We start from the raw sequence: 72,089 nt of genomic DNA on the forward strand, positions 1-72,089 counted from the left end.
ATTTTTTCCTCTATCCTTTTTTTTTTTTTTTTGGGTCGGCGACTTAGAAGCTAGATGTGCTGTGCACCCGCTCCCTTCACCCCCAATGCGCCTCCTCCCCACTTTTCTCGGTCCAGGATCCACCTGACGACTACCCCCTTAGCCGCATGTGCACCTCACATGCTGCCACGGCGCGCGTGGCTTGCATATGTCGCCCCTTTGTTTTGGCTTCCACAATAGATTGCTAGCTCTCCTATTCTCTCGCGCATGGATCTTCATATAGTTAGTACCCATTTTTCGTTTTATATATAGAGACCTCCAGATCCAGATGTGCTGTACCTACGTCTCGGTGGTGTTTGGCCAACTCTAGCAGCTTTGATCCAGTCATCACCAGTGTTCTCTCCACTAATGTGGTTCCCAAACTTCCTTGCTGATTGTAGTAGTAGGTGTTGCTACAGGCAGATCCACTTTTGGATTGTCCCTTTAAATTAAACCGCCGTTTATAAATACCGTTTTCTTTTGCGAAATATTCTCTTCACCGGAGAATATCCGGTTCCTAATAATTTAGGAGTATTTTTATCTTTTCACATTTTTTTTTAAACTAAAATACCCCAACAATAAAAGGAACTAGATACCCTTCGGTTCATTTGAACATGAGAGGATCCTACTCTTTTTTGCACTGTATTAGTTATATTGGAGTCTTTGTTGCGCTACCCCACCAATTTTCTTTATTTTTCTTTTGGATGTTTTTTCCGTGCTTCCATTGTCTTTGTTTTTTGTTTTTTGTTTTTTTTTTTTTAAAAAAAAAAAGAAAAAAGAAAAAGACACACGTGTGAACCACTGTCATAGACTCAAGTCTGTCGTCTCACCGATTTTCAGAATCCTTGGCTGTTGATTGTATTTGTGGGTGTTCGAGAGTAGTGTTGTTGTGGCCTTATTTATAATATTATATTCTAGATCCATACAAAAACCAGTACATATATACGATAAGTGTAATAGTATGGCTTCTTCCATATTTTCAAGAAGTAATCATCAACAGTACTCATGATCAGCTCTTTTATTTATTTATTTTTATTTTTGCTTTTACTGGCAGCATCATGGACTTCACGAACAAGCCATTGGTAGTTGGTATCAAGTTAATTAAACCAAGAGGGCTTGTTGGTGAGAAATCCATTATTATAGCCATTTGTCTCTCTCTCTCTCTCTCTCTCTCTCTCTCTCTCTCTCTCTCTATATATATATATATACAGACATTTCACTGAATCTTCAAGTACTCCGATCCTTTTTATATAATAAAAGAAGAGAAAGCAAAATAAAAAATAAACAATAAAAAAGGGGGGGGGGGGGGGGGGAGACAAAATCAAGATTCCATGGTCTTGTCTCTGTTTGACGTCAGTGCTTCACATTTGTCTCTTCCTTAATCCAAATATTGTCTTGAGGCTATCGACGCAGTGATTCCCGTACCCAGTTTATTCATATTTGCCAAATTTGACTACTTGTTTACTTAGTTGTCTGCCCACTACACAAATTTCAGTAATTTCAGGATCATGTGGGACTTTAATAATCTTCATTAATAATTAGCTTCTCAGAGAGGAAAAAAAAAAGAAAAAAAAAAAGGAGAACTTTGAAATTTTGGATGATAGTGAAAAAAAAAAAGATAAGCAAGAAGAGCCTGGTGACATAATTCCTCAACAATAGATTGTAACTGCGGTTGAAGCTGAGAGGAAAAATTGGAGCAGATTTAGTCAGATAGTAGATGAAATGAATCAAAGAAGGAATTGATCAATTGAGATCTTGGGGGATTGAACAGTAATGTTAATTCAGCCGCTCATGTTTTAAAAGTGTCATAGATAAAGTTTAGGCTGAAAAAACTCTAAATTGTATTTATGGTATTATAACACGATTGCAATTTCCCTTTGCTTGATTGTTTTTTAATAAATGAAGAATGCAATTTGTAAAAAAAATAAAAATAAATAAAATTGTCCTTTTCATAAGGGACTCGGAGGAAAAGAAACTAAAGTAAATGATGACCTCTAATATTCTTTTCTTTATTTTTTATTTTTTATTTTTTAACTCTTGAAAATTACACTGAAGTCATGAGTTACAAATTAAATGCTTTAAGGCTTTATGGGGCGTTTGGATGTGCTAATCTTTTAGGATTTCTAAAAATACTAAAAGATTATTTCGTCTGGTTGCATTTAACTGGAAGAAATCTAGATACCCAAGGGAAAAGGATTCCCTCCGAACTGATTTTTGCTGTCAATGTAGATTCCTTTCTAAAGAGATGAGAATTCAAATTCCCTTGGGCATGCATATGAATGTTTAATTTTCGGGTTAATTACAGCTAACCTCTTTCAACTATCACTCATTTACATATAACCCCCTTCTACTTATTGTTTAAATAAATTTTTTAAGAAAATATGATTATTTTAGGAAGAACGACAGAAAAATGATATTTTTGATACAAAATAATAGTTTCACACTTGTCACTTTGTGAGACTTTATTGAAAATCAATTGCTGGTAATTATTTTTTTGGATGAATTAAAACTTTTATAAACCAAACTCAAAAGTTACAAATCTCCAGTAAAGCTGGAACCAACATCCTAATTAGGGACAAACCCTCCAAAAAGGATCAACAATCAAATTCTGCTATATACAAACAGCAACTAAACACCCAAACTCCCAATCAGACAGAACTTCACATACTGGGAGACAACAAACATGAAATACATCAATAAAGAAAACTCGCAACCTCCTAAAAACCTCAGAGAAGATAATTTGCAAAAGCTGCAAAAAACTCTCAACACAAAGCCACGCTTATAAACAAAAACCAGCTCTAATTTCTTGTACGTTCAGATCAACCAGAAAATCAATAGCACCAAGCTCAGCTAGCGCTACGGCACAAACATCAATTCTGAGGAAATTTAGCAAGGATCCTCGACTTAACTTCCCATCTGATGGTGGAGAGAATTGCTTCCTCAGTCTTGAGTGTTCTACCATGAATCAGATAATTCCTTTCCATCCACAGATTATAAATTGTAGCAGCAAAGCAAAGCTTTTGGGTAGTAGCATACAAGCTTTTACCTTTCATACTAGCAAAGCTCCATTTCACAACCAACTCCCAATTAATTGGAGGATCCACCATCTGACAATCTGCCATGATGGATCTCCAAATCCTCCTACTAAAGCTACACTCAAAGAAGATGTGAGCTAAACTTTCCTGTTTGAACCTACAAAAAAGGCAAAGACTGTCTCCAGTGTAACCCCATCTGTACATATTTTCTTTAGAAGTAATAGCATCCTGAAAAGCAAGCCAAAAGAAAAAAGCATGCTTAGGTATAGCAGCAAAGAACTAGCTACACCATGCCAATCCACTTCTGGTTGTTTTTCCCTTAATTCTTCCAAAATTTCTGCATTAGAAAGTACCTCACTCTTAGTGCCCCAAACCGGCTGATCCACGTCTCCAATAATAACCTCAGGTAATTGGCTTCGAATCTCCACAAGGCCTCATATCTTGCATTCAGCCAAAACCAGGAACCTCTTCTAATAATTATTGAGAGGGCTTTTTTATATTTTTCTCATTATTCTTATAATTCTAAAAATGATAATATATGATACTGGCTCCAAAGTACTCTTTCGTGAGCATTGATTGACTTTCTAGTATATATATATATAGAGAACTTTTTTTTTTTTTTTTTTTCTCAAAAAACAAACCCTGTTTTGTGTTTGGGAGAATTTGGTGATAATGTATGACTGCATTGGTGAATCAATTGATCAGTTGCTTTTTCTAACTTGGAATTTAGAAGCTTAATTGGCAACCATATTTTTGAATTAATTAGTTACTTAACTTTCAAGATCACAATTCAATCATTGGTAATGTCTTGCAAATTAATTAGAAAAAAAAAAAAAAAGATAGTCTCATTTATGGCACCTAAAAAACGTGTTTAGTTCTCTTGGTAAACGAGTTAATGTTTTAGAAATATAAGAAACTTCACATGAGTCATGCGACCAAATTGATGTGAGATAAAGTTAAAAATAATTTGAAGTGGTTTATGTTTTGAATTGTTAATTTTTTATTTTAAAAACAGAAAATGAAGAGAAAACAGAAATTTTAACAAACACGTGTTTTTCGGACATCATACCTATTAGAGATAAACTAAAAAAAAAAAAAATATATAAGACGAAAAATCCTGGAAGCTAGTATGCAAAAAGGAATCATGAAGTACAAAGCTGAAATAATGGACGACATAATAATAATAATAAAAAAAAAAAAAAAAAAAAAAAAAAAAAAGAGACCAAACTTGGTTCCCCGCAAATACAATTATATGGTTAATCATTATCTGACACCCACGTTACATATACGTACATCAGTACATGCACTGTACTAAATTCGTCTTTCTTTTTTTTTTTTTTTTTTTGTAGTAAGATTCCAATCCTAAATCTCACCGTTGCGAAATTTCACAGTTACTGGTAGGATCCCTGGGCCTAGCTTCTGCTGGTGGCTGTGACAGGAGGTTGACAACAAGATCCGCAAAAGCTCCGAGAATGAACTTGTGGGTGTTCTTAGGGTTGAGTGCGAGATAGCATAGAAGAAGCTCATGCAAGAAATCCCAGTTGGATTTCACGTCAAGTAGCTCACGCGCCTCCACCATCTCTTGCATGGAGCGCCTGAAGTCGGCGTAGGGGTCCGGCGAGTACGTGGGGACCGCTACGCTGTTGCTGAAGAGCTTCTCTGGTTCTGGTGGTCTGGCAATATCATTAATGGGTGCTAAGGTTGATTCTTGAATGGTGGACTCGATAATGGAGTTGGAGCGGCCAGGGGTGGAGAAGAAGAAGCGTTGGGAGGCGAAGACGGAGGCGAAGTCTACCGGTGTGGCGGCGGCAGCGGCAGGGTCAGGTTCATAGGAGGAGGAGGTGGTGGAGAGGGTGGAGGAGGTCTGGCTGAGGGATTTGGAGGTGGAGTCAAAGGTTTGGTGGTCATAGAGGGAGTTGAAGTTTCTGATGAGGGATGATGAAGTACTGGTGGAGGGTAATGAACGGTTGTGATCATGATCTGGGTTTTGTGGGGTGGGACTCCTGGGAGGGGATTGGGGTGATTGGGGCCATTTGATCTTTGTGAAGCAGAGGTTGAGATTTCTTCCTGGTATGCTTATTGGCATTCTTCTTCTTCTTCTTGATCTTTATCTGATGCACACATTGGAAGAGGAAGAGGCAGGGAGAGAGAAGATCAAGAAAAGATTCAAGGTGAAGCTCTATTTATGCGTGTTAATTGTGTTTGTCTGACTGACTCTAGAGAGAGAGAGAGAGAGAGAGAGAGGATCCGATCCGTCTTATGGTAGGCTGTCAATTGGTGTTGATTATGGCTTCCACTTTTGGTTCAACGAAAACTGGACAGCTGTAAATTAAGGAAGGATTATTTAAAATGACTAATGCTACTTAATTACTTATATTACAGTACTGGAAATCAATTTTGAAATAAACACTTGTAAAAAACTAAAAAATAAAATGAAAGACTAATTTTTATTATTGTCACGTTATTCTCATTAATTGGCACATATTTAGTTTAATTTTTTTTTTTTTTTTTATTAAGGTTATTTTTATCATCAAGAAGACATTAACACTTTTTGAATGGTTGAGAGATATTGTTCCGATTGAAAGTTTAGAGAAACAATATCAATTTAATTATAGTTTGAGAGAATGTATGTAGACTTTTTTCCTTATTTTATTTACCAATTCTATAAACGATTTTAATTAAGTTGTTAGGAATAAGTCCATCGGTCGATATTAAACTTGAAAAATCCTGCAACATTTTTTCTATTTTTAGCTAATGGGGTGTTTGTAATTCTTTGCTGGTTAATAAAATACGTACTCATTCATATAAATAAATAAATAAAAATTACAAAGAAAGTATTGAAATAACAAAAATAATTTATATTTTAATTTATTTTGCATGTAAGCTTAAAAAAAACCACGTAGGGGTCCACTAATCTCAAGATTGGGGTCAATTTGTCAGTCTCTTCCCTGCAAAAAAGTCGGTCCAGCCGCTGAAAATAACTTTTAGAGCACCTGTAAGTACAAATTTGCAATAAATAAACCAGTTTTTTTTTTTTAAGTAAAATATCAATTATTTTAAAAGTTTGTACTTATAAGTGATAAATTTAATCACTTAATAAATACTTTAACTTTTTCTTTACGTGTGAGTTTAGATTTTTTTTTTAATAAGTAAGGTCGAATACGTGAAATATTTAATTAAAATAAAAAGTAAATGATGAAGTTAAATTCGATCTCAAGATATTTAATTCTTATACTATATTAAATTACCGTAAATTTAATCATTTAATTAATACTTTAACATTTTCAACACCAGCCATCTAAATAGCCAGCTAGGGATTGTACGTGTATATATATAGCTTAGCTTCGATAATCATAAGTCATAGGTGGAAAGTGCACATAAATACAGAAGCTAGAATCGTTCAAAAAAGGGTTATGAAATTGTTACCATATGTATACATGTACTTGAGCAAATGTTACCACGACGTCGACGCTACTTGTGTACGTACCATGTTCAACATTTATCAAATGGAAGTCGGGGGACCCAGTAGAGGTCAAGTCCTACTTGGGAGATCTTGTAAAAGCGATAACATAATCCATATATTTCTGTTGTATCACTTTCCTATTTACGTGTAATAATATTGGACAGTGTGCCAACTATAACGACCAATCCATCAAGCTACCTAGTCTTTTTTGGAAAAGCTTCAAATAATGCATATAGAACTAAAAAAGTTGCTTTTCATTAGATGTTGGTCCACAATCTCGATCCGTGCAGATGGTGAGTTCTTAACTCACACGTATGTGGTGCTCATCTCATTTGAAAATTTCATTTGAGAATGTTAAAGCTTTTAATTTATCGAATTCAAAATCATATCTCGCAATATATTTTTTAAGAGTCTATCCGTATCAGCAGAGCGGTTAATAATCCTAGAGGTTCAAATTATAAATTTATGCTAATAATCATTGAAGCTCCCACAATTTGAACCTATTATAACTTTAACTTTGATATCCTTTTATGTAACGGCCAGGGCCTTTGATTATCTCATCTGAAAATTTATTAATATCCAATAAAAAAAAGTTAGTTCTTTTTATAACATTTGAAATCACACCTCACAAGATATGCTTTAAAAATCATCTACGTACGTGAGCAAAGCAGCATTAGTGCACCCCGGCCGGCCAACAAATTAAAATTATCTCTATAAAAAACCCCCCTTAGATGCCTTTGGACATTTCCTGGTGCAGCTTAATATCTTTTCTGGACTGCATATGGATATGTTTGCACGAGTACTGGTTGAACAATATATATCCTTCACCCACTCTTGTGTGCCAAGCTATGGTGATTCACAAACTAAGTGTCCCTTTTTTGCAAATTTGTACTTACAGGTGCCCTAAAAGCCATTTTCAGCGGCTGGACCGACTTTTTCGCAGGGAAGAGACTGACAAATTGACCCCAATCTTGATATTATTGGGCCCCTACGTGGTTATTTGTAAGCTTATATATACTTGCAGCATCTTTCAAAAATGTTCTCAAATGTGAGGTTCAAAACAAGAGAGCGATCATCCGATTGAAATATTGGCCGAGATATGCATCGATCTTTTTGTCCAGTTCCTAAGAAAAAATTTATATATATTTTCCTACATTTTCTGGCCAAAAAAGAATTAAAAAACTCCAGAGGCTTCCTGTACGTACGTAGCTTCATTTGAAATTTTCACTTGGCTTTCTTGATAATGTTTCTATATATATATATATATATATATATATATATATATATATATATATATATAGAAAAGACTAGTTAGAGCATTTTTAGTAGCCTCACCAAATTAGTTTTTTAGCTATTTTGGTGAGCCAATTTGATGAAAACTCTTAAAAACCACTCCCAGCAGCCTCACCATTTTAACCAAAAAAATTTGATGACTGAAATTACTAGTCAAATTAGACCAGGCATTTTCACTCAACAACCCACTCACCAAATTTTGTTTCACATTTCTCTCTCACATGATTAGCACACTTTTTTCCTTTTTTCTCTCATTTTCTTCTCTCATCTCCCATCTCTCACACGATAATGTCCTTATTTCATGGATATAAATGATTTTTTATAAAAATATTATATAGAGAAAAAATAAAGAAATATGAAAAAATTATTATTTAAATGGAATAGTGAATATTGACTAGTTAAAATGGTGAGGCTGCTGAGAGAATTTTAATAAAGTGGCTCATCATAATAGAAAAAAGTAATTTTTAGTTATTTTGGTGAGTAAAATTTGATGAGGCTACTAGGAATGCTCTTAAGAGGTTTAAAGAAAGAAGAGATGGTACGTAGCTAGGGCTATAATTAAGGATAGTCCAACCAACCTTGGAAAGAGCCACACCTAGCACATGTGCGGTAATGGCTGCCCATATCCAACTACCATTTTGCTTCATTTTATGTCAAAAATCCTAATCCACCCATTCTGGTAAGTGGTAACTGTAAACATCTGCCCGCCCCTGCCGGTTGATTTATATTGAGGAAATTTGCTCCAATCCACTTGCCATATTTCTAGCTATTTCTTTGATATGTTGGTCCAATTCAATTTTAGAGGATTGACTAGCCATTTCCTATTATCGATCAGATACGGATTGAGTAGGTGGGCACGGCTAAGGAAAAACGTTAATCTAATATGCGCTAGCTATATATGCCTTTAAAAAGATTAGTCAATACAGAGTAGGTGTACGTACACAATCTCAAGAAATTAATGTGCGACGACTTAATTAGTACTCATTATCATTAATGTCTTTATAATAATCTATTCACTTTATTTTAGCTACTTAACTTTTCAATGTAGAACCGGAATGTTACAATCTCTCACCTTAAATCCTTCACGTCATCGCCAGGCCCACGTCATGCAGTACTCAAGTACCACATAATGTTATTAGTTAGGTTGTTTTGATACCATTTGTAACGATTCAAGAAAAACGCTAGCCGTATACATTTGTACTATGACTTCAAAATGATTAGTCAATCTGCAACTTTCCTTGAATTATTTATAAAGTTCACTCTCACTTAGTAATGAAGGAACCAATTTCTCCACTTAATTACCTCCCATGAGTGTTTTTATAAATTACTAACTCTATGTGGGCTACTGATCATCTTTTAAATGTGAGATCAGAGTGTTACAGTAAATAAGCACGTAAAATTTCAACAGAAATTAAGGACAATTTTCAAAATCCATGGCCATGGCACTCCGGCTCTCCTAGTTCCGTCCTTCTAATCATTTGTGGAAATAAATAAATTAACTAACTCTTCTTAGTCAAAATTAAATAAAAACTAAGCTTATTGGATTAATTAATAACCAATGTATAAAGTCTGCTGCATACATTAGTAGAATATCCAGAGAATATAGAAGCGAAATAGATAATAATAATAATAATAATAATAATAATAATAAAAATTAAAAAAAGAAAAAACAAATCATAGTTGTATTTTACTTGTTTCTTAACGGCTAATTATTATTATTATTTTTTTTTTTTATGAATAAGCAGAACTTTCATTCAACAAATGAGAAAACAAAGAATCAGTAAATTAAAACAGCTGAAAACAAAACAAGGAACAAACAAAAACTCCTACACACAAGCCCCAGGCATAGATCGAGCCAAACACAACAAACCAAACCCCAACTAACAACTAGAAGAGGGCTAAAACTACAAGGCTATTTAAATCAATAAATCTACAGAAATGTCCAAGCTTGACAGGGGACAACATTGGCATGAGACTTTGGAAACTTCCCCTTTCCCAAAATTATGGATCTTACCTTCCAAAAAATCACCTTCAAGAATTGTTCTTCTGTTTTGGGATAACCATTATGCTTGATCTCATTCCTAGAACTCCATAGATTATACACCGAGGAGCTCAACACCAGCTTACACAGGGTAGCATGCATGGAATTGCCCTTCCAATTTCTACTACCCAAACTCATTACTTCTTCCCAACGAGAAGGAGGATTATCCACAATGCAAAGGTGTATTCCAGCTTTCCAAATGCGATGACTGAAACTGTACTCAAAGAATAGATGTTCACAGCTCTTCATGCCATTCCTGTAGAATAAACATTGCACATTCCCATTGAAACCCCAACTAGCCAAACAGTCCCCAATAGATAGACTATTTCGCATAGCTAACCATAAGACAAAAGCATGATTGGGGATATATAGCGTATGAAAACCAGGCAAGTTGCCACCAATCTACCACCTCATTTTTCTTCCGAAGATATTCCCAAGTATCAGAGTATACATAAGAACCCTTATTGGAGATAGACCAAATAGGAATGTCACAAGCACCTATCTTGATTTCAGGGAGCCTACTTTGGATATCTACAAGAGCATTAGAACGAGCAGCTTTCCAACAACAAACTTTATTTTTTATTACAAAAGAAAGTTTAGCTTTCAGTCTACTCTTAGCATCATAGACAACTCGAAAACCATAAGTATCGAACAATATTCCACAAGGGTGCCAATGGTTCAGCCATAAGTGAATGTTTTCCCCATCCCCCAGATCAAATTTGAGGAAGTGTTTGGCTAAGACAGGCAATTTCAGCAGCTTTCTCCAACACCAAGAGCTGTTTTGAGAGATACCAATATTCCAAAAACTCTTATTTTTCAATATGTTCTCTTTAATCCAAGCAACCCATATGGAACCTGATCTAGCAAACTGATTCCAAACATGCCGCAACATGGAGGCATGATTCCAAGCTTCCAAATCCTTCAATAACCCCAAGTCCCCTTTCAAAAGCCTTTATAATCTTTTTGGGGAGGGGATGAAAATACCTGATTAATACACTTGAATACTATAGAGAATCACTACAAAAAATAAAGCAATTCGCCACGTGACTACAATAGCTATTACTGTAGCCATATGACCAGCTTTCCACGTGGTCTAGATGGCCACGTCGCTGAAGAAAAAACTCTTAGAAGGATTAGCTTTTAACCCCTATAAGCATTCAAAGTACTCCTTCAAAACCTGTCGAATAACATTCACTTTAACGGCTAATTCTATTGTAGATAAAAACTCACAAAAATATCAAATATAATCTATATATATATATATATATATATAGGGTGGGCACGCGGTGGCTACAGCACTGAAAATGAAGGCAAATTATGAGTTTTGGAAAAAATTAAATTACTTGCAAAACGTTCTGAACAGGGACGGAGCCAGAAGTTCTTATGGGCAGGGGCCAATGGCCAAAAAAACTTTTTTTGGTAGGGGCCAAATAAGCTAAATTTTTATTTTTACCTTTATTTTTTTTATATTTTAGAAAAAAAAAAATTTCCACCTAATAAATTTTTTTTTTTAGGAAATTGGAGGGGGCCATGCCCCTGCTACCCCCCCCCCCCCCCCCCCCCCCCCCCCCCCCCCCCTTTGTCCCTGGTTCTGAACGTTTGTCGAAAATTTCACGTGAGGCTTGCCTCTACACATGTCATCTTTATATCGATGGCTTGCCAATAACTTCATAGACAAAATGTGAACTTCTCTTCCTTAATTTTGAATTATGTTAGAAATTACGAATATATTATATATATTTACTACATCATCCTTAAAACTGTATATAAGGAGCTTATATACAGATAGAGGTTAATATACATAGCAATACAATGATTAATCCTGAAAATATTTAGGGGTTGGCTCAAGCCTCAAATACTGTAAAAGCCTTAAACTTGGTACTATTCCTATCCACTGAATTTGTGTAAGGTTCAAATTTTCTTGAGTGCATGAAAACAGGGGCGGACTTACATGGATTTTTCGGAGTTTCTAGCAACTTCAAAAATTTTAAAAAATCTTACAAAAATACTAATTTTATACCGTGGTCCCGTCATATTTAATTTTTTACCCTCAAATTACTGGTCTACCCCTCTGTCAAATCTTTTTAATTTTAAATATGGATTTTTATTTTTATTTTTTCATTTTTATAGCAAATTAGGAAACTTCTGTATTTGAAAGAAAGTTTTATTTAAGATAATTTTATAGATACATAACTTTTGTTTACAATTGTGACTTATGACTTAGTATGAAATTGAAAATTTTAGGAAAAACTTCACTTATTCCTGATCTTCATCACTTTTCCAATCGTACTTTCTAACTTTAAAAAGTTGCAATGTCAGGTCGTCATTTTTAAAAACTTTGCAATATTACCCCTATTGTTATGGTTTAAGGTTAAATCAGAAGGTATGTGGGGTGAAATATCTTTTATACCCTTGTCAAAATTTTAAAAATACAAAACCACCCTAATTAAATAATTAAAATTTTAAAAAGAAGAAAGAAAAATAGTCAAACCCAAGTCAGTAATTTTTTATAACAAGGGTATTTTAGTATTCCAACTTCCTTCGTTAGGATTAAACAAAAAACCCTAATGGAGTGACATTATAAAGTTTTCAAAGATGCTGATTAGACATTGTAACTTTTTAAAGATTGAGAATATTATTACAAAAGTGATGAAATATCATGGAGGTAAGTGAAATTTTCTTATAAATTTAGGACTCGTCTGTTTTTATTTTACATCAACGCGTGCGCACACAGAGACTACATGTATCTATGTGCTTAGAGACTATATGTATCTATGTGCTTATTTATTTAGTATAGGTTTGGACCCCATCACAAACAATTATTGTCCCACCCCTGGGTATGTACGGTGCAAATGATTCTTTGGACCACGCCCTCGACAATGTTGAGTCTTACTTGATCTGTGTGAAAAGCGTTTTTCACGGGTATGAAATTTGCCTTTCAGAAGTAAGAAATATAAAAGGAGGAAACGGCTGAAAGAAATGTTGCCTTAATCGTTTAGAGAAGGACATTGCACTATGTGACCACAGCCAGAGAACAATTAAAGCTGGTTCTGCACAATGTGACCACTAGCTAGCCAGAGAACAAAGCTGGTAATTCATCAAAGTTGAAAGATCAGTGTCACCTGAGTAACTCAGTAGATAATCCAGGAGATTTCTGCATAATTCGTCCTTCCAAATGGGCCTCCTCCTCAGCTCATTTCATGCTTTTCCCTCGAGTAATAATGCACCCATGCGCCCTAGCCTCCATTGTACGTCAGAGCATTCCCTAACAGATGAACCTAATTAATTTCCAAACTTCAATTTTAAATTACATATATACCTATCTCACTTTTTATACCACATATATATATACGTAAATATTTCAAGAGTGGCAAAGCACATTTATATAGAAATAGGATACATGAAAGCTACAAATGGATAATTAAATCACTAGATAATTACTAAATAAATCATGAAATAGGGCTGGGGGCAATGGATCGAATATAAATATTTTCAAACACTATCTCATCATAATGATGTACGATATTTTACAATAAATTTTGTAGTGATCTATTTATGGAAAATAATTAACTGTTTATCTAAATACACCAAAAAAATTAAAAGATAATTATTTTAAACCTATTAACGATATTAATAAATTAAAGTTAATTAGTTATAACAGTACCAAAAACCATGCCATTATCTTTCTTCCATTTTTTTTTTAATTTTATTTTATCAAAATTAGTTTAAATCTAGCTACTATAAAAAAAATATGGTTTTCTTGTTACGATTGAGATCTAGTGCAATACATCTTATTTGAGTTGTTTATTTCAAATGAATGACTTAAATTGTGACAGCAAATTAATAAAAAGAATAAATGGTTGTTGAGCTGGCCAGTGGTTCGAGCACCCCATAATGAAGGTTTGGGGTGGCCGGACTATCCATTTTAAAAATAGAATTAAGGTTGTTCAACTATCCCAACAAGCATACTCTTTTTTGCGGTTTAATTTGCAGTCCAATTTATGTTGTATTGCACCCCGGTGCGCCGTATTAAGATTTTTTGATATATTTTGTCGCTGTTCATTTGCTCCTTTATTTTTTCTCACAAATTCTGATCTTGCTTGCTAATGATCTAGATTCATACTAGATTCATATGAGGATCCCAATTTAATCTCAATCCCTCTTTTATATCACTTTCATAAATCTCATTAAAAACGAAAAAGAACAATTTCAACAATGTTCTAATTAAACATGTATAACGTTCATTAATCATGCACTTTCGTCACTTAAATAATAATAATAATAAAAAAAACCATCAAATTAACCTCACGTATAGATTTATGTTCCCTTATTCTGCATCTTCTTTCGCCTTTCGAAGGTTACATGTATAAATTAAATTTAATTTAATTTCATTGTACTTTTAGAACGACAAACCATTAATATTGCTGCTGATCTTATAAAAGTTAATCACATTACTCTTATCTTTGGGACCTTTCCCCCACTTCTTTTTATTTATTTATTTTTTATATACTTTAGAAACTTGGAAAAATGTTTCAAACTTGTGTTCCTGATCAGTTTCATGAACTCCATTGATTATAGAATGCTGTGCTTGATCGAGCTTTCTAGATTTATTTAACTGCATGCATTGTATATATATATGAGATGACTGATCGATCATAAGAAATTTCACCTGTACATTGTTGTGAAGTATTAGGGGTTATTGGCCCTTATTATATTGAGGGTGACGACAAACTAGCTTCTTCTTTTATTACATAAATTACAGAGTATTAAACTTCTTTGATGATAAGAAAAGATCCATGAACCACATGTGATCACGTACAGTATATATGGTGCACAACTTGTTCTGACTTACCGACAGTAGTTCATTGCCTCTTATATTACTTTAATTGGTGCTGATAAGAAAAGACCCATGAAGCACATGTGATCACAGGGTCGTCATCACCATCGATCATCACTACTTCTTTCTATTGTCATTTTTATCACAAGGTATGCAGGGTATTACTAATTATATATCCATTTGCTAATTTTTATTTTTAGGTGTGTACATGCCGATGTGAATGCTGTTATTTGCAATATCCGCATTCACAATCACTTTTTGTGAATATCAATTTTAGATATCTGAATCATATTTTTACTATCTGCATATTAAGTAATGGGCATATTTAGTATTTTGGGACTTTTTTGAGTCTCTATTATGACATATTTTAAACGATATGAAAATAATTTAGCCCGATTCTTAATGTTTTGGGCTTGTTTAAAGTTTTTTTTTTTAATTTTTTTTAAGTCATAATCTTTTGAAAATATATCGATTTTACATTACTTTTGCATTTTTGCCCAAATGTTACACAAGAAAGCAACATATCCAACCAAACCAATATAAACATAACCTATAACTAATCCAAAACGACATTATTTTGGTATTAAATATCAAAATGATGTCATTTCAATGAATTTATTAGATATAATATATATAAAATATATATATGATACATAAAGGGTATGCGGATACTGTTAATAACCGCATCCGCGTACCTTTAAACCGCTATCTGCATCCACATATGTGGATAGTTGCGGATAGTAGATGCGGACGGTTAATATTTGTTAGCATGTACACACTATTATTTTTATTAATTTCCTAATTGACTTAATTCCTAGAAGTGACCAGTCTATAATACGATCGAGATATGCTACGTGGTATTCTTTTGTTCTTTACCTATCATTCTTCTTGGACGTGGCATTGTCAATCTACTTTTGCAATCAGCCTTAATTAAAAAAAAAAATTAAAAAATCAAATGGTAAATTAACAATGCTACATAAAAGGAGAAGGATAAGACAATGACAAAAAAAAATATAATATATACAACTAGTTCACCAGCAAATAATAGGGGAAATCTTCTGCACACAACCTCGAGTGCATGTGCCTTCTCATCGGATCTTAGAAATGAGCTGTGTATAGCAGTTGTCTTTGCTGGGAACTTAGCCTTTCTTGCTACTATAGTTTTCATTTTTTCTAAAAAATTAATTCCCAAAATAATTGAAGATAATATTATCACCATGATTACTAAATTAATTTCCCAGAACTTGGTGTTTGTTGAGAGTTCGCTGTTGTTTTGTTAAGAATAAGGCTGATTCATCCGGTGTAGGAGGGATATACATGGTACGGATAAGGGAGGCAGGTTTATCATGTATACAACAAAATGCCGCAAAGAGGCAGCGGACATAGGAAGGAGCGATGTTGGTCATTTTAGAGCTCCAATACCATGCACAAAATTGTAAATGAAAGAGTATAGCCCAACAAGAGGAAGAAATAGACAGATTTTCGAGTGGTTCGGAGATAGAGGCTTGCATTCACTATTAGGGATTGCTTTAAAGACTATATATTTTGCTCATATTAATTCACTTGGATGTCTTTACAATAAAAATGACTAATTTTTATAGGAAAAATGTGATAGGTGAAGAATAAAAATAATATAATCAAATCTTAGAAATTTGATTACAATCAACCACCTATAATAAATTCATTGATAAGAAAAATATAGAAATCTATATTCTAACATCCAGCAATCCCATTCTAAATAAAGGCCAATCGATGCTAACTATGAAAAAGTTATTGAATAGACAATTTTGTGACCAACACACAATACAACATATTTCAGCAATCCCAATCAGTTTGGCCTCAACGAAGTCAGGCCTGTGGAAGCTAATTTGGAATATTAAAGTAGCACGCACGTACAAAAGATAGTTTTTCCTGTGGATCTGTTATGTCAAAATGCAGAATCTGTCAGAAGCAACCACAACAAGAAGAAACTTATAAAATATCCCGTACGTGTGTCCCATCTGCGAACCAGGACCAAAAACTGTTGAGGACATGATGTTATGCTCCTGGACAAGACAGAATAATGTGCCTCACCAAGTTTGAATCATAGCTTCAACCAAAGATTGGTTTGATTAACGTTGTTCAAAGAGCATGCAGCTGTTCTTTGTCTCCATGCTAATTGAAAGTCTCATGTAATTTAATCATAACAATGATGAAACATAAAATGCCCAGAAAGAACAAAGTAAAGAAAAGGTCAAAACAGTGGCAACTGGCCTGCAGGGACTCCGCTGCAAAAGGATTTGGTAAGCCCCTCCTTCCAGTCACAACAATTTTTCTACCCTTCCATGAGAAAACATAAGCATTCTTCCTACCTTTATGAGTAGCATCAACATCATATTGCCAAGGCCTCCCCAAAATTACATCGAGATATGATAGGCAGGGGCAAACCAACCGGCCCTTGCCCAGCCCATTCCTACGTGGAAAGGGCCATTTCAGTTTTAATGCTTTTTTTTTTCTTTTTTTTCTTTTTTTAAAAAAATAAAATTAATAATTTCAAATTTTGAAACCAAAACCACTGCAGCACCCCCATTTTCCCATTTCTGTTCCCACCTTCCCACCGAGCTTCCCCCCAAATTTTCCCTCCCTCTCTCCATCTACCCATTTTCTTCCCACCGTCGACCACCGTGCACGACCCGCCACCGTCGTGCTCCATCTTCGGCCAACCACCGTCCGTTCTTCATTGTTCATCCAGTTCTGGCCGTTCTCTGTCGTTCTTCCAGTTCCGGCGACCATTTTCGCACGAGCCTCCCACCGTCGTTCTCCATCTTCGGCCAAAACCCAACCACCGTGCGATCTCCATCTCCGGTCGTCTTCCGTCTCCGGCCGTCTTTCATCTCTGACAGAGCGACCGCCGATGAGGTCCCCCACTTCCGGCGACCCATTTCCGGCTCTGGTACCGATTTCCTCCATCTATGACTTTCCTTTTATAAATTCCAAACCCCCCTCCCCCCCGTCGATTTTGCTTCTTGGAGCATTTACATGCTAATTAATTATTGTATGTTCCTTGCTCTTCCTGATGTATTTTCCTCCTTTTATACTGAATTTCAAAAAGTTGAGTCATTTGGAGGGAATACAAACACTATATTATCGTTGGACTCTCTCTCTCTCTCTCACCCACACAAAAAAACACATGCTCCCTTTTCACTCTCAATGATAATATTTAATTAATTAATAAATTGGAAATTAATGTCATAAGTTGGAAATAAGATGCATCTGTTGAAGTAATGAGTAACCAATTATATATAAAATTATTCGGTTCTTGAAAGGGCTTCTTGACATTATGGATTTATGATTCTTGATTGTTAGTTGCTGAAATAACATTTACTGAGGAAACTTTCTAAGGATATTGCATGACTAGGTGCTTTACATGTATGGTTTGATTTTTTCAGTTATTTTCGGATCTCCTTACTTATGATGCTGTACCTTAGATTCTTGTTGTCAGCAATCACAATATGTACATGTCCACAAGGTTATTTGAATTTGTCTGGACCGGGAAATCTGATTGAAGCACAACGTCTGATTCTATCATTATTTTATAGTGTCAAAGTAAGTATTAGGTTCCTCTTGTAGTTTTGAATGTGCAACTTTTCTTTGAAATTGTATTACAGGTTTATGAGAAAAAGTTATTGGTTAGTTTCACTAGTTGGTTTAGTTTTAGTGTTACTGGAATTAGAGTGAACGATTTTTTTTTTATATTGAAGTACTTATTTGCTCTACTTATTTAGGTATTGTCTTGAAAATCTGTCACAGTACCAAAGCCATATCCAACCGGATTTCTGAAACTTAAATAGTTTGTTTCTATTAATTTGGCTTTCATGAACTGAAATGATTTTTTTTTTTTTTTTTTTGGAATTTTGAAACACCAATGACGTATTTCTATGTTTCTATTCCTTGACCTTTATCCGCAATAAAAAAATACGGGTTTTGTTGATTGGTTGAGTTTTTTTTTCTTGGCTTTGTCCTGACAATACAGTTTTTTCTTGGTGCATTTTAGGCTTGTTCCCTTGATACAAAAATAAATTCTGATATTTCCGATCTCCCCCATTTTTTGGTTTTTTTAGCTACTGTGACCCAGCTCCGCTAACTTCAACAAAACCTGTCTTCACCTTTTCTTCTCTAAGGTATTGTATTACCTTCCTTGGCTACTTTGTGTATATGTACATGTTCATGGATAGATTTTTTCGCCGGTTACCTTATCATTCCACTTCCACTTCAATAACGTTTCTACCTTGAATTGAGAATTCTGGAATCATAATAGGTTTGACTACTTTAAGATATTATGGAAAAAAAAAAAAAAAATTGCACGTAATATTAGAGTTAGCATTTAAGCACTCCCAATATCAATCCTATACTAATGACCTAGCTGCAAAATCTTCTTATATTTGGATGGCTTCCTTCTGTTTTGATGAAAATTGGTGGTGCCTATGGCTCTTCATAACTCCTATAAATGTTAATTTTGAGGATTTTTTGTTGAGATTTCTCAAGCAAGTTTAATTTTGTTTGATCTAAATCTATATTTTTGTTTTATGGATGTATCCTCGTCATTTTTTAATTTTGAAGTTCAAGAAAAAAAAGGGTTGGTAGAATTTGAGGATTTTTTTTTTTGTTATGTTAGATGGATTTTGGTGGAATTTGAGCTTGTTTGGTTCATTGCAATGTATAGTGCAAGGTGATGCATGTTTGGTTCACTGCAATGTGGAATTTATGAATTCGGCATGTTTGGTCACTGCAATGTATAGTGCAAGGTGATGCACTTACTTTGACAGCAGTTTAATCATTGATGTTCTAAATTGCATTGTATGGACAGTAACTTCAATTTATGTAAATCTAGTCACTGCTCTTGTCCCTAAGTAGTTGGGGTAAGAAATATTTAGGTTATGTTGAGTGTTTTATTCCTTCTAGTATTTAGCCCCCCAATTCAATATATAGAAGATTCTCATGTCATGTAGGCACAAGTAAATGTCTACAACAAGTGATTTGTCAAGCAGTCCTCCGTTATGTATGTGTGGAGTTCCTGCACGTCTAAGGAACTCTTGGACCACATCCAATCCCGCTAAAAAGTTGTGTGGATGTAATAACTACAAGGTAATTTTTGTTATATTTTGAAATTAGCTTTGTGTTATATTTCTTCGTTAGTAGTTTATGACATTTTTGCTGACCCCTTTTTTTTCATGCAGAAAGCCGGTGATTGTGATTTTTTTGAATGGGCTGATAAGGAGATGTCTGCATACGAGAAGAGATACCGCTACATCTAAAAGAGATGGAGGAGATAAGACAGGCTGATAATGACAAAGTTGAGGAAGTAATTGAGAAAAAATGCAAAGAACAATTAGCGCAACATTTGAAAGAAATGGAGGAGAAAGTTGAGGAATTGATTGAAAAGAATGTAAGGAACAATTAGGGCAACATAATGGGAAGATGTTTTGTGTTTTGTTGTTAGTTGTCATTTTGCTTTTAGCCTTTTTATTTTTGTAGTTATAGTGAACCTAGACATACTAACTTGATGTTAAAATGAATTTATGGAAACAATTCAGTTGTATGAAACTTTTTTCTGCTTGTACGAATTTCCTAAATGTATGTTAAACTGAATTGTTGTCTTTTGGTCTTAAAATATTAATGAAGAAATGATTTGTAAATCTTTTGGACTTCAAATTAATTGAAGTCATCTTAAGGTGTTTAATTTCTGAGCTGGGTTGGTGTTTGGTAATGATGTTCCTGCAGTTTCTTTGCTCTTTTGGTTAGTTGTTGGGTGATTTTGGCTAGCTGGTCTGTTTGGCTGAGTTTTGTAAGTTTTAGAGACATAAAACTAGGAAATTACTGTTAAGAATTGAGTGGATTAATTAGACCTATTCCTGCATCTTTCATTTCATTGAATTTGAGCCTGAAAAATTGCTGTGCTTTAAAAGTCCCATATCTTTATTGGAAAATTCCATTGCATTGGAATATCTGCATCATGTCTATTTGTACACTCTGGTGCACGGCATTCTTAAGCACAATCATGTCTATTGTTAGATGAAGATAAAAAAAATCTCCATCATGGCTATTTTCTACACCCTGGGGCACACTACAAAAGAAGAAACAACCATAACTAGTTGACTTCATTATTCATGTTAAGGAAACTACAAAATGTTTATAGTTTTAATTTCTTCCAACTTTCTGAGGTTTTCCAACAACCAACAGAGCATATAAGGCTCTCGATTTGCTTCCATGGAAGCCAAAAGTTTGCAAAAGAAATGTGGTCAGCAAGCCAAACAAGATTGGTCACTAATTTGTCATTCTAATAGAAACGTTGGCAAGCTATACAATTAAGAAGATCTCAGCACAGAAAAAGGACATGATTAGCATGCCCAGCCTGTCTCCAACAAAAGTAACACCCTAAACATATGGAACAAAGGTCACATTCTATTGTTTCCAAAGCGGTGCTACTATCAAGAAAATGCCTATTCTTTACAAAATCCAATACTCTTAAGCACCAACGGAAATTCAACAAACTTACCTAACGCATTTTTTTCATCCAATGTTTGTGAGGAAACCAAACTGGTATACACACAAGCAGGTGAACAAGTTGATCCTTTGCTTTAAAAAAATGACATGGTATAGCTCATAATTCAACAGAACTACAATATCCATTGACAAAGTCATGCACGAATCTAAAAAAGTGAAATCCAAATTTACATAGAAAAAGTAGGAAAATAATGTAGAAACTGGTGTTGAAGCTCCTGCTTGCTCAATGTTCCATTCATATCTGTATCCAGGGCAAGAAACAAATCTACATAAAGAATTAGGGTGCAGTTAGCCACATGAATATCACAACAGTTTTAATCAAATGCCAAAGTGGATGTTCTTTTCTTTTCCTTTTGGCTTTATCTTCTTCTAATTTCTCATAATTAAATTGCAAATATAGAGAGCCATCAAAATTCAAATGCTTGATATTTCCAATATAAAAGTTGTCCTCATGTAATGAGGGGTATTTGAACATCCTCCTATGGATGGATATTCACATTAATTAATTGCTCACTTACCTATAACGGGCAAATCCATAATTCATGATTAGAAGTAATTAGCAACAACCATAGCTGCCCCCAATCTGATTTACATGAATGTAGAAAAGTGCATGCCCTGGAAAATATTTTTTTTTGTTCGATATCCTACAGGCTGCAGGCCATGCTGGCCAGTTGCTCTCAAAAGCAATAGACTTAAAAGCTGAAATAGTGCCCAGTGCCGTGCCTATGGCTTTTGGGATCCCATTAAGCTAAGATTCATTGAGTTGAAAGTGACAACACAAGAGAAATAAATGCCAAACATGACTACCAGTACTCTGTCATGCCTTATTAACCTACTGACCCAGCACAACTAAGATTTGAATATGAGCATCCAACATCTATCTGTCTTGTTTCTCATTAAAAAAAAAAAAAAAATTGCACCAAGTGCATTTATATGCTAGTGGACTAGAAATCTTGTGAAAACCACCCAAATGATTGTTCAACCATTCATTTGGGAGAAAAAGAGATTCTCAGAAAAAGAAAAGGCAAGGGAACAACAACTGCATTTTTCAATATAAGCGCAAAGAAGCTGAGCCAATGAGTATAAGATATCAGTTGCACAGATGCAATTGTGTGCATGAATATCATTTGCCGAGGGCAGAGAGAGTTTTGAGTAAGATAAACACTCACAAATGCACGTTGTAATCCCGACAATACGAAGCAAAGGAAAATAAATCAAAGCAAGCCGAAAAAGACAAGTAAAAATTCCAATCAGAATGCATCCAGCCAAACATGGTATACATGACCATGAATAACTTGACTCAGCACAAACTCTCAGATACACCAGCATTGAACTCAGAAATATCTCATTTACTATTTCACTGCATCCACTCCAGAACGTACAAAGCAGATATATCAGAATTTAGAACAAGAATAGTGCTTATGGTTTATGGTTTATGGTACTCAAACTCATATAAGGAAAGAACATTGTCACCTGATTCAAATTCCATTACACTCATCACCCACCTCTTTTCCTCCTAAAAATTAGCACACAAGCAAACTTTAGTAAGAACAATTGACCTCCCAAAGAAAAAAAAAAAATTACTTTAATCAAAGAGACCTTACCACTTACGACAAATATATAAAATCTCCTTCCAAAATACATGATGACTGTGAATTCCCGAATATCTGAAACAAATACCTCGAATGATTAATATGAGATATGAAATTAAACTATTCGTCAACATGTATGAATCAAATGGACGTATATGAACTTTTTTTCCCCCCCTTTCAGTACATGTGTAAGTACACTATTTTGTGTTTCAATCACTTGGTCATGCTGCACATCAGTTGAAAAAAACAACGGATCTTCACTTGTGTCCAGTTCATCTACTAGCGATCTTTGGCATGTCTTCAAAAAATAAAATATTCAAGAATGTTAAATTTAATATTAAAATTACACATCAATATGTGCACATACAACGACTTTCAAATCTATGGATACCTTCTTTTTCTTTTTCCTTTGCTGCTCGGGATTTGTGTTACTCTGTTTCTTATTTCCTCCTTTTGACTTTTTCCTCACTGCTTTTTCAACCACATACACTTTTCTCGTTGATGGTCGCTTCCCTTTAGTCCGAGCCACGAGAGGACTACACACCTCCACCTCCATACAATCCATGGCTTCATTATCGATCATAGGTGCACTTGGGAGCGATTGGGAAGGTTGACTTTGTTCACAGCTTGGACTGCTAAATTTCTTAATTAGCATATCAACATACTTTTGCACTTCCATGCAATGGTCCACGTTTGGTGCTACAATTGCGGATAACTTCAGCACATTTTTGCTCAGTTCAGCATATTGATTTGCAGTAGGGTTGCCACTCAAGGGATCATAACTATTCTTGATTAGCTTATATGGCCGCTTCAAATCCTTCCTCCATCGGTTTAGAAAATACTTTTTGGGCAACAAATCCACATCTTCAAATGTAGTCAACACGGATATGGCATGTTTGCACAAAATCCTCTTGATTCGAACAAACAACAACTACAATTCACTTCACATACAGGACCATTGTAGCAAACATTAAAAATGATTTTTATCCTGTAGGATTCATTAATTTCTACCCGTTCGATCACCTGATAGGTTTTAATTTCACATTCACTTTTTAAAAGAGAGGAAGAACAATACATAACCTCTGAAATCTCATTCTGAACTTCTTTAAACTTGGCATGGGTGTACATTTTTTGAAATTGCTTCTCAATGGGCCAATAGCTTACACATGAAATTGTGGTATTGAAGGAATCAAAATCAGCAACATTCTCAACCTCAACCTTCCTACGCAAAGCGTTATCGTATTGATCTACAAATTCCTTCAATGAAGTGGACGAGTGCACATAACCATCAAGAAAAGGCATTCGTACTCTCACTACGTTGTGTGGTAGTCATGCCGGCGCAAAACACACCATTCAAATATGCCGGTACCCAGAAAGTCCGTTCACTGTATAAATCACGCAGCCATGCATTCTCCTCCAGATTATAACACTCGAGCATACTCTGCCAACATGCATCAAACTCGTCACATGTATGAGAATTATACACACAATTTCGAATGGCACTCTTAATGGCAATGTATTGTGAATGTGATCCAAACTTTTCTGGAATTTTTTTCAATATATGCCATAAACAAAATCTATGACGGGCATTCGGAAACACCTTACTAATAGCATTTTTCATGGCCCTATCTTGATCTGTAATAATTGCCCCTAGCGCACGGCCCTTCATGCATTTCAACCATGCCTCGAACAACCAAACAAATGACGCCGTATCCTCATATGAAATTAATGCCGCTCCTAAAAGAATTGATTGACCATGATGGTTTACCCCCACAAAAGGGGCAAATGGCATTTTGTATTTGTTGGTTAAGTATGTTGTGTCAAATGTAACCACATCACCAAAATCTTCATACGATGCCCTACTTCGTGCATCAGTCCAAAACACATTTCTCAGCCTACACTCATCATCCACGTCTATATCAAAATAGAAATCATCATTCACTTTCCGCATTCTATTGAAATAGTCACGAAGTGCTGCGACACCTCCTGTACCAAGGCGAAGGCGTCTTGAGCTCGCAATTTAATTGCGACACTCTCTCTCTCCAAATGTAGGATTCTCATATCCCCCCGCTTCAACGGCTAGTGAGTTATAAATTTTATTTGTACGGATTCCAGCTCTATCATCTATATCAAGCTTTCTCTTCGTAGCAGGATCCAACATCTTGTTGCACCGAAAGTATCTTGCTTTACCTGGGCTTAAATCGTGATTATGCCATAGATTTACATTTGTCACATACCACGATGTACCCACTAACGTTGCATTCAAAGTAACCTTACACCCCGTTTTGATTGTTTTGTTAGGCTTGCAAATGTTATTACTTGAACTGACTGATGCTTTGCCTCCACGAGCACAAGTCAGGGTGATGTAATGTACATCTCCATCTCCATTTTCATACTTTTTCTTCTTCTTTTGTATCACACCAAATCCCGCTTGCTTTGCATAATTCCTATAATAGTCAATGACTTCCTCCATGGAGCCAAATAGCATACTGTTCTTAGGTTCCTCAACAACTTTATCTCCATCTATGAGCTTGGCCTTGGACCGACAATTAACCACACTATCATTTAATTGTTCATCAACTACAATTTCATTTCCATTTCCATCTATCACAAAATGAAAATAAATAAATAAACATGGTGTAAAGATATGTTACAAAAATTAAAAGTAAGCATGAAGTGCCCAACATTCCATTTTGAGGGTCCATTTTGATGGCCACAACATCATCAAGTTCAATATGTGTCAATGAACAATTATCTTCGCATTGTGAAATCAAGTCCAGTTGTGATAAGTCCATCTAAAAGTTTTTGTAACAAATAAAGATTCATATCAATGCATTATCATTTAGTTCACAATTACAAGAAAAGCACTCAAGAAACATAGCACTCAATAAAGGCCTAAGCATAAGAACAATATCAAAACTTCACAAACCCAAAAAAATAAAAACCATATAAAAAAATACCTAGAATATTATAATTTATTTTTCTATCAAGAGAATAGGTCTAGAATACAGCAAGAAAAAACAGTATTGTCAGGGCAAAGCCAAGGAAAAAAAACTCAACCAATCAACAAAACCCATATTTTTTTATTGCGTATTGCCCCAAAACGATCTTTGTCAAAGAAAATGAATGAGTATTCGTTCCTTTTCCTACAACAGCATCATGCAATATCCTTAGAAAGTTTCCTCAGTAAATGTTATTTCAGCAACTAACAATCAAGAATCATAAATCCATAATGTCAAGAAGCCCTTTCAAGAACTGAATAATCTTATATATAATTGGTTACTCATTACTTCAACAGATGCATCTTATTTCCAAATTATGACATTAATTTCCAATTTTTCAAGTTATTAATTAAATATTATCATTGAGAGTGAAAAGGGAACATGTGTGTTTTTTTGTGTGGGTGAGAGAGAGAGAGAGAGAGTCCAACGATAAAAAGGCAGATCTGAAAACAACTGAAAAAACCAAAAAATGAGGGAGATCGGTACCGGAGCCAGAAATGAGGGAGATGGTCGCCGGGACTAGGGGACCTCGTTCGGCGGTCGATTGGTAGGAGATGGAAGACGGCCGGAGATGGAGAACGCACAGTAGCGGGCTCGTGCGTGGCGGCGTACTCAGTCTGGTTTACTCCTGGGAAGAAAATGGGTAGATGGAGCTCGGTACCGGAGCCGGAAATAGGGGAGATATTGGCCGGAGATGGCAGACGGCCGGAGATGGAAGACAACGGTGGCGGGTCGTGCGAAAACGGTCGTCGGAACTGGAAGACAGCCGGAGATGGAAAACGACCGGTGGTTGGGTTTTTGCCGAAGATGGAGAACGACGGTGGTGGGTCGTGCGAGGTCGACGGTGGCGGGTCGTGCGCGGTCGACGGTGGCGGGTCGTGCGCGGTGGTCGACGGTGGGAAGAAAATGGGTAGATGGAGAGAGGGAGGGAAAATTTGGGGGGAAGCTTGGTGGGAACAGAAATGAGAAAATGGGGGTGCTGCAGTGGTTTTGGTTTCAAAATTTGAAATTTGAAATTTTTATTTTTATTTTTTTAAAAAAAGAAAAAAAAACACTAAAACTGAAATGGCCCTTTCCACGTAGGAAAGGGCCGGGCAGGGGCCTGTTGGTTTGCCCCTGCCTATCATATCTCAATTACATCACAGAAGTCATGTTTACGACATGACAGGCCACCTTAGTTTTATACTTTTATAGGATTTTCCGAGAGAGATAGGAACAAGGCAAGTCTCAGTCAAAAGCACTTCAATGCCTAACCTCAGCCAACTGAGATAGTAAGGTGAAGGGTGTTTCTTTGTCTTCAAATTGAGATGACGAACCAATGCTTCTGTGACAAAATTCTCAAAGCTACCGCTGTCGATAACTACCGCACAAACTTTCTTCTTGATGGTGCAACTTGTGTGGAAAATATTGCTACGCTGAGAGATCCCTTTCTTGCTTGAATCGCTATGATCCCCTAAATCCTTTGAAATTAGTGGCCGTGGAGTAGCGACAAACAGTTGCCTTGGTGTTGCTCGAGACAGAAAATTTTGTACGTGATGAGCATTCTTGTTGCAAAAATGGCCGAGAGAGGAAACTCCGAGAAGCTTTTGCCGCATTATATTATCTAGCGGATTGAAAGCACTGTCTCAAATTCTAGGAACAATATATGAAATAAATATGCCATGTACGACGAGGGCCTCTTTCTATGCCATGTTGTTATGGGTACTTTGCCCTGTTGCCAGTTGATAGAGTGCGGCCCGAGGGTGCATTCTCTTCACAAAGAAGAAACCTGAATCGCCGTTTTAGGATCCAAAACCTTTCTAAGCCTTCCTAATCCTAACTCCTATCAAACTAGGAAAAACCCTACATTGATTTGTCCCCACAAAAAAAAAAAAAAAAAAAAAAAAAAAAAAAAAAAAAAACTTGCATGACTTAGATTCTATGTATAATTAAGATTTGGTATCGAAATTACCAAAATAATAATTGGAATTATAATAATATTAAAAATGACATGTGTCATTTTTATAACACTACAAAAATCTGTAGGTTTAGTGACATGTCTACGTTGTTCATTTTTTTGCCACATCACTAATTAGTGACGTGGTACTCTTTGCCATGTCACTATTTTTTTTAGTGTGCCACGTCGCTAAATATTTATTCAATATTTATTATTATTTTTTTAACTTATTAGTGACGTGTCACTAATTAGTGGAGTGTCAAAGAGAAATGTCACTAATTCAGTAATGTGTTGATTTGACGCCTCACTAAATAGTGATCTTCCTTTTCCATTGCTTCCACCTGAATCAAAAGCTTTGATACCAATTTTTAGGAAATATATCCTATTTCTCAAGACCCGTGAGATGCAAAAAAGAAGAAAGCAGAAGGAAGATAAACATGTAATCACAAAATAACATAAGATTTACGTGGTTCACCGCTAAGGGCTACGTCCACAAAGTTGCAGCAAATTTCACTATGATGGAGAAAATAATACAAGAGACTTACAATCCAAAGACGTTGATTAAATTATTTAACTCTCAAACTATTCTATAGAAAACATTTATAGAAAACCTAGAAAAGACCTCTCAGTGTTTTCACAATTTTCCCATAATAATAGTGTTTTATAACAGGTTTTTAAATTGAAAATCGGATTTTTCAAGTGGCTGTGTCTTGACGCCCTCCCGGAGTATCCAAACGCCCCTAGGGTTTCGCCCCTAAGATTCTGTAGCTTCATGCCCCGCATGTCCAAACATGCCAACGCGTTATGATCTAGACATGGCTAAAAAATACTGCTCCCTTGAACTCTTGTCCGGACAGACCTGGCATAAGACCACCCCTAGAGTTCCTGTTCGAACATAAAATCTTGATGTCCAGACAGTCTCCAGACTCTCCACAAACTCAACATGGTCTGTAGAACAGAGGAAGCTTAACCAAGACCTTTACTGAGCCTGAGCATGGGCCTGAGCCTAAGCCTATCATTCTCACCGAATAGAGGCTACACTACAAGAAAAATGGTCTTCAGAGTCGTCGCTAAAGCCCTTAAAGTGGTTGCTATTGACTATTAGCAATGACTTGGTCGTCGCAAAAGTGTTCGCTAAAACATCGTTGTTAAAGACTAAATAGCGATGACTTTTTATTTCGCTGATAATGACTATTAGCGACAACAGTTGTTGTCGCTATTATTACAAATAATGGTTGCTAAAAATGCCTCCCGAGATACAATGTTGTCGCTAATGATGTACACATTAGTGACGATATTGTGTCGTTGCTAATGGTGCACACAACAGCGACGACATTGTGTCGTTGCTATTGTGCACACAACAGCGATGACATTGTGTCGTCGCTAATGTGCACACAACAACAACGACATTGTGTCGTCGCTAATGATATTTTGCATATTAATTAGCGACTACGTAAGTCATCACTAATGATAAATAATTTTTTAATAAAAAATTGTGCCAATTACATTTTTTTTTTTGCCAATTAATATTTTAATGTTTGGTATGAATTATCTAAATTGCATTTATTAATATGCATAAAAGATAACAAACCAAAAATAGAATTTTGGTTTGCCCTCGGCTCACATCTTTAAGCAAAGCATCTATCTATATTTGTTAAAAAAAAAAAAAAAAAAAAAAATTGCTAAAATGCAATCCCAACTGCCAAATTGTTTAAGCATAACAATCATCCTCAAAACGAAATATGATAAAACATTAAGTATTGAAAAACTAAGTCTTCCTCGTCAAATTACATCTAGAACATTTGGTGCATCCAAAAATCTGATAAAACATTAAGTGTATCCAAAATTTAACTAATGCAACTATAATTTAACATAAGCCACAAGAGTGTCGGCGATCGTAGATTCCCCTGACAAAAGAACAAATAAATAATCACTATCAGCAAACTTAAGCCCAAACAGAAATATAACACTACACTTCAAATAAAAATAAAAACTATATTTCAGTAAGCAAACATTGAGATCCTCCTTAAAAAATATATTGGAACATTAAAGCATGTTCAATGCACCAAATCCAACAGTTGAATACTACAGAATTAAACTACTTAAAGAGCCATTTTCTAAACTTATGAAACCAATAGAAATTCGAAGTGTAAAAGGATACGCACCTAAGTCAAATAATAAACAAATACCAAATTGTACCAAGAAACAATACAATTACCAGACCATATGCTAAAATCAACTAGGCCCTTAATCTCTCAGAGTAGATAAAGCAAGGACATGGATACAGAACTATTTTATGAAGAGCATAACCGACCATAAAGTAGATTTCAAGAAATAATGCATCTGAAGTGAAAACACAAGCTGCTCCATTTTAAATACCTTTTATCTTCTCATTCAAATAAAACATCCAAATATACAAGCTATACAACTTAATTCCAAATATAAATTTGGAATGAAACATACCATACTCCATAGCACAAAAGACGTGAAGTTTTCGAATCGAATCTCTTTAACCTTCCCCATCAAATTGGGCAAAATTATGACATTGTGCTCCTATAACATTTAGAAAAACAAATAAAGGTGTCGACTGTCAGAAATTAGCTGTTGTTGTTCAATTAAAGCATAACAAAACATATTTGACACACAACCATTTTACCTAAAATACGTGACACTAGAAGATCATATTGGCGCTTTGATTCTTTCTGAATCTCCTCAACATGTCGGTTTGCTTCTTTTTGAATCTCATCGATACGTCGATTTGACTCATTTTGCTTTTTTCTTCTATTTGTTGATCTCTTTTTCTTTCTTTTTCCAATAATTGATCTGACAACTTGGCCACTTCGAGCTTTGTTTCCTTTAACTCAAGGTTGACTTGGGTGCCATATCGCGAATGCGAAGAGGATGGGGTAGGTATGACATATTTTCCCATTCCTCTAACATGGCCAGAATGTTTCCCACCAAGAACTTGTGTAAATATTTCATCTTCATTTAAGACAACTTCTTCGTCAACCAACATGTCTTGCATCAAATTCTGCCCAAGCAACATAAACTTTAATTAAATAATTTATGCAATTTAATTATATAATGGAAAAGTTATATTTCAATTACTTACGTATCGTTCTTCACATAGCGGAGTCACAAATGACCCATCTTTCTTTGTGTGAGAGATCTTATAAAAGTCAATTACCTTAGGTTCCACCCCAGTTTGTCTCTTCTGCACATAATAGACACATGATTAACATATGCTCTAAATATAATTATTAAAATAATGTAATAGTATAAAATTATTACCTTACTATGGCGATGACTAATAAAAGATCTAGAGCCGGATGTGTGATTGGTCTTCAAAATCGATCTATTCACCTTATTACGTAAGGACTTACGCTTCCAATCTTTGTTGGCAAATGATTCACATATCTTATGCCACGTGGTTTGTGACATATTCTTTTGAACTTTTGTCTTCGCCATTGTTAAGTCTGTATTACCACCGCATTTTAGGAATCTTTGATGAAGACCATAACGAAGTGTTTTATAACTATTTGATAAGGCCAACTCCACACTTGCATTGTGTTCATTCACGTTCTCATCTAAATCTCACTCACTCTGAAACATAATAGATAAGAAAACAATAGTCTTAACATTTTATATTATATGTAGTAATTAACATAACATCAAATAATAAAACTCACCAAAACACGATTTCTTAACAGTTGCCGCTCTTTTGGTGGGACACGAGTCCAAGAACCATGCCAGAGGTCGGCGTGTTGATGAACAACTATTGTCACCCTCCTACTAAATTGACTAGCATTATTGCCTACAAGTCCTCTTGCCTCAGCATGGATTTCTATCGGAACGGGACTATGCTCTATAAGATTATTGAACTTAAAGGATTTATTCTGACCTCTTTTCTTCTTGCTGTACATAACAGCTATGAGGCAAAATATGAAAACCTAGTTAGTAATTTCTGGTGAAGTAGTTTGTTCAATAACAGAGCTTATTGCATAAATATTATATGTGCACTTACAAGATGTATTGGAGGGTCCCTAAGTCATCATTTGACATGGTTGTACATCAGTTTCAATAGCCACTTGGGATCCTAAACTTGTGTCCCCATCTTTATCATTGAGCTGCAATGGCATAGAATGAGTCGTGGCCATACATCGTTTTCGTCCTCGATTCATTGTGTATAACTGATTCTACAATAGTAACAATGGATAAGAATATGTGAAAATATAAACATACAATAATACTCAAATGATTTCTAATGAGGCAAACAAATCATATGCCTATATCATCTTACCATATATCACAAAACAACAAATAGATTTCACAATAGAATATATTCAACACATATCATCTTCAGAGTCTGTATCAGAGTTGCAAGATAACTCCTCTTCATGAGATGAGTTTGTATCATCATTGCTAGATAACTCCTCTTCATCATCGTTGCTAGATAACTCTTCTTCATCATCATAGGTCGTTTCATTCTCCTCATTATTGGCCTCATCGTTGATTAACATGCTTCTATCAACAACTATTGGTTCCACATCATCTATACGTAACGGAGTTGAGTTTTCATCATTTCCTTGTTGCACAGGTGCATGACCCCCAACACATTCATCTTCTTCGTCCTCATCACCAAAGCCTTCGTCATCTTCTTCAATCTCTCATTCTTGTACAGTTGGAACATCGTATATATTTCTATAGGTCACCTTTTGTACTACTTGCCAACTACTACCCAATTTGGCATCTTTTAAGTAAAATGCTTGTGAAACTTGGCATGCTAGGATAAATGGATCAGATGCATACCATGTACGCGATGTATTCAAACTCGTAAAATGCTCATCTATTTGCATTCTTGTTCTATGCCCAATGTCCCACCAATCACACTCAAATAAATACACAAGATTTCGACCATAACGTAACACTAGAATGTTCTTCAACTCACCATAGAAGTCAATATTCTTCATGTGATGCTCACCTGAAACAATTATACCACTATTTTGGGTACGTAGAGTCCGTTCATAGTCTTTTATGTGAAACCTAACCCCATTCACAATACAGCCTTTAAACATTGCAACTTGATGATTCGGTCCGCATGCAAGATCATATATTTGTTTAGACACGATTTCTACATTATGCCCACATATACGATGTCGGAACCAGCTTTCGAATTCGGCTTCATGCTTACTCTGGATTTCCACAGTTCCTTCTCCTTCGATCTTGTCATAGTGTTCACTACATAAAGAATCATAATTACTCTACTTTATTGTCAAGTAAATCATGCATAAGTTAAAAGAACAATAAATCATACACTTACCTAATGTATGAAGTAATTTTGTCACAATTGTTAAGCACATACCATCAAGCCCTTGAGAGAACCATATCTTCATGTTTTATAAATTTTGCTGCTCCTAAAGGACGAACTCGTTGAGAGAACACAGACAAGCCTTTACTCTTTCCCACCTGCCACCCGTCACTATTCCGTTCTTCACGAGTCCATTTTGTCTCAATCCCACGGAGATACATGGAGCAGAATGTCAAACATTCAACAGATAAATATCCCTTGGCAATTGACCCTTCCGGACGTGCTCTATTCAGCACAAATTGCTTATATTTACCAAGACATCTTTCAATTGGATACATCCAACGGAATTGTACTGGTCCTGCGAGCTCGGCCTCTCGAGGTAAATGAATAGCTACATGTATCATTATATCAAAAATAGCCGGTGAAAATATCTTTTCCAACTTGCATAAAATTACAGGGATGTCATCCTTCATTCGCTTCAAGACATCTAATCTCAATGTTCGTGAACATAATTCCTTAAAAAAGAAACTCAACTCATCTCAATCAATGTTGTACATATTTCATTCGATAAATATGGGCGCATTGCAACAGGAAGTAATCATTGAAAGAAGATGTGACAATCATTCCCGAAATCTTACCTTCTTTGACGTTCACACACCGACTAATGTTAGATGCATACCCATCAGGGAACTTCACACCTTTCAACCAATCTAAGAAACTTTTCTTCTCAGCTTTTGACAAGGTAAAATTTGCATGTGGCATTGATGTGGATGTACCATTTGGTTGTAAGTGCAAATCTTTACGTATGCCCATCACACACAAATCTTGTCGTGCCTTGCAAGTGTCTGTTAGGTTGTGATTGGCCTCATTCTGTGTTTGGACAAAATCACTTGTTTGTAAAGATGCTTTTTAACATGGATTCCACTATTCAGAAGTGTTTCAGATGTTTCTGCACTGCTTTCAAGACAGAAGATTTTAGAGTCCCTGTCAGCTGTCCGGATGACGTGTCATCCCGTCCGGACGCCCATCTGTCCACTATTCCATCCGTCTGGACGCCCGATAGACCAAGCATCATCTGTCCGAACGACATGTATTCCTGTTCGGACCTTCATTGTTTCGAGAAGCTACTGTTCCAACTTGCATCCGTTCGGACGTCTCATCAGCCTGTCCGGACGCCTCTCTGTGATCAATTAGTCTCAGATTCTTTCCAAGTTCAAAATAAGGGAAGATTGCTTCAACCGTCCTGACGACGTGGACTCCCGTCCACGCGCGCTCATACATAAGACAAGAATCGCAATTCAAATATCATTGTTCGGATGACAGTCAGCCTTGGTCCGGACGCGTGTTCATCAGTTAAGGAAATTGCCGATTCGACTTCAACCGTCCGGACAACTGCCTATCATGGTCCGGACGCGCGAAAGCCTTATATGGAAATTACTTGCAGCGGACGTGCGACCGTCCGGATGACAGTGTCTCACCATCCGGACGCGGCTTTTAAACAAGAAAGATTTCTCAGCGAAATTTTTGGAAAAATCTGTCGCACAGTTGTCTGTTTGGACAGCCCATGCCACTGTCCGGACGGCACCCGCATATATCACTGCAGTCGCCTATTTTGTACCTCAGCCTATAAATAGAGGCCCCTGGGCATTGAGAACCGCAAGAATTCGGTATTGAATTCCACAAATGCTCAGAGAAGTTATTTTGAGAGATTCTTGAGCTGATTAAGTTTCCTCTGAAGCCATTGCAAGTGTGCTGTTGCTGCGCTACAACTGAAGTCTATCTTAGGGGTTGGCCCTAAGGTAAAGGATTCCATTGAAGACCCCTTCAGGTAGGAGACCTGGTTGGGAAGTATTCGTGTTGGGTTACATGTTAGAGAGCAAGGTACGACCAGTGCATCGGGTATATGTGAGTGTTACTATCTTGTATCTAGCTTTGTCTTCTGAATAGTGGATATCCTGGGTTTGGCTGCCCCGAAAGGGTTTTTCTCTTAATCGAGTTTCCACTTCGTTAACAAAAATCCTTGTGTCATTTATTTTCCGCATAGTTATTTTTGTTGACACTTTGTGCACACACTTGCTATTTATTTTAGAAGTCAAATTTCATTTTTCAGTGTCCTTCATTTTTCCATCAATATTCAGTAGTGTACCTAAGACACTATCACATTTGTTTTTTTCAATATGCATGACATCTAAATTGTGTCTCAGTTTCAATGTTGACCAATAAGGCAAATTAAAAAAAATACTCTTCTTCATCCAATTCAACTCATTTTCTTTGCGCTTTCGCTTTCTCAATTTTCCATTCTCATCTTTTCCAAATTGCACATTTGTTAAGTTATTTAGTTGGTCTAACAATTGATCTCCAGATAATTCATTAGGCTTCATTCTATGCTCCTCAGTACTGTCAAAGAGAGATTTTTTATGCCCCTGAGGTAAGAACTGACGATGACCCATGTAGCACGTCTTAAATCCAAACTTCAACCTTCTAAACATTGTATCCTTGTTACATACTGGACACGCAAGCTTTCCCTTAGTAGACCACCCAGACAAGTTTTCATATGCAGGAAAATCGTTTATAGTCCATAATAATGTTGCATGCAACTTAAAATTCTCATGTGTCGACGCATCATACGTAGGAACGCCTTCAGTCTAGAATTCTTGCAAATCATCCACTAACGGTTGCAGATACACATCAATATCATTTCCAGGTGCCTTAGGTCCAGGGATAAGAAAGGACATTATCATATACGGATCTTTCATACACCTCCACGGAGGTAAATTATACGGCACAAGTACTACTGGCCATATACTATATGATGTACTCATATTACCAAATGGGTTGAAACCATCACTTGCTAAACCAAGTCGCACGTTGCGGGAGTCCTGAGCAAATTGAACATGTTCTTTATCAAACTCTTTCCACAATATTGAATTAGCTGGATGTCTTATATTTCCATCATCTTGACGCCCATCTTTGTGCCACCTCATATCTTTGGCAATATCTTTCGACATAAACAACCGTTGCAATCTCGATTTAATTGGGAAATACCGTAAGACCTTATGTGGAATTTTCTTACCTTTACCTTTGACCGTTGCCCATCTTGAAGTTTTGCATGTTGGGCATTCTTCTTTATCAGCGTGATTCTTCCAAAAAAGTACGCAATCATTCTTACATGCATGTATCCTCTCATAACTAAAACCCAAGTCTCGCCTCAACTGGTTTGCTTCATAATATGATCCTGGTAATGTCTCTCCATCTGGGAGAGCTCTCTTTATCAAGTCAATCACCATATCAAACGCCTTGTTACTCATATTGCAAAGTGTTTTTATATGAAGTAGATTCACAGTGAAAGAGAGCTTTGAAAACTTCTTACAGCCTGGATAAAGATAAAGTTCACGTTGGGCATCTTCCAACAATTGGTCAAAAGTTCTCGGTTCGTAATCATTGGTTGTTGGACCTGGAGTAGTAGAGGATTCACCTGCATTAGCACCTGGAAATGTCCCCATACCGATGTCATTTAACATTTGTTCAACCTCATCAATATCCTTCGAACTTGCATTATCATCATTATGATTGACATTCTCATTTATACGAAACGGGTCTTCTTCCCCATGAAATACCCACGGGGTGTAGTTCATATCAATTCCGTTAATGAACAAATCATCTTCCACCATGTCTATAGGCTTATAGTAACGATTCTCACACTTGCGACATGGACACTTGATCCTATTAAGCTCATCCACGTGACCACATGCCATTTTAATGAATTGTTCAACACCTTTGGAATATTTCTCACCAAATCTATGAGTTTCCTGCATCCAACTCTTATCCATCTCGATGTCTGTTTAACTAAAGTCTTCGTACCAGTTTATAAAACAAGCTACAACAGGACTGGGTCAACAAAGCCTGTTATAGATTTGAATTCACTGTTTTTCCTATAAGTAATATAGATTAATGTTAACCCTAATAGATGAAAGATCAAGTAAATTGCATAGCAAAACATAATAAAATGAATTATTTAAAATCTTAAGAAGTCATTTTTCCAAATCTGAAGAGATTCAATATGTTGATAAAAAACCAGAAAGCAAAATTTTGAAAATAAAAAATTTCAACTTCAAATTTGCAGTGTTTGTGATCGTGCAATGAATATTGTGTACTTACATTTTTGGTAGCAGTAATAAATGCTTCCCTGTGGCTAATATCCGAATTATTGGCCTTGATCCCCTGGATCTCCTCTCTACATAGGAATGAAGTTTTGTCTTACATGAGAAATGGGAATGTTATAGTTTGAATATATACAACGTTTTTATTATGCAAAGGATAAAAAGATACCCAAAAGAATCAATGGCAGATTTGTTACTTTATAAACTGATTGTATGCAGATGGCACTTGCTGCCTCTTCTTAGGAGCTGAAATGGAAAACAACAGTTCATGATTAGACAAATCAACAACAATAACAACAACAACAACAACACAAAAAAAAAAAAAAAAAAAAAAAAAAAAAAAAAAAAAAACAGGGAAAGTCACCTAAAAAAAATATCAATTCATTTGTAAATCCTCAAATTATTTACAAACTATTTACAAACACACCAAAAGCAGCTCACTCTCTATTTTACTTCAACATCAATATTCAAAACAATTATTTATGAACCACCTAAGTGCCTATTGAAAAACTATAAAACTTTCTAAAGAAAAGTGCATCCTGATTAAAAACTAAGGGAATTGAAATCGCGCAATTACTCACAAAGTAAATATATATTTTTATATAAAAAAAAAAAGAAAAAAGAAGAAAGAAAAAAAAGAATGATGATTGCAAATAATTCACATTTATTAAACAATGCAAGAATATATAACTCTTTCTTTCTAAAACACTTTTCGATTGATTAACATGTTTTATCAAAATTCTAAAACTTTTAAATTAAAAAAAGGCATGACTTCGAGCATTCCTAGAAGCCTTACCAAATTTTACTCACCATTGGGAAAAAAAAAAAAAAAAAATAGTTCAATAGTGACATAATTTCTCTTCTTGAATTCAAGAAAGAAAGAAAAGAAAAAAAAACATTTAGGCTTAATTAAAACTAAAATACACAGAGACTCTTATTCTACACATATGCATGTGAATCTACTTGATTTTCTTGTGATAATTAAGAGAGATATTAACCTTAATTGTTCTACCTGATTGACACATCCAATAAATTAAATGACCAATAGAAGCTAAAGGAGATCGAGCCAAGGTACATATTAAAAAATAATCTAGTAATCCATCAAATTCATTAACAATATGTAATCATAAAAAACATAAACATATTAAGCTTAATTAAAAATTAAAAACACAGACATATATGCAGTACTCTTAGACGTACATGACAACAAAAACGTGATTTTTGTGTGATAATCTAGTTGGTGCAGGCAATTTAATAATTTCCTAGTCTCAGAAAAAATAAATTAAAAAAAAAACCGAATCAGTCTTGACTGCAAGCCTGAAACGATCACCAACCCCAGATGAGATAAAACTACAATTAATCCAAGTTGCTCATAAACTATTTTGTGGAAAAGGGGAAAGTTTTAGGTCACATATTGCTATCAATCTATAGGTTTTAGGTGTCACTATTTTCAAAATACACATACTTTTTTCCAAAATTGTCCAACAATAAAAGATCCAAATCCCAATTCAAAGGCATCACTTTTTTTTTACTATTAGCACTAAAATAAAATAAACATAAAATTAACCTCTAAACAATAATAGATTCAAATCCCAATTCAAAGGTTCACAATTTTTTTGGGAGTAAAACGTACGGATCAAAACAAGATAGAGAGTGAGAGAGAGACCTGAGAGAGAGAAACGGTTTTGATGATGAGATCGAGAACGCCCCTTTTCTTTGCTTTCTTTGTATTTTGTTTTTTGTTTTGTTTTTTGCTCTTTTTAATCTGCTTCTTAAACTATAACAACCTAGTTTTGGTTTGTGCGGGAAAGACTCCCGCGTGCAACTAGTGGAATTTTTTTTTTTTTTTTTTTTTTTTTTTTTTGTGTAAATAGCCTATCTAGTCGATACTTTTTGTGAATGGAGTGCTACCAGATTCAATTAATTAGCATTGTTTATGGGTTGGGCGGTTGGCTAACTTTGGTCTCTTTTTTTTCTTATATATATATATTTCTTTATTAATATTTTTTTAAAAAAAAGGACTAAAGTATTCTTATAAATTCCAAAACAAATAAATGAAAATTAATTGTTTACAAAAATTTAAAAAATTACAATGAACCCCTTGGTTTTCCAAACTTTTTTTTTTTTTTTTTAATTTTGTTATAATTATAATTTCTTTTTTTAATTTTATGAAGCATATTTTTGTCATTAAGGGGCTGACATTGACATTTGTTTGTAGTTTAGATGGAACATTGACAATGGATCAATTTGAGGGGGTATGTGTATTTTTTCCTGAAAAATATGTAAGTTTGTGATCAATTAATTATTTGATCGTGTCATGATTAATCGGACTAATGCACAAGGATAAGACAAAATCCATATATTATTATCATTATTGATCGAACTAATGCACTAGGATCGATAAGATTTTCAATCGATCGGAGTAATGAACTAGTAAAACAAAGTGGGCAGCCACCCACCCCCGGCCACCTCTGGGGGTGGTCACGCTTCACCCTCGGCCACCTGTGAAGGCCACCCCCAAAGGTGTTTGGGGATCAATTAATTATTTGATCGTGTCACGATTAATCGGACTAATGCACAAGGATAAGACAAAATCCATATATTATTATCATTATTGATCGAACTAATGCACTAGGATAATATAGAATTCATATACTTACGATCGATTGGAGTAATGCACTAGGATCGATCGGATTTTCGATCGATCAGAGTAATGCACTAGGATCGATAAGATTTTCTATCGATTGGAGTAATGCACTAGTAAAACAAAGTGGGTAGCCACCCACCCCCGGCCACCTCTTGGAGTGGTCAACCTCCACCCTCGGCCACCTGTGAAGGCCACCACCAAAGGTGTTTGGGGGTGGCCTGGCAACCCCCACACCGGCAGCCACCCCTTTGTTTTATTTATTTTTATTTATTTTAAAACAAATATTTATATTTTATTTTTTCATATTTTTTTATTGTAATGGACTCGTGTTGACTTCCTATTGGGTGTGACGTGATTGACTAACGGAATCTGTTAACCTAGTGGATGGAAAATTGGTCTAGGGAGTAATTCGTAATTATTGTTTACCACAAGGACCTCCCATGAACTTTTCGAACCATAAGGAGTGAAAAATAATTATGGTCAACTCCAGGGACCAACGGTACAATTATCCATTTTCTCAAATACCATGCCTATCATCTGCTCTTTCCAACAACTTGTTCATTGTTCACTTTTGCTTCATTTTCCTCTTTACAGATCAATTATTCTTCATATCAAATGGAATAAAAAAATCAAACCATTCTTTCATCCAACTTGTTTCACCTTCACCTTCGGCTCTGTTGCATCGGCAATGGATTTTTTTTATTTTTTTTTATTTTTTTTTAGATTTTAATAAAAAAAAAATTATTAATTTAAGGTGATTTGACAAAAAAAAAAACTAAACGATGTCATTTTAACTGATGTGTCAATGCCTATGTGGATAAATGGTGACTCAACTTAACAGACGTTGCAAAATTGGACGGAAAAAACACGGAACGACCATTTTTCAAATTCGCGAAATTAAAAACTTAAGGAGCGAATGTTTATTTTTAAAAAGTGAATGAGTGATTTCAAATCTCACGTTATCTCAAGTATTTATGATACATTTACAAAAAAAAAAAAAAAAAAAAAAAAAAAAAAAAAAAAAAACCTACACTTAACCCCCTAAAGTTTCACCCAAATTGCAAGTTTGCCTCTAAAGTGAAAAAAGTTGCAATGGACCCCAACCAAGTTTCCTAATTTTGTAATGTAGCCAAGTCTTCCGAGAAAAAAAAAAATTCAATTTTTTTTTAAATTTTTTTTTTTAAAAAAAAAAGACTAAAAAATATCCCCAATTTTGTTTTATTTTTTTATTTTTTTAAAAAAAAAAAAGAAAAAGAAATTGATCTTTTTAAGGGTTTTTTCGGAAGAATATGCTACATAGCAAAATCATGAAACTTAGTTGGGGTCCATTGCAACTTTTTTTCACTTTGGAGGCAAAATTGCAGATTATATTAAACTTTGGGGGGGGGGGGGGGGGGGGGGGGGGGGGTAAAGTTTTGTTTTTACAAAAAAAAAAAAAAAGTTAAATACATGAGACATTAGCAACGATGTGTTGTCGCTAATTTGAGTCTAATATATTATTTATGGATCATTTTAGTGACGACTAGAATAGTTGTCGCTAATAGTCAACCCAGTCCTGTGTCTCACTTTGATGTATACCTTCGCCAGATGGCTCAATGCTTTCAACACCCTCCTATAATGCCGGTTTATTGTCTCTGTGGAGTGTTGAAAGCGATCTGAAGAGATCCGTTGTCCTTGGCAGTGACCAGTAAGCAAAAGAAATATAGCAACACTTTCCTCAACATCAAGGTTTCTTGTACTTGTTATGAACCTGCGCTCCCTCAACTCAAGACACAAAGATCTGAACTCCGGTGGCTCCATACGGAACATTTCATAACACGGCACTGGGTGACCGTTCAGCATGTATGTTATGTACATGGCCCCTCGTAATGGCAAGTTGCGTTGTGGCATATTGGTGTTTTCATCTTCATCTTCTTCTGCTACTTCAAGAACCCCCAGAATGGTGAATAGCTCCTCATCAAATTCGTCATTGCCATCTTCATTCGCGGGTACGAAAGGGAGATTAGCTCCATCCATCCTACCGATATACAGTGTCTTCAATACAAATTAAAATAATGTGGTGACGAATACTAGTAAACACACATTCAACATTTCTAGGAACCGTAGGTAGGTACATAATAAAACACATTAATATTATCACAAAGCGCATAGTCAAACACATTACACTTGTCCCATAGGTAATCTCTAAAACACATTCAACTAACATAAAACATCTAGTGAAATAAAACAACACAACACAATCAACTCAGACGAATGCAATACTAAGGCTTCAGCTTTGATAACCAAATTCTCTTGCGTGCCACGTTCATGCGAATGAATATGTTTTGCATTTTTTCATCAAATATGGCAAAGCATGCAGCCACGTATACATCATCAACAATCTCCCCCTGTCTCATCCAGCAAGTCCATAGCTTGGTTTATCGGATGTGCTGACTTGCCAGTGCTGTGTAGTTGTGACGAATACTCTACTGGCTATCTCTGCCGAAGTAATGCTTCTTTTCTTGCCCTCGCCATATCCCTTAACTCTTCGTACATACTTTGCTTAGTAGCATCTATCATGACTTTTGCTTGAGGAATTTTTTCCTGAAGATCCTTTCCCTGAGGATCCCATGCTCACGCCTAATCCAATATCACGTGCCCGATCATTGCCCCTACCCCTTGAATCCTCCTCCATTGGTTCTTTTCCACTGCGCCGACTCCCACCAACTAAAGGTCCACCAATCTCATTATCATGCGGACTATCAAGGTCAACAAATGTTTGTGACGGAAAACCATCGGGTCGATCTCTACAACCTACCCCACCCTTGTACACGTGTATGCCTTCTGTCTGCATACGGTGCATAAGATTTGCTTCATCATCGCTGTTGGGTGGGCACAGGGCGGAGGACCGATGGAGAATCTCAGTTGCAGTGGACCGATCGAATATGATCCCAAGTTGGTCGTAGTTACGGCAGCCCTTTGTCTTGAAGCGTGTAATTTTCAAATTCACCTACGGAAACCCTGATCAAAGTACTAAGTAAGAAAATTGGGATATTTTTACAATATAAGAGTGATTAGACCGAGCTAATTTGGGCTAGAGCATACCATCTTGACACGCTCCCATTGCGTCGGGGTCCCACAGACCGTGTTTAATACTGGATCCCACTCGAATCCTGTTTCATGATGTAATAGACCAGAGAAGTCTTTGTGGTCTTTTCGAAGCCTTCCGTACTTCTGTGATACCTGCTCTGTTGTCCACGCTTTATTCGTCCTCGCATTCAGTCTATTGGTTAGCTCCACCCATAGTGCAGAGTTCACACTCCCTTTGACAATGGAACCGTTGTGCACATTCTCGACAAGAAGTTCGACAAAAATGTCCTCCTCCTCATCAGTCCAGTCCGTGGTCTTTCCACCTCCCATTGTGTCACGTTTTCTCTAAATAAAATCGACAAATAAAATAAACACATTTTTATTTTTTAAAGTTGGGTTAATACGTTTTCAAAGCCCCTATTATGCGATTTTTTTTTAAAAAATTGAAATCTTTTTCTACTTTCAACTAACATAAATTTTATTTTAATTAGGTTTTGCACATTTCATGTTCAACTAACATAAATTCTATTCTAATTAGGTTTTATAGTTTTGTATTTTTAATATATACCTATGATGAAGAAGTTATAAGTGAACATGCATTCCAACATATATTTAGAAACAAGTTGTAAGGGATACCTTTCGAATATGATAGGTTTTTATAGCGGGAGAAAAATTCTGCTTTCGGCTTCTCGTTGAATAAGGTTGTACATCATGTAGCATGAATTTAGCACAGCATTCAAGATACTAGCATTTCTCATTTTCAATTATTTGTTTGTCATAATTGTGACAGATGATTTCAATTTTATAAATTACTATTTGTATGCCTTTTTATAATCAGTTTTGTTTTTAAAAACTCGACCATCTGTGTCAAACCTCAATTGAATTTTATAAAAAAAAAAATATGCATGAGAAGGTACAATTTATCATCTATTATTACAAAGAAGACTGCTATGAGTTATTTTTCGTTATATCGTTATTTCTTTTTTTCAAATGCATCTTCCATTTCAATACTGTTATGATGCAATCCCCAGGTTTAATTGGACTTTTGTAATTGATCATCTCCTTACTTCTTTTTATTTTTATTTTTTATTTTTTTTCACCACAGCAAACAGTGAACGAGTGATTCTGGCATGTTTACAGGTTTCCTAAGATTTAAATAAACCAGTTTCTTATTCCACATTTAATTGAATACCATTTTACATTTGTTAGTTTCCGGATTTGATTGAAAACCGGTCGAGTTCATAGTTTGGCAAAAATTTTGACCACTTTTGGCAGATTCCTGTGACATATCCTAGCCTAAAAATATAGTACATTCTTTTATTTGCATTCAACTTGTTTTATACTATTTGTTGTTATGAATCGGATCCCCCCCCCCCCCCCCCCCCCCCTTTTTTTTGTATATAAAAATTTATTATTAAAACTTATTTTGGAAACACAGCTTGGGTGACAAAAAAAATATATATATAATTTTTTAAAAAATAAGCACAGAAAGATCCAGGAGCACGTAACAAAAATCACCGACAGGAAATAAATGTAGGAAATCGACAATATCCAAACCAACAATTTAAGGAACAACATTCGAACGGAAATTACAAACAACATAGAATAAATGAAAATAATAAAGTAAAAATCCGGATGACAGTCCCTTAAAACCCATTGGCAGTGTTCATGGGCAAATTACAAAGTAAAAATACAAAAGGAAAAAAAATGAACAACATTTAAACGGAGATTAGAACTAACCCTCCAAGACCGTGTTCTTGGACCGCCTACGTGGACTGCCTTCACTGGAGGAACTCGGTACCAGGTGTTGTTGGAACCACTCGAGGAAGAAGGCGAATTCGAGGGAAGAGGTTTCTCTGAAGACATGGATGGGCTCTGTCTTCCGATGCTTGAAGTTATAGGCAGTTGCCGTCAACTGTGCGAGACCGTCACTCATAACACACTACCCAAAAAATGTTAGGTTGAGGTCGGTAAAGAGAAATAAATCTGTCTTACAAAAATCAAACCTTTTTGATGGGTGAAAGATCTCTCTCTGATGGCAAGATATGCAGGATCTTGCAATGGGCGCAAGGAAGTGATGGACACCTGAAAAGCACCCTGACACATGACACGCGTTAGAGGCAAACGGGAGGACCGTCTCTCGGGTTTTTGGTTCTCTTGTTCTGCATGAGTGAAGAATGGGGGAAGTGTGTTTTGGGGAAGACAGCCGGTGGGAGACAAAATTGGGTGTGAGAAAAAATTGGGTGTAACCCTAGTATACCAAATATACGGTCTGAATGGGTCAGCTATTGGTGGTGATCGCATCTCAATTCTGCTACATTAGTTGATGCCATTAAAGCCGTCGGCATTATTAAGGTAATGTTCTCAATTCCCAGCTGAGAAAAAAGATTGGGGGTAGGGTAGGCGTGCTCTCAAGAGTCAAAAGTCCTTTTCCTACATATACAATAATATTTATACTAGTCTAACAAAACTTCAAGTTAAAATGGGACTGACACTTCGCCCACAGTATTCAACGCTGGTTTTGAGGTAATAATGGTGTTGGAATTCGTGTGGATGAGTAGAATAGAAATGCAGCTCGGTTTTTTGCTCGGGTTGAATATGGGTTGAATGCGGGTTTTGAAAAAACCCGAATAGAAATCTGAGGCAACTTTGTTGCCAAACGCATCATTAGAGATTGATCTTCTTTTGAGATGCCATTCACTCATGGTGCAAGGAAAATGTGCCTAAGTCGGCGATCTAAACACAGTATGGCCATTACGTGTTTGTGGTGATACCATTCGGATTGGCTAGTACACCATTGGTATTTATGGACTTGTTAAATCAAGTGATCCATAAGTACTTAGACTTTGGAGTAGTAGCATTTACCAATGACATGTTAGTCTATTTGACTAATGGTGTCAAGCATGAAAGACACTTGGTGACAGTGTTGGAAGTGCTTGAGGAAAGAAGTTGTTTGCCAAACTTATAACACGTGAGTTCTGGTTTGTAGTAATTGTCCTTCTTGGTTCGAGTTGTGAACCAGATCGGATTCGTAGTGGATCCAGCTAAAGTAAAAGCTATGGATGAATGGGATTAGACCAAAGAACGTTTGGGAGGTCCAAATTTTCGAAGGTCTAGCGTATTATTATAGGAGGTTCGTTGTGGGACTCTTCGTAATTGTGAGGGCCACTCGCCATCCTCACAAGGAAGAATGCCCCATGTGTTTGGAGTGACAATTGCGAAGTTAACTTCCAAATGTTGAACTGAAAACTCGTAACAACACTTGTGTTTACGCTACCTATAGAAATTGTTGGGTATGTGGTTTACACAGATGCATCGTGATATGAGGGTTGGGATGTGGCCTATGCTTCTAGGCAACTGTGAATCATGAGAAGCACAGTCCTACTCATGATTTGGAGTTAACAGCAGTTGTGTAAGCCCTAATAATGTGTTGGTACTACCTCTATGGTGAAGTGTGTCAAACCCACACTTATCACCCAAGTCTCAATGCATTCCATCGTTGAGAGACTACAATATGAGGCAACGATGATGGCTTGGAGTGCTGGAGGATCTTGATAACAAGGTGTTCTATCACTCAACTTGAGCCAATGTCGCGGCTAGTGCATTAAGTTAAAATCTCAAGATGGCGAGATTGACTCTAAGTACACCGAAGGCAATTGGCACAACAGTTTGCAATGCTGCAAATCGATGGGGTGCCTGTCTCCATGGTGTCAAGCCGTGAACCACGGTTCACTTTGAAGTTTTGGTAGAGATGGTGAGCGGTACAATGGGGACCAAGCTGAATTCTAGAACAACATACCATCTACAAACTGACGACTAATTTGAGAGAACCATTTTAGATACTTGAGAATATGCTTAGGTTGTGCGTGTTGGACTTCATGGGAAGTGGATTATGATACTTGCCATTAGTTGAGTCAACTTGCAACAGTAGCTTACAAGCAACTGCTAGCATGGCACCGTACGAGGTTGTACGGGAACAAATGTGGATTGCCACTTCCTTGGGATGAAGTTGGCGTGAGATAGTTAATAAGCCATGAATTGGTGCATGATTCAAGAGAAGATTGCATACATACAAAAGTGGATGCTCACCATTCAAAGTCGACGGAAAAGCTACGCAGATATGCATCGTCGTGTTCACGAGGTCGCAGTTAGTGTCCTTGTGTACCCCCAAGTGTCATCTAGGGTAAGCTCAGTTCAAGGTACATTGGACTGTTCCTAGGGCTAAACACGCGAACCCATAGGGTACACGGTCGTGATGTCTCCTAGTTTGGTGGGCATTCATGACAAGTTCCACGTCTCTCAGTTGCAAAAATGTGCTTTTAATCCCTCCCATGAGATGAGCCTCTTCGTATTCAACCGAAATTGACTTATGAAGAGCTACAAAAGAAAGTGTTGGATCGCTTGAAACACCAACTGAGGACCAAAATTGTTCCATTAGCGAAAATTTTGTGGTGAAATGATGATGTTGAGGAAACTACACGGGTGCTTGAGCAACAGATGTTGGAGCGATTTCCTAATTTATTCCAGTTAACCCTGGTATGATTGCTTTACCAAACCACTTTCACATGTTTCTTTGAGCGAAATGCATATTTGCATGTGTATTCCTACTAAAATGCATGCTTGTATGTGTATAAAATGATTTACGGTCAAAATTTCGAGCACGAAATTTTTACAAGAGGGGAGGGATGTAATGTCCGAGACATTATTTAATGATTAAAGTATAAAATTTAAGTGATTAAATGGTTAGGGTTAATTATATGTCAAGAAAATGCGAGAAAACACCCAAAAAAGTGCTAAAAATGGAGTTTTTGGTGCTGGCGTCTGGATGGTCACCGAACGGGTGACCGAACGGAAGCCACAGAGAGCGAATGTTGCTCTTTGTGGTTGGCGTCCGGATAGCCCACCTAACGGGCGAGGGCGAGCGAACAGGAGCCACAGAGAGCAGGGTTTTTGCATAGGCGTTCGGATGGTCACAACCACTGTTCGAACGGCTGTCACAGCAAATCATGCGGCACCAAATGTGCGAGCGTTCGAACACTCTCACAACCCGTCAGGACGGTACCTGAGATAAATGGGAGAATGAGTCTGTTTGGCTCATTTTCTCTAATTTTCCCACTCTCTCTCCCGGTTTTCTCTTAGGTTTTCACCTAATACCCTTGATCTACGAAAATCCAAGCCTCCAACCTCAAATCTATCCCCGGAAACATGATCTACGAAGCCCGATCTATGTTTCTACCTATTCTTTGAGATTTTGGGTTGAATCTTGAAGTGTTTGAGTTTAATCTATGATATTCTTTAGGATTTGTATGTTTTACAGCTTCCAAAATATTCTCCAAGTGTTGGGTTACATTTTGGTGAATTTTGGTAATTTTTTCAAAAACTTAGTTATTGGGTAATTTGTTTAAATAATGGTGTTAGTTGTCTAACCCTAAGTAAATCTTATAGGTTAGTGTTGTTTAATTTTGGTTTAGTATTTATTGTTTATGGGTAGTTGATTGGAAACCCTAGAAATTCTATTGGTTTTCCATGGGTTAACTCTTGGGTAATTTAAGAGTTAAGTGTTGGTTTAATGTTAGAAAAATGCTAAGTATTGTGCAATGTGTTAATTTACAGTAGCACATTGCGTGGAATTGTTTTGGAAACTTAGTTGAGCTTAATATCCGCGTAGCCAAGGTGAGTAGTATTCTACTCACTGAGAAAAAGATACCTTTATGTAATTTATAGAAATGCATATAATGTGTTTTTTCTTACCGAACCAACAATATGTTAAAATATATGTTTTGGGAAGATTTAAGTAGTTTCAAGTATGTTGAAATTATACCAATGATGTGATTGCAAATTGAGATGTGTGTGAAGTGTGATTTGAATTGTGATTTAAATGTTTGAATGCCTACTGCGGTTAGGATTTAAATTACACAAATATTGATTTATTAACTGATGTGTTAAACTGTCTATGGTTTATATTGAAAGCATATGTTAAAGGCATGATTGTGAAAATGAAAATATAGTATACTGTCAAGCATGAAGCATAAGCATATGGCATATAGAACTGAACGAAGTGGGGGTTCATGTCCCACGGGTAACAAAGTTGGGGTTCACGTCCCACGGTAAACTGTAACTCTAATTGGCAGGTAGTATTGGGGGTTCACGTCCCATTCTATTTGATCAATGGAATCCTTTAGCTTAGGGCTCCTCCCTAAGCTAGACTTCACACGATCAAATCACACAACGGACAACTCTTAGAGAGCTAGCAGATTTCACAATTTCTACCTTAACACCCTCTCTAAGCTTAAAGGAATTTAATACTGAATTCTGTAAATAATACATGCCTAGCGACCTTTATTTATAGGCTTTTGAAAATATAATTCAATATTGATTAGTAGTTCTATGGCGGCGTCCGGATGTAGGCTGAGAGCGTCCGGCCGATAAACTGCAACCGGCTTCCATAATGCACTTCATGTGTTTCCTTATTAAGGACTACGTCCGGATGGTTGCAAGATGTCTTCACCAATCTGTGTCTGCTACGTAATTCAGAATCTTCTCGAACAGTGAGTAGCGTCCAGACGGTTCATGTTGTCTATGCTAAGCTGTTCAGAAACGTCTTGAACTAAATGGCGTCCGGACGCTTCACAAGGCCGTCCGAATGGTCAACTGGGGATTCGACTTTTGCTGAGTTGTAAACTGCACCGAATCTTCCAAGAGTCTTGAAATTGCCATCTTGATGCTTGTAACACTGATACTTGTCATATTAAGGCCCTTCCATAGTTGAGAATTAAGCTCTAAATATTCTTGTAAAACTCTAGATAAATACGGTATCCCTGTTTCAGTAGCACACTTACATGGTAGCGATTTTGTTAATTGAATGTAGCCAATAAAACTAACAAACTCCCCCTTTCGCCATTTTGGGACAAAAATATTTGATCGATTTAAAAAAATAAACCCGGTCTAAAAATTAAAAATACTCCATCTTTTTGTCTCAAAATGACAAAGGGTAAGCGGAGTATCTAAACCATAGACAAAAGTTCTAAAATTCATAAATAATAGGGATAATAGAAAAGTGTTTGCAAAAAGCCCAAATAATAAGTTTGTAAAACAACTGATAGAGAGAGGAACAAAAATCATTCATGTACCAAATCCTGCTGATCCATTGAAAGCAAGTGACGGAGAGAGATCCGTGCATTTAAGTTGGAGTTGAGCTACTTCGGCTTTAGCTCTTAAAGTCGAGTACCATAGACTAAAAACCTTCAGTCGCTTGAGTTTGCAAAGCATGAAACTGATTATCCGTAGATTGAAATCCTCTAGTCAACTGGTTTGCAAGATAAATGAGAGGATTCGTCACTGAACCTCTAACTGGTGAAGATCTGAAGAAAGATGCTATGGAAGGCTTTGCATAAGCTGGGGGAAAAAGTTCATCTAAATCCTGAGACCTTTGGAATTTGAGCATATGGCTTCAACAACAGTCTGTTTTCCAAATGATCCATCTGTCGGACGTTGTGCTGGGAGTCGCTGGCTGTCATATTCTTGAAAAGATTTAAACAGAAATATTTTCAAAAATACCACCACAAAGAAAGATTAGATCCTGTTAGTTCCAAAAAAAAAATGTGGTTTTATGACGGCTGTTAATTGGATGCCAAAACAATTTACACAAGTAATGCAGCAATACATAAGGCACAAATATATCAAGACCAACTCAGCACACAGACAAAATAGGATTTTCATGGACAATATTTGGGATATCCCAGTCAATAAATATTCCATTATTCTAAAAAGGATAACAAGTCAAAAAGAATAAAGGAAATATATATATATATAATGGAATAAGAAGAGATGTGCAAGGAATGCCAAAATATTAGGATAAGTCTGCGACAGAAACACACAACATGACAAAAATAAGAAAGAAAAAAAAATGTAGTGTTGTGCAAATGGCAAAGAAATTAAAGGGCTCGCGTCCGGACGTGGTACACACTCGTTCGGACGGTATACTGCCATATGATCGACAGAGACGCATGCGTCCGGACTCAAGAATAGGTCAGTTAGGATGTTTTACACTGGAAGCTGAAAAATAATTTTCCATAAAGTTAACTTCAGAGCACTCATGTATAAATAACTGATAAGACAGTCAAATATCAATTCAAAAATTTGCAAAGATATAGTTGAGAGTTAAGCACAAATTTCCCTGTAGATAGAAATTTTTAAATAGATGACTTAACTCATACTATGCATGTGTGTGTGAAAACTTTCTCAATAAGGTATGATGTTCACTGATATGATTTACAACAACTGAACTTTCTATGCGAGAGAAATTCAATGTTAAATAAGTCAAAAGTCAAACCTTATCTTACTAAGGCCTAGTCACTCTCATCTGATACACACCCCCTAAGAAGCTGCATTTTTTTTTACTTAGTCCATTAGTAACGGTCTGTTTCCGCAATGAATTTGTCACCGACTGTTTCTATAAGGACAAGTTCAAGAACATTTTTAAGCACATTCAGCAGTGGATCTTTTAAATTCAGATTTTTTGATTTTTTTTAATGCTTTATATACTTGTATTGCAACCTAGAGAGAATTCCAGAATTTATGGGTTTTAGGTTCAACTAGCGAGTTGGTCAATTTGACCATTTTAGCAAAAAAAATCTCTCTCATAAGAATTTTATAAGCTAAAATTCAAAGAGTAAAAAAATGTACCTTAGGGAAGCTTTGGATAGTGTACAATTTTTTCATCACATGAGAAAAACAACTATCTAGCATTTAAATGTAACAGGAAAAATTAGCAGGTATCAGGCATAAACTCTCAATTATATATAAACATATTCAATCAATGCACAATGAATTGAGATATCAGGTAAAAATATATACAAACATCTGAAAAGCTATGAAAAAAAAACTATGCATCTTCTCTCATAAGAATTTTATAAGCTAAAATTCAAAGAGTAAAAAAATGTACCTTAGGGAAGCTTTGGATAGTGTACAATTTTTTCATCACATGAGAAAAGCAACTATCTAGCATTTAGATGTAACAGGAAAACTTAGCAGATATCAGGCATAAACTCTCAATTATATATAAGCATCTTCAATCAATGCACAATGAATTGAGATATCAGGTAAAAATACATACAAACATCTGAAAAGCTATGAAAAAAAAACTATGCATCTTCTCCACCCACCCTTCCCCCCCATTTTTTTTTTTAATGTTGAAAAAAAAGAAAAACAACTGAGAAATAGATGACTTCTATTTTAACCGTGTGTGTGTGCACAATGTGTTAACAAAATAATATAAATGCAGAATTTAAAAGACACAAGTATTTTGTTAACGAAGAAAAAACTCAATTAAGAAAAAAACTACTCTGGGGCAGCCAAACCCAAGATATCCATTATTCAGAAAATGAAGCTAGTTATAAAGCAGTAGTACTCATATACCCTTATGCAGTGGTCGTACCTTGAACTCTGACGTGTAACCCAACACGAATGCCTCCCAACCAAGTCACATACTTGAAGAGATCTTCAATGGAATCCTTTACCTTACGGCCAACCCCTAAGATAGACTTCATTTTAGCACAGCAACAGCACACAACAGTAACAGCTTGAGAGAGACAGATTTAGCACCACAACTCTAAAATATAACTCTTTAAGCTCTACGGAATTCAATATCAAATTCTTACAATTCTCAAGCCTAGGGGCCTCTATTTATAGGCTATAGAAGACCTAAATCGCGTCTGATTAGGTTTTCCTAGGCGCCATCCGGACGGTAGACATAAGGCATCGGGACAGACAACTGTGTGATCGGCTTTCCAAATTCCCTGAAATTCTTTCCTGAATTGAGCCGCATTTGGACAGTGTTGCCCTAGCGTCTGGACAATCGTACTTTAGCTGCACACAATTTCCATATCAAGGCTTGGCGCTTCCAGACCATAATAGCTGTAGTCTGGACAGTTGATCTGATGCACGCAATTTCCATATATGAAGCTTGAGCGTCCAAACCATGAAGACTAATGTCCGAACGTCTGGATTTTGAATGTACGACTTGCCTTATGAATGAACGCGTCCGGATGGGAACACATATCGTTCGAATGGTTGCAGCTGTCTTCCCATATCTGTGTTTTGGAAAGAAATCCCATTGCTGAAGGAACACTGGACGGCGTCCGGAAGTGCTACTGAGACGTTCGGACGGATGCAAGCTAGAGCAGTTCGAAGTTTATCGACACAGAGGAAGGTCCGGACGGAAAGATCTCATCGTCCAGACAGATGATGCTTGGACAGTTGAGCGTCCGAAAGGTATAACACGTCGTCCGAACGGTTGTAAGGTAATTGTACTAACTGCTTTGAATTCTGCACAGAGTCTTCTTTGAAGGACAAAACTGAAGTGTAGACTCCAAATAACACAGCATCCCTGTATAACAAGCATCATTACATAGAAGTGATTTTGTCCAATAGAATGTAACCAATCACAAACTAACAAACTCCCTCTTTGGCCATTCTGGGACAATGACTGGTTAAAAATACAATCCCAGTCCAAATCAAAAATTACTCCCCCTTTTCGTCACAAAAGGACAAAGGGTAAAACATAGTAATAAGAAAAACTACACATAAATTACTCCCCATAAATGTCTCAATAGGACAAGGGTAAACAAAGTAATAAATATCCAAGAGTGAAAAGGTTTAACAAATTATCCAAAGAGAGAACGATAAAATGTCTCAAAATAAATAAAAACCTAGCACAACAAAAAAAAATCATGCTGCCTCAGCCATAGGCACATCATCATCATCATCACTGTTGGATGGATGGTGGTGCTTGAGATACTCCTAGATGTCTAACTGACTCTGCTCCACACGGAGGTTAATAGAGTGAACCTCCTGCTGCATAGATGTAAACCCCTGCTGTAGTGATGAAATCGCCAGCTGCATAGAGCTCATCCCTCTTGTAGAGATGCCAAAGCCTCCAAAATCTTAGCATAACCGGCATTCTGGTGTAGAGGTGGTGGAGCAGTCTAAGAGGAGGATGCAATGTCAGGTACGTCAGCATGAATAGGAGGGGGCTGCGGATCATCATCCTGATCGTCTCACCTCAACTGGGCATTAGACTTCATCAACGTCTGCTTGCTGATGGGATCCTGGATCTTCATCTTTGGCTCTCCAGCAATAGAAATGCCTAACTGCAGAATGATCTGAGTGAGTAGGCAACCAAAAGGGAGACCGATATTGCCCTCATCACGAGCCTCCAGGATAACTCCCAAAATATGCTTGCACAGGTAGAAAGGCAAGCAAAGACAGATGGCATATACAAACTGGGCCCTCTTAAAGATCAAATTACTGCGCCTAACAACGGGCCAGAGATTGTGTTGGACAATCTTGGCAAGTCTGCGGTGTGGGGCAGTCAGGGCACTGATCCTAATGGTAGTGGCACGCTCCTCTCCTTGAGGGACAGCATGGAAAAATTCTTTGAGATCATCTAGAGAAGGAGGCAATACTACCTCATTGTATAGGCTGGCGGAACTCTAGAGCATAGGCACCCCAATGAACTGACTGATGATTTGAGGATCAACAGTGATAACATGCCCTTCCATAGAGGACTGAAGAACTATCCCATGTTCATCATCTTGAACAACCTCGATATTAACATAAAATAGTCTTACAAGCCTGGTGAGCACAACACAAGCACAATTGTGAAGATATCCCCAGTGGTAGGTCTGGATAATATCGTGGATGCTGTCCAGAGGAGCCACCATGATGTCCGCACGAACAACATTCCACTCAGTAATGACGGGTCTGTCCATAATTTTGGCTCTAAGAGCTGCCAAATCTCCTTTTGTCCTCTGTCGGACTCTGCGTTGTGGACTTCCAGCAGATATGATTCTGCAAAAATAACCAAGGTATGCAAAAAAAAAATATTCTCCAAAATATTAGACCCTTGTTAGTTCCAAAATAAAATTGGACATTATAATGGCAATAAAATGGACTTTTCCAAAAATTACAACCAACAAAAATCACAATACAGTCCAAAATAATACCAAAACATATTATCCCAACACAGCAAATATCACAAATATGCACTTTATAATCTTAAAATCATTCCCAAAAGATTCAATATTCTAACAGTTCACAAGACTTTGAAAAGAATAACAAGAATTGAAAAAGTACTTGGAGAGATGAGAAAATTGTACAAACGGACAAAATAAGCTGAGATAATGCAATAACCCGTGAGAAAACACGCACTAGAAGACAAAAAGTGAAGAAAAGTCAAAGAGAGTGCAGCTGCTAGGGGAGAAAGCGATGTTTAAACCTTGTAGGGTCCCTGTCCGGATGGATCACTAACTCGTCCGAACATGCGTTGCCACATAAGCATGCGACAGGCCGCGGGCGTCTGGACATGTATCCTTACCGTCCGGACACATTAGCCGCATCCGTCCAGACTCATGGAGAGACTGTCTGGACGCTTCACACTGAAAAACAGAAACTGAAGGAAAATTTGCAAAAAAAATATTTTCCCTAATGTCAGCTTCAGAACACGCATGTATAATTAACTGATAAAGCAGTCAAATAGCATCTCAAAACTATATAGAGATATAAAAGAGAGTTTGGAGTTTAATCAGCACACAATTTTCCTGTAGACATAAAATTTAAATAAATTATTCAACTCATGTAATGTGTGTGTGTGTGTGTGTGTGTGTGTGTGTGTGTGTGAAGACTTTCTCAATAAGGTATAAAGTTCACTAATATGACAAAAAGCAACCATATTTTTTAGACAAGAGAGAAAATCAATGAAAGATCAGTTAAAAGTCAAACTTTATTATTTACTGGGGCCTAGCCACCCTCATCTGATGCACTCCCCCTAAGATGCAGCACCTAATTGTTTTTACTTGTACCATGAAGGACAAGGTAAAATTTTTACTTGCACCATGAAGGACAAGATATAAAGCTAATTCAGCACAGAAGCAGAGAATATAAGCATATAATACAGAATTTAGAAGAATAACTGCTTGGTTCTTGTTGGTCCTGCAACCTAGAGAGAATGCTAGAATTTTTAGGCTCTAAGTTCAACTAGCATGTTGGTCAATTTGACCATCTAATTAAAAACATCTCTCTTATTTAGAATTTCCAGAAGCAAGAAGTCAGAGAGGAAAAGATATACCCTAGGGGCGCCTTGACAAGTGCACATTTTCATCGCATGAGAAAAATAACTATCCAGCTTTTACATAGACATGAAAGACTTGGTAGATATATAGTCATAAACTCTCAATCATATCTAAGCAAAGTCAATTAATGCACAATGAACTGAGATATCAGGCAAAAGTACAAGCAATGTCTAACATGCCAAGAAAAGAAAAAAGAAAATTCCCTGTATTGTCTCCCCCAAATTTTATTTATTTATTTATTTATTTTTAAAAAAATAACAACATGCTATCATAGAATGAACATGCAAGGCAAGATCAAACTTGTGAAGGATCAAAGTTGCCAATATAGAAAAGTAGTTGCCCGACATGCTTTTTCTGTCTTCCCCAAATAGTACCTGCAAGATTCTCTAAGGGGGCTGAAAAATAAAATAATGACTTCTAAATAACCAAGTGTGTGTTTGTGTGCAACAAAATATCTTAAATACGAAATTTAAAGAAGACAAGATATTTGTTGACGAAGTAGAAACTCTGTGAAGAGAAAAACTACTTCAGGGCAGCCAAACTCAGGAAATCCACTATCCAAAAACAAAGCTAGTAACAAAGCACTCGTACTCACAAAACCTATTGCAATAGTCATACCTTTAACTATAACACGAAGCCCATCGTGAACGCTTCCCAACCAAGTCTCCTACTTGAAGGGATCTTTGATGGAATCCTTTACCTTAGGGCCGACCCTTAAGATAGACTTCACACGAACTGTTGAGCACACACCGGCAACGGCTTGAGAGCTAGCAGATCTTCAATTCTCCCTAAACACGCTCTCAAAGCTAAGAGAATTCAATACCAAATTCTGTACATAATGCACTCCTAGAGCCCTCTTTATATAGGCTTTACAAATCCTATTTCAACTCAAATAAGGAGTCCTACACCAACAAAGATTCGGATTCTGGGCACGCGTTCGAACATTTTTCTTGGCCGTCTAGATAGTCAAGTTGTATTATTTTTCATTAGTTTTCCAATGACACCAATTTCATCCCAATCCGATATTTGAGCAGAAAGTTATGATCAAAATACTGGAGGGCGTCTGGACTGCTTGACCGAGCGTCCGGACGGTCAACTACAATCGTCTTTCCAAAATAGCGCAATTCTTCTCATAACAGGTCCACGTTCGGACAACTTGGCCTAGCGTCTGGACGGTCTTCGTTGTATCTCCTTTTTGCGCTCGTAAAGGAAACCCAGAATATTCTGGAATGCAGGACATCGTCTGGATGTGTTGCCATGTCATCTGAACGTCTTGCAGAAACTTCCCAAACAGTGTCGACTACTAAAATCCAACTCTGTGTAGAAATTGGAGAAGCTTGACCTAGAGTTCGGACTTTGTTGCTCTGACGTCCGAACGTCTTCAACGCTGAAACTTCTAGACACTGCAAGGCGTCCGGATGATTGCACAGGAACCGGTTGATTTGACTTGGAAATTGCTTGGAATCTTCATGGACATCTTCTTAAAAACTTGTGACCATACACATGGCATGAAATGAGACACTGTCCATATTACTTGAAGACTCTGAATAGAACTGATAATCCTGTTCAAAAGCAACCATTACATAAAGTGTTTTTATTAACCAAAATGTTGCCAATATAAAATACTAATAGGAGCAAATAACAGTGGTTCCAAGATTGCATAGCAAACACAAGATATAACAAGTAAAAGATCTTGCAATGCAATCAAACCTGATGCCTTATGATTAGGAACCAAACCCTAGGAATGATTATTCTCACCAGCTAGGTAAGTCCATTCCCCCTTATGGGGTGAATGCCTTCCTTCTTCCTGACCCATACCTGCCTTTCCGTCGGTGGTTGTTGGCTGGATCTCATCTGATGATCCATCCATTGTATCATGCTCTGCATCCAAATGGTTAGCTCATTGCAGCTTTGATCATCCTCCACCTTCTACGTCTTTTTGAAGTGCTTGGATTTGTTAGTCTTTGATTTGCCATTTTGCTTGGCAGGAATAAATCTTTACTAAGGCTGTTAATGCTGAGGAGCCTGGCGTCGTGGGGCATAACGCCTTGGGTCTTGATGCCATGGGGCTTGGTACTGAGGAGCCTGATGCCTTGGAGCTTGATTCTATAGAGCCTGATAAGGAGCCTGATGCCATGGAGTCTGATACAGGGCTAGAGGTCTTGTGCCATAATTTTCTTGTCTGGGCACTTCTTTCTTGACCTTTGCTCTTTGATCTTTGAGAAGGGAGCACTGGGGTCAGACATGCCCAGTTAATCCGCAGTGATGGCATATGGGAGATCTTCTGATGGTAGGTAGTTTCTGAGTAACTAAAACATCTCCATTGATTTTGTCCTTCCCTTTATCCTCAACAGTGGGTAGAGGCTTAGGGACTGTAGGCTAAACAAAAACAGTCTTGGAAATAAAGGGAATATCAGAAGGAGGAGCTACATACCCGAGTCCAGTCTTGTCAGTTGGACTCTTCTGGATTGATAGCATGTGAGTCAACTTTTCATCGGTGACCCTCTCCAATTGTAGCTGTGTCTCCAATAACTTCTCCTCTAGCCCCTATTCTTGAGCAGCAACGAATCTTCTCAGTCTGTAAACTATTCAGATCATGAATGTGCTGCTTGCGAGCTTCCCTCAGCTTTTCGAACTCTACATAGAGGGTTTTATAAGCCTCCTTGACTTCTTCCCCATCTTCATCACTGTGCTCTGAGTAAGAATCTTCCTCTTCTATATGCGGAGCCACAAAGGCTAGAAATTTCTCTTGCCAGGAGCTTCTTCTTCTTCGGACTCATAACTGAGAGTCACATTGTATGCCTTCCCTTTTCCCTGCTTGAGGTTCCCACAGTCAGCCCGTATATGCCAAAACCCTGAGCATTCAAAACACCTTGGGCCTCTGGGATCTTTCTTCTCAGCTTCCTCAGGTTCAGATTCTCTGGGGACCTTCTTCATTTTTTCAGTAACTTCTTCTTGAACCGCTCATTTCTCATTAATCATCTGAAATTTTTAGCCAGCATAGCCACAGCTTTTTCTTCATCCTCAGAGTCGTCTCCAGATGAGACTTCGACCTTCTTCTTGGAAGTTTTCAGGGTAATGGTCTTCATCTTTTTGACAGGGGGCAGGGATAGCTCATAAGTTTGAAGAAATCCCACCAACTCTTCAATCTTCATTTCTTCCAAGTCTTTGCTTTCTTCAATTGTAGTTACCTTGATTTTGAAACGCTCAGGAAAATATCTTAGAATTTTACGAATGAGTTTTACATCCAAGACGGTTTCTGAAGACTCACCATTGAGTTTCTTAAATCTCTCATTTTGGAGTAAAACTCTTCGAATGTCTCATCTTCCAAAATCTTAATTTCTTCAAATTTAGAAATCAACATTTGAAGTTTGACAGATTTAATAAGTTTAGTGTCTTCATATGTTGTTTCTAAGATTTGCTATGCTTCTTGAGCATATTCATTGATTGAGATTCTTGCGAATTTAGACGGTGAAAGTGCTTGACATAGAGCATGGAGGGATTTATCATTAGAAAGTCGTGCGTTTTTCTCATTGACTAGTTCGAGAGTTGCATCTGCTGGCTTAGTCCAACCAGTTTCAACAATATTCCAACAGTGAATAGATTTTAAAAAGAACGGCATACGAGCTTTCCAATAGCCATAGTTCGTACCATTAAAGGCAGGAACAGTATTAAGATTTTGAGACATTGAAATAAAACTAGAAGTCAAAGAAAAGATAACACTCAAGAATTGAATCTAAACAGAGTGTACCAAGCTCTAATACCAATTGAAAAATAGATGACTTCTATTTTAACCATGTGTGTGTGCACAATGTGTTAACAAAATAATATAAATGCAGAATTTAAAAGACAAAAGTATTTTGTTAAGGAAGTGGAAACTCAATTAAGAGAAAAACCATTCTGGGGCAGCCAAACTCAGGATATCCATTATTCAAAAGACGAAGCTAGTTACAAAGCAGTAGCACTCACATACCCTTATGCAGTGGTCGTACCTTGAACTCTAACGTGTAACCCAACACAAACGCCTCCCAACCAAGGCACCTACTTGAAGGGGTCTTCAATGGAACCCTTTACCTTAGGGCCAACCCCTAAGATAGACTTCAGTTCAGCACAACAACAACAACAGTAAACAACAGCAACGGCTTGAGAGAGATCGATTCAGCACCACAACTCTAAAATATAACTCTCTAAGCTCGACGAAATTCAATACCGAATTCTTACAATTCTCAAGCCTAAGGGCCTCTATTTATAGGCTACAGAAGACCTAAATTGCGTTTGATTAGGTTTTCCTAGGCGCCATCCAGATGGTAGACATAAGGCGTCCGGACAGACAACTGTGTGATCGGCTTTCCAAATTCGCTGAAATTCTTTCCTGAATTGAGCTGTGTCCGGACTATGTTGCCCTAGCGTCCAGACAGTCGCACTTTAGCTGCATGCAATTTCCATATCAACGCTTGGTGCATCCAGACCATAACAACTGTCATCCAGACGATTGATCTGATGCACGCAATTTTCATATATGAAGCTTGAGCATCTGGACCATGAAGACTAACGTCCGGACGGCTGGATTTTGAATGCACAACTTGCCTTATAAATGAGCGCGTTTGGACGAGAACACACATCATCCTGATGGTTGCAGTTGTCTTCCCATTTTTGTGTTTTGGAAAGAAATCCCATAGCTAATCGAACACTGGACGGCGACCGGAAGTGCTGCTGAGACGTCCAGACGGATGAGAGCTGGAGCAGTTCGAAGCTTCTCGACACTGAGGAAGGTTCAGACGAAAATTTCTCGTCGTTCGGACGGATGATGCTTGGACAGTTGAGCGTCCAGACGGTATAACATGTCGTCCGGGCGGTTGCAAGGGAACTGTACTAACTGCTTTGAATTCTACATAGAGTCTTCTTTGAAGGACAAAACTGAAGTGTAGACTCCGAATAACACAGCATCTCTGTATAACAAGTATCATTACATAGAAGTGATTTTGTCCAACAGAATGTAGCCAAACACAAACTAACAACAAGAAAAACATGCTTATGGAGAAAAGAAATAATATCTAATCCTAGCAAATAAGGTAAGAGTAAACCTGACCTCAGGGAGAAAAGAAATAATATCTGGTCCTCCCCTTTGAACATTCTGGGACAAAAATCACTTGACTGGTTTAAAAATACAACAAATTTCCAAAATCAGTTCTAATTCGCGATTATGAGAAAACTTCACCTATCACCATTGATTTTTTTATTGAAGAAGTGAAATTGAAATAAATTGAATGGTGAAATTGAAATAAATTAAAAGATAAATTCATTGAATTGACACTTTTTAAAATTTATGAGTATAATTATAAAAGTGGTGAAAATTAACTAAGTTTTCTAAACCCTAAATATAAGATAAAAACCAATTCAAATTTGATTAGGTTACATATAAACGTGGTGTTCCAAACACCAACAGAAGAAGAAATCAAAGATGTTGTTCTCTTGCATATCCTCATAGCTCTCCAGGAGCTGGTGGATTTTCTGGCACCTTCTACCAGATTGCATGGGGCATCATCAAAAATTATTTTATTTCTGTTCTACTTTTGTTAAGAAATCAACGCTGTTACCAGTTAAATTGCTAAACGCTTGGAAAGAATCAAATTTATCTTAATATGTTAATTAAGAGATTGACATTGTTAATAAGTTTTTGTGAAAGTTTAACCATTGTAAAAGATCTAGTAGCTTGCACATTTAACGGTAATGAATTTTGAAGAGCAAAATAAACCTGTCCACCAACTTCCTCGGAGATGACACGGGTGCCACCTACGTCAACTTCCCTAACTGTGACACCCTGGTCTCTGGCAATGTCCGAGACGTCGCGGTGACAAACGGCAACGATTATTTCGTTCACTGCCGCTGCAGATTGCATTACGGCTGCAGGGCCGCCCTTTTGGGTCTGTCCAAGTACCATGTTTTCAGCAGCTTGCATGGTGGACACGTCTTGTGTTGCAGTGGGTTTGGACGCCAAAGAACCGGAGACGTCGAAAATGTCACCGTACTTGATGACTTCCTGGTGGGAATGCTGGTCATCACGGGGTCTTTGTGGTTGTTCCTGGCTCATTTTTTCTGGCAAAAAGAGGTTAATCTATGTGATAGTTGGTCATAGGTGCAATATGGCCGGAGTGCATGCATGTATACATGTACGTGCTAGAGTTTAGTGAGAATTTGACAACAGGGATTTTTGAATTTACACGTGTGGGATGCAGAATGACATTGTTGAATGCTTTTGTTCCAAGTGGTGGCATGTGTTGAGTTTGGGGTGATGCTACGTGACATATCACCATGTGTTACATACTCGGCTAGGCCTCAACTTTATACGATTTTAAGTAGGCTTGGCAATTTGGGTTGACACGAAGGTTCGTGTCAACCTGACCAACCTGATTACTTAATCGGGTTCAACACGAACCCGACCCGATTATTAATTGGGTTGAAACTCGTGACCTAAACATGACCTGATTGGTAACCGGGTTACCCAACACGAACCCGATTGACATGTTTATTTCCACTGAAGAAGAAGATGAAGTTGAAGCAGAAAAAGCCTCATCTTTACCATCCCCTCCAGTCACTGAAAAAAACCCCGCTTCAAAAAAGCGAGCCTCTGGTCCCTGAGCCTCAATCGTTGTCATCAATTTGAACTTTAGAGAAAAGACAAAGCAATAGAGAGAGAGAGAGAGAGAGAGAGAGAGAGAGAGAGAGAGAGACTGCTGAGAATAATGATGCTGTATATATGAACCTATTTAACATACAAACAAAGCATTGGAGATTGGAGATTGGAGATTTGAGGTTATTGTTAGCTCCATCTTCATAACCCAAACAAAACATTGTTACAAATCATTTAAATCCATCGCTGCTAATGAGGATCTGAGGCGATTTGTAAACAATAAAATGTAAAAGAAAAATAGGGGATTTTTAAAATTCTTAAAAAATAATCATAAAAAGATTCCTAAATTCATAAATTCGCAGATGGCTAAAGAAAAAAAAAATTGCTCTGATAAGAGTTGTGAAATAGTCAATGACTCATCCGTATCCGGGTTTGATTTGAATAACCTGTCTCTGGGGCCACCCCGAGCACGAGCGTGAAGCCAATGGAAGACTCGGCTCTGAAGAGTGAAGGCCACCACCAAGCCCAGATTCAAGCCTGCCTCATCCCAGTCGTTGGCTGCAAGATCGTCGGCAGTTACAAAGCGGCCGATTTCTGAGACCGATAACAAGGATTCATCCAAGAGGGCCAAGAAGAACTAAAGAAGATGTCGGAGCCAAGCAGTGTGTATTGCGTGCGGCTAGGGGATGCTAGGTTTTCTACTTTTCTTTTTGAAGTTTCAGTATTTCCAAACAAAAAAAAAAAAACCAGGTCATAATCGTGTTAGCGGGTCAACTTGCGGGTTGACCCGTCAGACACAAATATAATCGTGTCATAATCGGGTTGACCAAATTATGACCCGAACCCGATTATGCCAAACCCAAACCCTGTATTTTCGTGTCGTGTTCGTGTTCGTGTTGAGTTTACGGGTCGTGTTAAAAATTAACAACCCTAATTTTAAGCTTAGCTTGCCCATTATCCGGAGTCCATATACTTTCATTCTCAAGTGTCAACACAATTAGATTTCGACACACAATGGATATAAGGATCGATAATTTTTTACACCTACGACAATAAATTAGAAAGTTAAAGTTGAAAAATTGACTCGTTTAATTAAATAAAACAAACTAAAATTAACATATATACTTTTATACTTATGTCTCGACATAATCAAATTCTGACGTGTGAATACAAATTTCCATTTCAATTTGTCAATTGGGTTCCTGGCCATTATCACTGTACGCTTCTTAATTGACCCACAACATATCAAATAATTTCTTGGACTGGGCTTCTATCAGCCATAAGATTGCCCAATAAAAGTTTAATGATACATTATATATATATATAAACGAAGAAAAACTACAACAGGGAGGATCTTTGTCACTATGACGCCAGAGATCCAAGAAAATGGGGAGCAGATGAAAAGTTAAATAATACTTTTGCATGTTTATTGTAGGGCATACATTGTTTATAGCTTATTATAAGAAAACAAGCAACCAATTATTTTTTCTCACTCAAATATTATTCAAATACTTTATTAATTAATGTGTGGATCGATCTGAACTATGACCTAATAAAACTTAGAGTTTTGAACTTTAAATATATAGCTAGGAGGTATAGAGTGGGATCATAATCACTTGACACACTATCAATTCAAATCACAATAACATACAATTTTATATTAAACCATGGTCCGTGGTATCCACAATATTTTTATAATATTTTACCAATTAATATATATATATATTGCCCTATAAGAATTAAGAAATTATTACAACAATATATTCCAGATCATTTCAAAGATGTAGAAGTGGTCGACAACAATGAGGGGAAGGAAAGCCTTACAAAATGCCACTAGACAAACATAGCCTGGATTTTTATTTTTTATTTTTATTTTTTGGCATCATCACAATTGGGACCTATAACTACAATGTATTTCTACGACTACGCAGAATGACTGGTATTAAGATTTTCTAGAATTCTTAGGGTATTCTCTCAAGTAGATTTCTTTAAATCTCAAGTACCCTTTTTCTCAAATTAAGTGGTAAAAATTTTGTTATATCAATATTTAGGGCATAGGATCCTCTCACGTTCAAATAAATGGGAGAGTAATCAGTTCCTTATAATGTACGGGTATTTTAGTCTAAAAAATGTTAAAGGACATGCAAAAATACTCTTAAATTATAAGGAAGTTGAAACTCTCCCGTTCAAATAAACTGGAGAGTATCTGTTTTCAATATTTAGCACTTCACTATCTATCATATTTATCATCATTTATTGCCTTGTGAGTTATCATAGGAAGTGATAAATATAATTAATAAATAATAAAGGGATCGATAAATATTACTATGATAACAAAATTCTTCAATTTAATTTAAATACAGTACTGGTTAAGACTTAAAGAAATCTATTTAATAAAATATCTTAAGAAGTCTAGGGGATGCATATTTCGGACTGATTGATCACCAATTAACTAAACAAATAACTAATTCCTTTTGATCACCAAAGTGAGAGACAAGGAAAAAATTAAACATCTATTTAGATTATGTTTCGAAAGTGACAAAGCTTTGCTTTGAAACAAGCTTTTGTCTCATCGCGGAAAGTGAAGGTGGACAAGTCCCAAACATAATCTTGCTTATCTAAGTTGGAATAAAGAAAAGGATGAGGGTCACTTTTAATTAGCCTTTAAGAAAGAAAAAGAAAGAAAATTCTTCTCTTTGTTCAACTAGGATAGCTCCCAACAGGCATGGCACGCACTGATGCACAAGTAGGGTATACATCCAGGTGGATATTAATAGTCTACATTCGCAATTCGCACATACGGATACGAATCCAGATAGCAAAAATGATTATCCGCGCATACGGAAAGACGTAGCGGTTTTCGAGTAGCGAAACTGCATCCTCATACATTTTATATATAATATATATTATATTTAATAAATTCACTAAAATAATTTCATTTTGGATTAAGTTTAGGTTATGTTTATATTGGTTTGGTTAGTTGTATTGCTTTCTCATGTTATACTTGGGCACAAAAACAAAATTAATATGAAATCAATATATTTCCAAAAGATCGTGGCTTTAAAAATATTAAAACAAACCCAAAACACTAAAAATCGGCTCAAATTATTTTCAAAATCATTTAAAATAGACGCTAATAGAAACCCAAAGAATGCCCTAAAGACTAAAATAGACTCAAAATGCCCATTACCTAATATCGGAAATTAATGGATAATAACGGCAATAATTGCGCAGAAACGTTTAGTAAAAATTATGCAGATATGGATATGTAAAAGTGATATCCGCACTTTGCGGATACCATTGCAGATATTGCAAATAACGGCATCAGCACATGTACATCTCGACGCACAAGGCTGTGGGAAAAGCAAACCAAATTTAGACCCTACACATCTTTCATCAATTTTATCTGGGATTAAAAGGAATTAAGTAAAAGAAAAAGGTGTGTGGTTAACGTTAAAGAATAAAGACAACGATCAACTTAATTAGGAAGCAACAAATTTTGAGAATATCTTAATTAATGCCATATACGTGTGTAAGAGCACTCCCAGTGACTTAGCCATTTTTTCCATTTAGCTAAATTGGTTAATGAATTCATTAAAAAGCTCCCTCATCCAATTATTCAAATAAAATGCAAAATGAATTTTTGATGGATTTGTAAACAGTATCATGTGGCGTGACACGGTACATCAACCGGTTTATTTTTTATTCATTTCTCTTTCTACCTCTCATTCTTCAATGCTTTTTCTCTTTTCTGATTCTCTCTCTCTCACTCACTCATCTCTTCCCTTTGTTTTCGTAGAAGCATGTCCCATGACCTCTCTCTCTCTTTCACCCGTGGGTTTTTCTTCTCCCCTTTGTTTGTGTAGAAGCATATCCTAGAACCTTTCTCTCTCTCTTTCAACCATGGTTTTTTTTCTTCTTGAGCAGCATCTGTAACACAAAGACTCTAGTTTTGCGTTTCTGTAGAAGCATGTCCGGCAGAAGGTAGCTTTGCTAGGAGTGCTCCAAGGCTGCAAGATGTAGTGGTCTTGCAATGCCGTTTTGTGGAGTGTTCTTGAATTGTGCTTATGAGTTTGGGGGATTTCCTGTCGAAGGGAAGTGGGTGACCGTTGCTTTCTGGTCGATTGGGTATTTTTTGTGATGATTGTGGTTTGGTTTGCTGTTAATTGGATGATTGGTTGATTTTCGGTTATGGTGGTAGCAGTGTGAGTGTGAGTATTTTCGGTAGAGATGAGTTTTAAATTAAAATGAAAAAAAAAAATTAAAAAATGTTATTTTAATAAAATAGAGACGAGATTTAAATAAGCTGGTGATGTAAGTTTTAACATGGTTGACTATTTTGCATAAGAAAATGGCTAAGCCATTGATAATGGTCTAATATTCTCAATTCTAACCACTTGGTTGTATTCTTATCTCTTAATTGATGCCATGTACAAGGTTTTTCATCTCATTGACAAGCAATAGTGATAGGAGAAAAGATGAGTTAGAGAGAAATAAAACACTTGGCAATATTTTATAACTCGAACTTTAAGAAAGATAAATTACATGCAACATAAGAGAAATAATAACTTTTCCTTGCATTTGCAAGAAATTTTTTAAATTTAATTTATTAAATTGACAACTATCTTTAAAACATATATTTTTCATATGCATAAAAACATATGTTCATTCATATTAAAAAAGCACATGAGAATTACATATTATAAAAACTGTTGGGACAGTTTTCAGTTTGGTGATGCATGCCTTTTGGTGGTGCTTTCTCTAATTGCTGTGAGACAAAGAAAATTGTTAGTTTGTAATTTGCCACATTCTGTTGGATAAAATCACTTCTTTGTAAATATGCTTTTTAATAGGGATTCCACTATTCAGAGGTGCTTCCAGAAGATTTTGCATAGTTTGCAAGTCAGAAAATTCGGCTCCCTACCAGCCGTCCGGACAATGTGTCATACCGTCTGGACGCCCATCTGTCCAAAGCATCATCCGTCCAGACGACGAGAACTTTCCGTCCAGACCTTCCTCTGTGTCAAAAAGATTCGAACTGCTCCAGCTTGCATCTGTCCAGACGTTTCAGCAGCATGTCCGGACAACTCTCAGTGTTCGACGAGCTTCAAGATTTCTTTCCAAAACATAGTTATGGGAAGATTGCTGCAACCGTCCAGACAATGTGGATTCCCGTCCGGACACGCCCGTCCATAAGGCAAGTATCGCAATTCAAATCCAGATGTCCGGACGACGGTCCTCATGGTCCAGACGTGCATGCATCAGATATGGAAATACCGTGCATCAGATCAACCGTCCAGACGACCATCCTCTTGGTCCACCGCGAAGCCTTAGTATGGAAATTACTTGCAGCGGAAGTGCGACCGTCCGGACGACAAGGCATCACCGTCCGGACGCAGCTCAAAACAAATTTTAGCGAAATTTTCAAAAAGTCGATCGCACAGTTGTCCGTCCGGACGCCCAATGACCACCGTCCGGACAACGCCTAGGTTTTATCAAGCCAAACACTTATTTGAACCCTCAGCCTATAAATAGAGGTCCCTAGGCTTGAGAACAGCAAGAATTCGGTATTGAATTCCATTAGTGCTTTCAGAGTTATATTGTGAGATTATTGAGCTGAGTTGTCTCTTTAAAGCCATTGTTGTGTGTGCTGTTGCTGCGCTTAATTGAAGTCTATCTTAAGGGTTGGCCCTAAGGTAAAGGATTCCATTGAAGACCCCTTCAGGTAGGTGACCTGGTTGGGAGGCGTTCGTGTTGGGTTACACATTACAGTTCAAGGTACAACCACTGCATCAGGGGTATGTGAGTGCTACTACTTTGTAACTAGTCTTGTCTTCTGAATAGTGGATATCCTGGGTTTGGCTGCCCCGGAGTGGTTTTTCTCATATTGAGTTTCCACTTCATTAACAAAAATTCTTGTATCTTTTAAATTCTGCAATGTTATTTTGTTAACACTTTGAGCAGACACACACTTACTTTGTTTTAGAAGTCATTTCAATTTTTCATTTGGTATCAGAGCTTGGGTCTCAAACTCTTAATACTGTTCCTGCCTTTGACGGTACGAACTATGGCTATTGGAAGGCTCGTATGCGGTTCTTTCTAAAATGTATTGACTGTTGAAGTATTGTTGAAACTGGTTGAACTAAACCAGCGGATGCAGCACTTGAACTAGTCGCACAAAAAAACACATGAATTTCAAATGATAAAGCCCTTCATGCTCTATGTCAAGCACTTTCACCGTCTAAATTTGCAAAAATTTCAAATTGTGAATCTACTTAAGAAGCGTGGCAAATCTTGGAAACAACATATGAAGGCACCAAACTTGTAAAATCTGCCAAACTTCAAATGTTGATTTCCAGATTTGAAGAAATTAAGATGTTGGAAGAAGAGATATTTGGAGAGTTTTACTCCAAAATGAGTGACCTAAGAAACTCCATGGTGAGTCTTGGGAAGCCCGTCTCGGATGTAAAACTCATTCGAAAAATTCTAAGATCTTTGCCTGAGCGTTTCAGGTTCAAGGTGACTACAATTGAAGAGAGCAAAGATATGGAAGAAATGAAGATTGAAGAGTTGGTGGGATCTTTTCAGACTTATGAGTTGTCCCTGCCCCCGGTCAAAAAGCTGAAGACCATTGCCCTGAAAGCTTCCAAGAAAAAAGTGGAAGCTTCATCTAAAGATGACTCTGAAGAGGAAGAAAAAGCTGTGGCTATGTTGGCCAAAAATTTCATAAGACTAATGAGAGATGACCGATTCAAGAAGTTTTCTGAAAAGATGAAGAATGCTCCCAGAGAAGTTGAATTTGAGGAAGAGAAGAAAGATCCCAGAGGTCCGAAATGCTTTGAGTGCTTAGAATTTGGGCATATACGAGCTGATTGTGGGAACCTCAAGAAGGGCAAAGGGAAGACATACAATGTGACTCTTAGTGATGAGTTAGAAGAAGAAGAAGCTCCTGAGTCAGAAAAATTTCTAGCTTTTGTGGCTCTTCTTGTAGAACAGGAGGATTCTTATTACTCAGAGCACAGTGATAATGGGGATGAACTCAAGGAGGTGTACAAAACTCTCTATGTAGAGTATGAAAAACTAAGGGAAAGTCGTAAGCAGCACCTTCATGATCTGAATAGTTTGCAAACTGAGAAGAGTTAATTGCTGCTCAAAATACAAGAGCTAGAAGAGAAGCTACTAGAGACTCAGCTCCAATTAGAGAGAGTCATTGATGAAAAGCTGACTCACATGCTGTCAATTCAGAAGAGCCCAACCGACAAGACTGGTCTCGGGTATGTAGCTCCTCCTTCTGACACTCCCTCTACCTCCAGGACTATCTTTGTAAAGCCTGCAGTCCCAGATCCGCCCCCCACTGTTGAAGATAAAGGGAAGGACAAGCTTAATGGAGATGTTCCGGGCAATTAGAAGCCCCCTTCCATCAGAAGATCTCCTATATGCCATCACTGCGGTCTTAGTGGGCATGTCCGACCCCAATGCTTCCTACTTAAAGCCTAGAAAGCAAAACTCAAGAAAGAAGTGCCGTGGCAAGCAAATTATGGCACAGGACCTCTGACCCTGTATCAGGCTCCATGGCATTAGAATCATTACCAAGCTCCATGGAGGCAAGCGCCAAGGCATCAAGCCCCTCAATTCAAGCTCCTTGGTCTCATGCACCATGGCACCAGGCATCTCACAATCAGCGACCTCAGCAGCGATTTGTACCTGCCAATCACAGTGGCAAATCCAAGATCAAATCCAAGCACTCTAAAAGGTCGCAGAAGGTGGAAAATGATCAATACTACAGAGAACCACCTATTTGGATGCAAAGCATGATGCAGTGGATGGGTCAAAAAATGAAGTCCTGCCAGCAACCACCCACAGGAAGGTAGGCTTGGGTCAGAAAGAAGGGAGATATTAACCCCAAGAGGGGGAATGTACGCACCAAGTAAGAAAATGTGTTCATGCCTAGGATTTGGTTCCTAATCCTAAGGTATCAGGTTTGATTGCTTGGACTTTTACTTGTTATATTTTGTGCTTACTATGCAATCTAGGAACCAGTTTTGTGTTGTCCCCCTATTTCTGTTGAGAGAATATTGCATGTACTATTTGGGGAAGACAAAAAAAACAGGTCGAGCGACTGTTTTTCTATATTGGCAACATCGAGCTTACACAAGTTTGATTATGCCTTGCATGTTATATGATGTCATTTCCATATAGCATTTTGTTTAATAATAATAATAAGAAATATATATATATATATATATGCATGATATAGGGCTCGTCTCACTCGAGTAGTCAAGAAATTACCTCTAAAGAATAAGTATAATCCATCTTCGGTTGGCACAGACCGTCCACCTAACCACTAAGATGCGGTACGACCCGTCTTCCCTAGACATGGACTAGCTACGTCTTTAATAGGATACACACAATCAATGGAATAGTATAACCCATCTTCGGTTAGCAAGGACTGTCTACCAAAATTATACTAAACTAGGGTGTAGTACAATCCGTCTTCCTTAGGCATGGTCTATCTAATCCTCTTGATCATATATCAATTAAAACCGTTGTATAACAATCATTCACATAATCACAGAAAATATGAAGGATTGAGTTCAATCAATATAAAAGACTTTCTAAGACAAGATAAGAAATTCATAACGATTGAATATAAACATTAAAATCAATTCTCACAGTTATACAACCATCATGCATAGAGAAAATCCCAAACTAAAATATAATTAAACCATTGTTACTTAGAAAGGGCTACATCAACACCCTATTAGGAATTTAGCCGCTCATGACGCTGCTGCAATGGCCTCCTGCCATGATTACTTCTCTTCAACTCTTCAAGCCTTCAAGAAGTTTTTCTCTAAATTTGCTCTAGGTAGCAATGTGTCTTTCTTCAATGTTTATAGGTCTATTTATAGAGATTAGGAGAGGCCTAGAAGCTCTTGGAATTCTATAAAAATCGTCCCTTGAGTCTCCTTGTCCAAGTAGGAGATTGAAACTTCAATCCAAGTAGGAAAAGGATTCCAAATTCGTCCAGAATTGCGGTCTTTTATTGCGGGGCAATTTTGGCATAGTAAAAGTCCGAATGAAGGAAAAGTTATTTCTGACATATTTGTTTAATATTTTATTAGCTTTCGAACGCCATCAATTTCATTGCAATCCGATATATGAGTCAAAAGTTATGATCAAAACATTGAGATATGTGCAAAATCCAAATTTGAACCCAATCCAATTTTGACTCTTAATGGAGAAAGTCCGATTTAATCCTTCTCTTGATTTGATTAAACTTAACCACATCATATAGGTCTTCTATTATGATTGGTTAAGCTTAAACATATCTTATAGGTCTTCTCAAAGTGTGCTTTAATCCCAAAATTAATGGAATTAATTGCA

The 72,089-nt window shown here is 36.8% G+C and overlaps 4 protein-coding genes across 4 annotated transcripts; all 4 read right to left on the reverse strand.

Annotated features, from left to right (window-relative positions):
- Positions 1–4,375: 4,375 nt before the first annotated feature.
- On the reverse strand, positions 4,376–5,287 carry LOC133852049 (transcription repressor OFP16-like). Its single transcript, XM_062288720.1, has one exon. The coding sequence runs from the start codon at positions 5,137–5,139 to the stop codon at positions 4,423–4,425; it is 717 nt and encodes a 238-aa protein (XP_062144704.1). The 5' UTR covers positions 5,140–5,287; the 3' UTR covers positions 4,376–4,422.
- Positions 5,288–9,739: 4,452 nt separating this feature from the next.
- Positions 9,740–17,636, reverse strand: LOC133852535 (uncharacterized). The gene is made up of 3 exons (XM_062289301.1): positions 17,340–17,636; positions 10,234–10,769; positions 9,740–10,106 (listed from the first exon to the last, which is right to left on the reverse strand). The coding sequence occupies exons 1-3, from the start codon at positions 17,634–17,636 to the stop codon at positions 9,740–9,742; spliced, it is 1,200 nt and encodes a 399-aa protein (XP_062145285.1).
- A 5,020-nt stretch (positions 17,637–22,656) lies between these two features.
- On the reverse strand, positions 22,657–31,228 carry LOC133852536 (protein FAR1-RELATED SEQUENCE 4-like). Its single transcript, XM_062289302.1, has 11 exons — positions 31,124–31,228; positions 30,873–30,974; positions 30,699–30,791; positions 30,224–30,313; positions 25,503–25,617; positions 24,929–25,426; positions 24,423–24,808; positions 24,192–24,263; positions 23,903–24,079; positions 23,214–23,753; positions 22,657–22,746 (listed from the first exon to the last, which is right to left on the reverse strand). Exons 1-11 carry the CDS (start codon positions 31,226–31,228, stop codon positions 22,657–22,659), a joined length of 2,268 nt encoding a protein of 755 aa, XP_062145286.1.
- A 4,485-nt stretch (positions 31,229–35,713) lies between these two features.
- On the reverse strand, positions 35,714–36,898 carry LOC133852537 (uncharacterized). Its single transcript, XM_062289303.1, has one exon. It carries the CDS (start codon positions 36,896–36,898, stop codon positions 35,714–35,716), a length of 1,185 nt encoding a protein of 394 aa, XP_062145287.1.
- Between the last annotated feature and the right edge of the window lie 35,191 nt (positions 36,899–72,089).

This window comes from Alnus glutinosa, chromosome 12 (assembly GCF_958979055.1).
Source record: "Alnus glutinosa chromosome 12, dhAlnGlut1.1, whole genome shotgun sequence".
NCBI classification, from domain to species: domain Eukaryota; kingdom Viridiplantae; phylum Streptophyta; class Magnoliopsida; order Fagales; family Betulaceae; genus Alnus; species Alnus glutinosa.

Bases quoted from the DNA above. Each gene is read 5' to 3' on its own strand.
- LOC133852049 (XM_062288720.1), bottom strand. From the start codon at position 5,139: ATGCCAATAAGCATACCAGGAAGAAATCTCAACCTCTGCTTCACAAAG.
- LOC133852535 (XM_062289301.1), bottom strand. From the start codon at position 17,636: ATGGAGGAAATCGGTACCAGAGCCGGAAATGGGTCGCCGGAAGTGGGG. The intron at 10,770-17,339 runs GTGGGAAGAAAA...GGGTTATTGAAG, and splicing joins GTCGTGCACGGTGGTCGACG to GATTTGGAAGCTTGGAATCA. The intron at 10,107-10,233 runs GTTTTCATACGC...TTTATTCTACAG, and splicing joins GATTGGTGGCAACTTGCCTG to GAATGGCATGAAGAGCTGTG.
- LOC133852536 (XM_062289302.1), bottom strand. From the start codon at position 31,228: ATGGCGAAGACAAAAGTTCAAAAGAATATGTCACAAACCACGTGGCAT. The intron at 23,754-23,902 runs GTTATGTATTGT...AGTGAATTGTAG, and splicing joins TTCAGAATGAGATTTCAGAG to TTGTTGTTTGTTCGAATCAA. The intron at 22,747-23,213 runs GTATCCATAGAT...GCTAATTTTTAG, and splicing joins AAAGGAAAAAGAAAAAGAAG to GAGGAAAAGAGGTGGGTGAT.
- LOC133852537 (XM_062289303.1), bottom strand. From the start codon at position 36,898: ATGGATAAGAGTTGGATGCAGGAAACTCATAGATTTGGTGAGAAATAT.